Source organism: Halichoerus grypus, chromosome 11 (genome assembly GCF_964656455.1).
Source record: "Halichoerus grypus chromosome 11, mHalGry1.hap1.1, whole genome shotgun sequence".
NCBI lineage: Eukaryota > Metazoa > Chordata > Mammalia > Carnivora > Phocidae > Halichoerus > Halichoerus grypus.
In genome coordinates this window covers 73,392,359-73,464,447 of record NC_135722.1, presented here as the reverse complement: position 1 = coordinate 73,464,447, position 72,089 = coordinate 73,392,359, and the positions used below count along the sequence as shown (strand labels likewise).

The following is a 72,089-nucleotide window of genomic DNA, read 5'->3' as shown; positions in this document are numbered from 1 at the left end:
CTTCATTTCACTGCAAAAATTCTGCTCTGTCAGCTGACACCGTCTGCTTGAGCTCTACTATTTCATAGCTGTCATGGACCTGTATCTTTCTGCTTCTGAAACATCTTCTTAGAATGGGGGACTTGTCCCATATTCTTGGGAAGCCCCGAGCTTAGAGGCTTTCTCACCGAGCGGCCATGCGCAGTAATGTACTGACCCTAAGCCTTGAGCTGTGGGTCATAAGTAGTCTTGAAAATCAGCAGTGATAAATTTGTTTAAGTATTATTAAAATCGGTCCCCAAGTTCTCCCTTGATTTTGAACACGTGTGCTGCCTAATTTAATATGAAACATGTAGCCTGGGTTCTTGTGTACATTCTATTTTGAGGGACTATTCAGAGACACCCTCTTTGTTCTGGGAGCTCAAGGCTCTAGGGGATCAAAAAATAAAATAAAATAGTCACTCTCATGGATATGCTTTCCTTACCCTTCAAAACAGCCTTCCATGATTCCATAGCAAAGCCTCACATTCATATTTCTTTGAGGAAACACATCAGAGGCACTGACCACTCCGTGTCTTTTCTTGAAAGCTAATCTGTGGGGTGTTGTCTTTCAATGTGCCTTTCTGAAAGAGCCCAGGGAGGGGAGCAGGGTAAGTCACTCCTCACGCTGTAATGATAGACAGCTGCTAGAAGAATATGTTTACAATCACATTGATGTTTATTCTTTTTAAAAAAATTTTTTTTTAAATATTTATTTATTTATTTGGAGAGCATGAGCGCAAGGGGCAAGAGGAGAGGGAGAGAGAATCTCAAACAGACACCACACTGAGTGCAGACCCCAACATGGGGCTTGATGTGGGGCCAGATCTCACCACCCTGAGATCACAAACTGAGCCAAAACCAAGAGTTGGATGCTTCACCGACTGAGCCCCTGGTGTTTATTCTTATAAATTACACGGCATTGACAACAGATCTGAGTCAACCCAGAAACATCCCCATATTTGTCATTCTGTTATAATGATCAGAGCATAAAAGTATCAAAACAATTTGGGGCATAGCTGACACCCCCAGAAATGAGGTGTTCCCATTCACCATGATCACGTGGAAGCCATACCCAAATGTACATCAAATAACTCTCCACCTCTCTGCTGTGTCACTCTCTGGAAGGAAGACCCCCCGGACCTTGTGACATGCCCCTGCTGGGACCCAGGCAGCATCTTCCTTTTCTCTGGGAGTTGCGTTAGAGCAGCACCAAAAGTACATGTGAGCCTCCAAGTGATGAAAATCACCAGGTACTGATCGTTTGAGGACAAAGAACAGATTGAAAATTTCTCTGCACCCTTCCCCTCTTGCTCTTTACCACCATCATGATATCTTCACAATCTAAAACCAGTGAGGTCCTGTTAGTCTGCAACAAGGAGACTCACAGCATTCTGGCTTACATGAGGACGGTGGCTGTTGAACTTCTTTTAGCAGTTGGAGCTGGGTCTAAACCTCCAGGCTCAGTTCTGCTGACGAGTCTGTAAATTCCCCATGGGCTCTGTAAAAAATAGTGTGCTGTTTGGAGAAAGGAATTAGTGATTATACTTAACACTATGAAAATGTCACATAGGAATTCTCCGTTTCTTTAAGAATGAAAATCTTTTAAAGCTCCCCGTCATTACTCTCGGCTGCTTTGGACTCCTGACATGTTCTCAGGTCCCTGTACTTCAGATGCTTTCTCTGCACAGAGCAGGTCCCCAGAGCACCTTAGGAAAGCTGGCCAGCCCCTGGGCAGCTGGTGCTGCTACATACAGCCTGTATCTGTCTGAGGAACGATCTGTGTGATTCAGAGACACCCTCTTTGTTCTGGGAGCTCAAGGCTCTAGGGGATCAAAAAATAAAATAAAATAGTCAGCAGCTGTGCCCCAACCAAATCTTCGGGGCTCTTGGACACACATTTCCCAGACACTGCCATATTCTTTTTTTTTTTTAAGATGTTATTTATTTATTTGAGAGAGAGAGTGAGAGAGAGAGAGAGAGAGAGAGCACGAGAGGGGGGAGGGGCAGAGGGAGAAGCAGACTCCCTGCTGAGCAAGGAGCCTAATGCAGGCTTGATCCTGGGACCCCGGGATCATGACTTGAGCCAAAAGCAGATGCTTAACTGACTGAGCCACCCAGGCGCCCATGCCATATTCTTAAAAATCTGTGTTTCTAACTTCAGTTCTGTTGTTGTAAGCATCTAAGCACTTCCTTCACGATGGATGATAGCCATGCTATGCTAACAGTACAGTGTCTGGGTTTTTTTGGTTCTTTGTTTTTTGTTTTACTTTCAGCCATAGTACACCAACATTACAGTCTACATACATACATTATATGTGTACAGATGTTATATATACATATTTGTAATATTAAAATTTCCAATAATGCATGCCTGTGTCACAATTTCAAACTCTTAACAGGCTACAAAAATGTGGCACCTCGGGGAGGGTTAGAGGTGGTATTGGTAACTTTTTCCCCATCTTTATTACAGCTTCTCATATGTTATATTCATACATTAATCATCACCATTATATTGAAGACAGGAATATATGTCAAAAAACATGGTTTCTTAAAAAAAAGTATACATAATGGATTTTAAACATATTTTCCTACTGACCCTCAAAAATAAAATATTTTGATGTACCTTGTGTGGTAGGTATAATCAGATGGGTGAAAAAGTATAACAAACCAACCTCCCACCATTTCCCACCATACATTATTCAAACATATAAGAACTGTCCCATATTCCTTCCCAAATGTTTGCTTCATGGGCTCCTGCATGGCTCCGTTGGTTAAGCATCTGCCTTCGGCTCAGGTCATGATCCCAGGGTCCTGGGATTGAATCCCCCATCGGGCTCCCTGCTCAGTGGGGAGCCTGCTTCTCCCTCTGCCTGTCACTCCCCCTGCTTGTGCTCTCTCTCTTCTCTGATAAGTAAATAAACTAAAATCTTAAAAAATAATAAATAAAAATAAATAAATAAATAAATAAAATCTTAAAAAAAAAAGTTTGGTTCCGATTGCTGGCTGGTGAGATTCAGGAATTAATTGGGATGATGTGGTGGGATTATGAGGTAGCACACTGCCTCTAAAGTGGAGAAAAGGATTGGGCTCAAGTTGGCCCCATGAAGGCAAAAATGAAACGTAAGTTGAGAGACACAGGGACACCTGGGTAACTCAGCTGGTTGGGCATCCAATTCTTGATTTTGGCTCAGGTCATGATCTCAGGGTTATGAAATCAAACCCTGCATCAGGCTCTGTGTTCAGTGCAGAGTCTGCTTTAGATTGTCTCTCTCCCTCTCCCACTGCCCCTCTTACCCCTCACCCATAAATAAATAAATAAATAAATAAATAAATAAATAAATAAATAAATCTTTTAAAAAATTGAGAGGCATATCTTTTTTTCTAAAAACTGGGTTAGTTACTATATCTTTGTGAGTCTTGGCTAGGTTGTCATCCGGAGGAAAGGACTCTCGTACCATGGCCTGAGGAATAAGGAAGCATCTGAGCAGTTTCAAGCCAGCAACGTGCCCCTCATTCTAATATCCCCATATAAGATCACCACTCCCATTCCCAGGGATCTCTTTGGCTTCCATTTTCTTTCTGAAGACTTGAATCCTATTGGAGTTGCACTGTAAGGTCCAGAGATAGAGCCCACTCAGAAAGATGCTTTCTTAAATACTGCAGGGGAGACCAATATTACACTATCTGACTGTTAATACAACTTATGGTCCTGATAACAAGGTCATTCCCTTAGTAAGTGGTTAATAGGACGTACTTTTGGAACTACTCTATCCATGAGAGTGCTGGCAAACCTTAATCCATTATTTTTTGAGTCAAAGGACGCTATCTATCCTCACACGCTGACAAGTTACCCCTACATACTGTTGATAAAATATACTAATAAAAATTACTACTCCTTCCCCCCAAAAGTTGAGAAAAACAGTACTTAGGGTAGCAGAAATGAGACTCTTGGGAGTGATTAATCCTGTTGATGGAGTTAATGATGGATTAATCTTGTTGAGGGAGTTGGTGGATTTCTATGTCAGGATCTATAGATTCCAAAACCATGTCTAAAATGACTGATGTGTATGCTGATGGAATGTTTTGTTGGGTTGTCTCATTCTTCCTTTTTTGGAACATTTTAATCTTTTAGTGCTATGGGAACAGGGAGGTACATGCTTGCATGGACAGCTGTGGCCAGAATCATCAAAGGTCTGACGTGAGAACTTCGAGTTTCACTTTGTGAACATGTTATACTTCGAAAAAATCCAGTATGTTTTCTATATGGTAATTTATTTTAAAATACTTCAGTACTAACAGTATGGTATAAATCCATTTGCAGGTTAACCTTGCATCAGCCAGAAAAAATGTGTTTCCCTGACAGTGTCACTCATTCCAAAAGCCTAATGGCGGAACTCCCCCACTCCCCTGGCCCCACTGGGAGGAAGAACATCTTCAGAAGTTTGTCTGGCTCCTGGCCTGATTCCCTCTCCCTGCCAGGCCGCACAGCTAAGTGCTGGTTTCTGCATCTCCTGGTGTTTGAAGACAGCTGTTCTCATTAGGACTTACTAGCTGTGATGTGAGTCAGAGGCCACAGGTCCCCTGAGCGCTCAGACGCTGGTAATGAAAGAGAAGAGGCACTCTATATTTCCAAAGGAAATATGTACCTTCTAGTACAGTTAATAGGGCAGCAAAAAGCATTTTTCAGAATCGATAACACTCTCAGAATTAAAGGTCCAGGACACCACACTAGGACTCTGCCCATCAGCTCTGTATCTAGAGGGAAGAGAAACGTCCACCTGCTTTGTGGGCCTTCCCATTCACCAACAGCTTTAATGACCTTTAGAATAATGACAACTCCAGATCTAGCCTCCCCAGCCGGGAACTCTCACCTGAGCTCGAGACAGGTCCGTCTGTTGTCGACCAGCTCCAATGTCTCACACATGTTCATTACACTGTCCCCAAAACCTGTTGCTTGGTGCTGCCCCCCTCCCCTGCATCCGTCCCACCCAGTGTATCATTATATCGTCTGCCATCTGGAACTCACAGTGTGTGTCCACATACTAAAATGTGAACAGCTTAATTCAATAAAATTTTTCTTTTCATTCAAGGGCCCAAGCAGAGAGATGCCATTTTCACATGTGGTGCTTCCAAGGTCACTCTGTTCATAAATGTCCGGGCAGCCAGCAAGGGCACAGAGAGTAGATGTGGCCTGTAGCCGATAGTTTGCCGACCCTCGCTTGAGAATGTCAGCTCTATAAGATCAGGAGCCTTCCCTGTCTTGTTCACTCTATATCTCCTGTATTCAAACGTACTGACCTTCCCGGGGAAGAGAGAATCTTCATATTGTGTTTGAACTGAAATCTGCTAGAGGTGCTCTTTATTTCAAGCAGAATGCAAAAAGAAAAATCTTCACTGGAATCTGATGTTTTCTTGCTAATGGAAGAAACCAGTCAGTATATGTAAAATAGTGAGTTAATTAATAGTAGACTTGGTGAGTGCATTTAAGGCTTGTGAGCAAAATCAACTGTCTTTAACAAATATATTCAACAATCTAAATAAACAAATGATGTTCCCCTAAAATAAATGCTAAACACATTTTGTAGTTATAATTAATACATGGTTAAGGTTTTTAGTTCTATGAAAGTAAATGAAATTTTTGTAGTTAAATAACTAAATATCTTGGAGAGCCAACAATTTGCTTTTCAACACCCTGGGACTATTGGTAAGAGAGAGAGAAAGATTTTAATCAAGAGAGAGATAACTAATACTTGTTGGATATCAGAAGGCATTAAAAAGGGCACATAATATGGACAAAGGATTATGTAGGCCAACTTTCCTTCTAATTGTAAATATTTCATATAAGTCATGAGTCAAAGAAGAAATCATAACAGAAATTAGAAAATATTTTACACCGAAAATTAACAGAATACAACATATTGAACTTGAGATGCAGCTAAAAAAAGACTCAAAGGAAAATTTATCCTTTTCCTACGTATATAAGAAAAGAACAGAAGATGAAAAATTAAATATCTAAGCATTCAAACAGCAAAATAAACCCAAAGAAATTTTAAAAGGAGACAGTCAAAATTCTAATAAAATAGAAAGCACAGATATAACAGAAAGATTCTTTGTAAAACTAATAGAATTGACAAAGTCCTAATAAGATTCATAAAGTCAAAAAGAGAAGGTACAAAAGAAGGAAATCTTGCCATTTGCAACAACATGGATGGACTGTAAGGGTGTTAGGCTAAGTGAAGTGAGTCAGACAGAGAAAGACAAATAGCATATGATCTTCACTTATCTGTAAAATCTAAAAACAAACAAAAACCCCAAACTCATAGATAACAAAGAATAGATTGATGGTTGCCAGAGACAGGGGCTGGGGGTAGGCAAAATGGCTAAAGGGGGGCAAAAAGTACAAACTTCCAGTTATAAAATGAATCATGGGGTTGTAATGTACAACATGGTGACTGTAGTTAATAATACTGTATTGTAGATTTGAAAGTTACTAAGAAAGTAGATCTTATCACAAGTTCTCATCACAAGAAAAAAATTTGTGACTATGTGTGATAGTGGGTGTTAACTAAACTAATTGTGGTGATCATTTCACAATATACACAAATACGGAATCATTATGTTGTACACTTAAACTAATATAATGTTGTATGTCAATTATATCTCAATTTAAAAAAGAGAGAAGGTACAAATAAATAATAGTAATAGAAAGAGATATTACTACAGATGCTGCAGATACTAACATATAATAAGAAAATACTATGAATAATTTTAGGACAGTAAATTTTATATGAAATAGACAAATTTCTAGAGAAATGCAATTTATCAAAACTGACAAGAAGTAAGACATTTGGGTGAAGTGAAAATAATTTAACAAATTGAATCAGGTAGCAAAAATTTCCCACACAAAAAACTCAAGCCTAGATGATTCCAGGTGCAAATTCTACATAATATTTAAAGAAAAAAGAGAGAAGGGAGGGGGAGGAAAGAAAAAGGAAGAAGAGGAGAAGGAAGAAGAGAAGGAAGGAGAGAGTATAAAGATTGGAAAGAAATAAAATGGTTGTTATTTGAAGATAATATATTTATTAAAAATCTCAATGAAATCTACTGACATTGATGAAAGAATTTAGAAAGGTTGCCAAATTTAAAAAAAAATCAATATAGAAGAGTGAGCTACATTTCTACATGTTAGCAAGAAAACTTTAGAAAATGACATTTTAAAAAATACTCAATTTACCATATGATCAGGGTGTTAGTTGAAAACAACAGAACTGACTGCAGAGACTGGGGGGGTTGGGGGAGGCTCATGCTGACGCTAAGTTTCTAGAAACAAGCAGCAGACTGCCCTGAGAGAGAAAGGAATTCAACCACTACTGTCCCACTGATGACAGTTCTGCTCTGAAACTCAACCACACACCGCCCTCTGACACTCAGTGATTCTGCCCCAGCCCCCACCAGCCAGTCATTTCCCACATGGGGACCCTTGCCTCCAGTTGTTCACTTCCTTCCCCCCACCCACCCCGCAACTGTATTAGTCTCTTTTTATTCTTTTCGTAATCTCTTCCAGAGTTAACTACTTCCGGTTGTAGGTGATGAATTGTATGAGGAATCCACTTCACATGTTGGCCCAGCTATGAGCATGGTCTTTCTCTTTAGTTGAACTCAGAATGAAGACTTGTGGTTCTTGTTTTTTTTATATTCCAGTTCCAGAAATTTTCACTGTAAAAGTTATCTGTAGGCAGCCTTCTGCTTCCTAGCAGTAATCTCCAACCAGGCTCTAGCTTCTCCAGGACACTACGCAGGATGGATTTAAATATGTGTTAAACTAAGAGGCATTTTATTTTAGACAATCTACATGGCATGTTTTTTCTTTAAAACAATGGCTCTGCTCCAAATAAATCAAGGTCAAAACAATTCGTCAACATTTTTCCATTTCTAAACCATCCTTAAAGAAAATCACCTACAGGGCCACACCATCCTCACGGGAGTCCAGCAGGACAACCCTGCCATCTGGATTCATGTTTTCACCAATGAAGAACTGGTAGTTTTTGAAATTAGCAAAGATGTGCTTGATGTGTTCTGCAGCCCTTGTCATAAAAGGTTTTAGTCTTTCTGGCCTCTGTTCTTCAAGTTTGCCTTTGATTGCTTTCATGTAATCTTTGATGTATTTCCTGTAGGCTTCTTTTGTGAAGCTGGTTTCCTGCAAGTGATGGTTTTTGAAAATATCAACACCAGTGATGACTGTTTTCGGTATCTTCGCCCTCCTGGCCTTCAGCGGGAGCTGAAGTGAGTCCTCAGTGTTACCCTCTGTCCTACTGACCATCTTTCCTCTCCACTTCCAGGCACAGCCCGTCCGCCATCTCCCGGGTCTTGTAGATGTCAGAGAACATCTCATCCTGGCTGATGAGGTCCCGGTAGATGATCATGGCGATGGCTGGAGAGAGAGGTGATACTATTTTAGCAGGAGCCGGGAGCTCTGAGCAAGCGTGGTGCAGCCCAAATGGCAATGAGAGGAGAGGGGAACTGGAGGGGAAAAAAAGCTCAAGTTTTTCACTTCTAAATTAAAATCTCATGTAAGTGAATATGGTGGGTGGCCTGGGTCACCTATGCCAGTCCCAGGGGCAAAGGACACCATGGAGCAGAATTTTCTGGGTTTTCCTCCTTCAGAAATATGAAGTATCTTGGAAAAAAAAACAACAAATAAACTGTGTTCAAGAATTTACAGAGAAAAGAATGAATGTTACTGAAAGAAATGAAAACAAACCTAGATAAATTGAAAAATCATACATGCAAAGACTCAGTATTGTTACATAGTAAATTCTTCCACAAACTTATCTAGACATTTTTGTAATTCTAAAGTCCTAACAAGATTTTTGTAGGATTCAACAAAATGATTCTAAGATTTTTGTGGAAATTGCTACGAGCCCCAAATGGTTAAGAATAGTGTAGAGAATTTGGTCTGCCAGAAATCAAGGCTCACTTTAAAGCTACAATGGTTAAGAAAATGTGGTTTAGTGCAGGGAGAGATAACTAGATCAGTAAAACAGAGTAGAGAGCTCTGAAATAAATCTATTAATATATGAGCAGAGAAACATCTGCAGAAAAGGTACTGTGGATTCATGGAGCAAGGCCAGTCTTTAGAGTAAATGGTGCTCAGACAACAACAAGGTATTGTATATGGATAAAAATGGAGTTGCATTCCTACCTTATACCATACACAAAGTCAATTCTGTGGGGAAGGCAAGATTCTAAAGAATATAGGATGATTCTTTCAAGAGGTGATAAAGTAATAATAAAGGAAGAGTTTGATAAATTGGACCATATTAAATGAAGAACTTAAAAAAAAACCCAGAAAACAACAAAAAGAAACAGACAAAAAACCCACAAAATAACAACAAAACACCGTAAAGAGAATAAAAAGGCAAGGCACAGAGAGGAAAAAGATATTTGTGTCACATAAAACCAATAACACTAAAATGCAGAATATATGGTAAACTCCTACAAATCAATAAGACTAGATAAACAACAACCTAGTAGAAGACGAGATAAAAATCCTCAATAGGTACTTTGCAAAAGAGAAGATCCAAATGCAGAATAAATGCTTATCCTTCAACATATTAGTCATTAGGGAAATGCAAATTAAGGAGGTAACATTGCATATCCTCCTGATTGGCAAAATTAAAATATCTTACGCTACCAAACGGTGGCCAGATCAGGGAGTATAAATTGGCACCACCACTCTGAAAAACAACTGGATACTTTTCAGTGAATTTGAAGTTGCACATAAATCTAAGACGCCACAGCTCTACTCTTAGCTGTATTCTCTAGCAAAATATGCACACATGTAAACCAGGGTACATGGATGATCATGGCATAAAAAACGACACACAGTATGATGCCTTCATAGTAGATTCAAAATAGGCAAAACTAAATAATGGTATTTAGGTTATACACATTGGTCATAAAATGATAAAAGTAAACACATGATTATTACACAATTTAATGTAGTAGTTAACTCCTTGGGTGGAGACGTTTGTGACGGAGAATGGGCACGAGGAGAGCTTCTAGAGTGTTGACAAGATTTTTTTTCTTGACTAGAGCGGCAGTTACATGGGTATTTGCCGTATAATTATAGCTCAGTCACGCATGTATACTTTATGCACTGCTTGGGCTGTGTTACGTTTCACAACTGAAAGAGGAGCAGGGCTTGCAATGTTTTCAATTTAAGCAATAAATTATTTTCTCTATAAAATATCATGGTAACATAATTTCCTTTCATATTTTTAAAGACTGATTCAAAGTCTAGGCTTATCATTTAATTCCACATATAGTAAGTGCTCAGATTTGTGGAACGGATACATAGCCTGATGTGGGAAACAAAGGCAGAAGAAAAATTATTAAATTTCCTTACTACCTACAGCCCATTGACAGGTCCTTGAAACAGGCAGAGGGACATTCCTCTAGGGACTCAGCTGCTTGGATGTCGATGTCGACACCTTGCTAAGGGCAAAAGGCCCACCTAGCCTGAACACCCCCCACCCCCAGGATCCTGTAAGTCTACTTTAATGTATAAAAATTCCTTTAGAAACTTCCTTTATCTCTAAACCCCCCAAGATACATGTTGGCAATCACCCCCCAAGCATATGGTCCACTGATATACATCTGAAGGTTCTCATGACTAAGGTTTTATTAGACAGTAATAAATGACCTTTTCCCAACAATAGCTAGCCCTCTCAAGGTCCTGGAAACCTTGCTTCCCAACAATAGCTAGCCCTCTCGAGGTCCTGGAAACCCTGCTTCCAAAATTTCTTGGAGAGACTTAATTCTATCCCTAAACCCCTCCCAACTTGAAAGTATATAATGGGCCGATCCTCATGACCGTGGTGCAACTCTTTCTACCCACGGGTCCTGTCCCTGTGCTTTAATAAAATCACCTTTTTGCACCAAACATGTCTCAAGAATTCTTTCTTGGTCATCGGCTTCAAACCCTAACATCTTTCCTATATCATAGCCCATGCATATAATCCTTTTCAGTAAGAAGAGTTAGTGTTTTTTTTTTCTTCTAGAAATTTCCCCTGTGATTTTAAGTAGCACCTGAAGCCTCTTTGCGGACTTGTAAAAGTTGTTGAAAGTACTAGAAACCAGATGAATTAATTCCACTTTTTATGCAGAGGAAGAAAGTGGATTATGCAGGCCTCCGACAGGTATGAGGTGAATCCCAAGCAAGATTCTGGGAAAGAGTTGAAGGTGAGCATATTTGCTTTTAGTACTCTTAACAAAACAGGATGTGAATATTTTCTTATAAAACTAAATACTAAACAAGGCTTTTTTCCTCCTGAGTACCCAGCATGAACTTTTTTCCCCATTGTGATAAGAATTTTGTCATGTCTCAAACAGCTTTGGGCTCAACCTTATCAACTATGAAAACCTTTACAGTCTGCATAGTTGGATTTTATTTTCTGCCCCGGTCGGTCTTCCTATTCTGACTTAAAACTCCTCTGTCCTTCTGAATAGTGCTTATTTGTGCCTTACCATTATGTTGTAGGTTTTCCCTATAAGACACCTCAAATCCTGAGTAAAACAAGACAAGGAAGAGAGAGGGAGGCAGGGAATATAAACTTGGAAGAGAAAACCTGATGATAAGTTTCAGCATGGTTTTTCTTTAAGTAACAAGACATGGTGGACAAATCTAATGCCCTTCTTTAGCAAAGGAGTTAGGTTGAACCAAAAGATAAGGAGGGTAGGGGTTAGAGGTACCTCTGTTTGGGCAAGACCCTACATGAAATGCCATGACACCTTTCTACTCAACATGGAGAAATCTGTAGGAAGAGCAAAGTACCAGGGAGGTTCAGAACCGCTAGGCCAAGAACGCGACCCAGAGGAAGCTTCCGAATAGCAGGGCTTATGCTCAGTCTCAGGCCCTGGCCCCAGGCTCAGTATCTCCATTAGTGGCTTGAGTGGAGACCTCAACGGTATCCTCATCAAAGTGGCTAATGCAGTGTATTATAATGTGGACAAGGTATGGGCTGGGAGTGAAATATACTTGTGTCAAACTCTACCTCTAGTATGTCATCTTGGGTGAGCCATTGATGAGCCTTAGTTTCATAGCCTATAAAATGAAGATGTAAATAATACTTACCTTTGGGTTTGTTATGAAATTAAAGGCGATCCACAAAGTGCCTGGCATGGAGTAGACACTCAGTAAACGTTGATTATTTTATTGCATAATTAGGATCAGAAAAGATTTGGCAGGCTGGAGATGAATTGGAGCTACTAAAATAACACTAGACGGTTTTATTTTATAATTTTGAATTTGGTTTGAACAAATAAAGAATAAATGAACAAAAATAAATTGCAAGAGTCCAGGGAGGAGAAGCTGTGGGAATAGCTCTCTCCACAAACCTGTCTGCACCAGACTCTGACGGTTCATATTGTACACACCTTTTAGCCAAAGCAGATCCTATGAGGATACTGGGGGATTTTAGGCAAAAGCAACCCCCATGTGTCATTGTGTGACCTTGCACTGTCCCCAACAACATGAGCTGGTGGTTTTTCTGCTCTAGTAGTCACTGCATGGCAACACTGCATGGTTGAGCCCACGATCCTACCCAGTAATTTACAGCCCCCCCCAGCCAACAAATAGGAAGTATTCCATTTTTCTTAAATCCGTCTCTTGACTGCTTTGAGCATATCTGAGGAAAATTCTGGCCCTCTTTAAAGAAGTAGAACTTATTCTTCGTGAGGACCAGAGATATTTTAGATTCTTCTTGTACCTTGGAAGATTAACGACAGCCCCCAGTGCATAAAGAAAAGAATAAAAATAATCTCTTGAATGTCTTTCTTTATGCCTGCAGCAGCTAGGAGGGACAACAGCTTCCCACCAGTTCTCAGGAGAAACATCAAGTTGATTCTTTGGCTCACTAGACTAATCCATTCACTCAACAGAATTTGGTGAGCAGCCACCATGTATCAGGCATCACATCGGAAACGTAAAAATAAATAACACTCTCTCTTTTTGGTTCCTCAGCTGGTCATGGCTTAGTCTTGCCAGAGGCCACAGACATCCCTTAAAAAGTTACTGCTCATCCCTGAATTCTGGCTGCAAGTCTCCAAGTTCCTCTTCCCTCCATCCACTGTGCTACCGCATGCTGGTTCTCTGAAATTCCCCACCTGCTTGCTTTTTAACCCCTCACCCATTCTCATCTGATTTATGGCTTAGGCCCAGACTGCTACCTAGGCTCCGAGCCGGAAGCCCACAGAAGGCTGCATCTAGTGGTTGCTTCTCCATCCCGCATGCTGTTCCACAGGTTAGCTGAAGCCAGACCTAGGTCACTGCAGGCCCAGCCAGCAGCCTCCCCACCCCGTTACCACCCTGGAAGGGAGAGGGGGCAAACCTTGGGGGATCTGTCCACTTGCCAGGCCCTCCCAGCCCCCGCCCATCCCACAGCCAGCACCACGTGAGGGCCTCCTCGCACACCTCCCAGGACCCCCACGTGCAGAGCGGGTGGTCTCTCTGAACTCCCCTGGGGAAATAATCTATGCAAATGCACAGTCATGTAATGGTGGGGTGAACAGTATTCCGGGACCTGAGTGACACAGAGAACCTGTTGGATCCCCGCTTGTCTTCAACTGCTGTCTGATGGATGACAAGTCTGTGCCCTGCCGCCTTCAAAGTCAGCCTCGCCTCTGCTCTTGACGTCCCACAGCTTGGCAGCTCGGCTAACTAATGGTCCACACAGCTGGGCCCCCGGCTTCCAGGTGACTTCGGCTGTGAGCGAGCCGCAGCTGCATATGCTCCTGCTAGAACTGAGGAGCCCTTCATAGGAGCTCCAACTGTGCCTGCATTTCCCAGCCAGGAACCGTTCTGTCATCAACATAGCTCGTCAAAAATGAGAGTGTTATTCCCCGGGCTGGAAGGGGCTGGGATGTTTCTGTTAAGAGAAACAGCAGAGTGTGGCCACAAGATCTCTGAACTGAGGGGTGAAAACAAAAATTTGCTGAGCATTTAGTCTTTTCTGCTGATCTTCATCAAACCCAATTAGCTAAATAATTTTATCTTCATTTCACAGCTTAGGAAACTCAAAAAATTAAATAACTTACCCCATGCCCAGTGGTGAATAAATGGCAAAATCAGGATTCGCACCCAGGTCCGTCTGGAAAACCCATGCACCTCCTATACCAGCAGCCTCATGGGAGCAGGGGCCCATTGTGGTCACTTGCTGAGCCCAGAGCCTCCTCTCTCAAATGGGAGTACCTGACCTCACGGTAGACATGATGATCAAATGTGGAAGTGGATGTGAAGGCATTTTGACAACCCTAAAGGCACTGGGCCTGAACTACACACGTGAGGTCAAGGAGGTTAGCACCAAGGAATCTGCATGTGCCTTCAGGGGCTGGAAAGTGGGCCACAATTTAGAATTGAAAGGCAAGTTTCTGGGCACCTGGGTGGCTCAGTCAGTTAAGTGTCTGCCTTCAGCTTGGGTCATGATCTCAGGGTCCTGGGATCGAGCCCCACATCGGGCTCCCTGCTCAGCGGGGAGTCTGCTTCTTCCTCTCCCACTCCCCCTGCTTGTGCTCTGTCTCTCTCAAATAAGTAAATAAAATCTTTAAAAAGAATAAAAGGCAAGTTCCCCACAGAATGGGCACAGTGAGGGACAGTGTGAGAAGCTTCCATGCTTTCTTCCCACCTGCTGTGGGTGTATCTCAGCGTGAGGACTGGAGTCTGTGACTCAGAGTCCTTCTTGCCTCAGCTCCTGGGCTAAGCAGCTGAGAAATAGCTGATGTGACTGAGGTCTGAGGATGAGCCTTAGGGACAGTGATTTTTTTCCTTTCTGAGAAAGGGGGAGAGAGGGCCCTGTAATCTTCGGGAGAGGGCAGTGGCAGCAGTAAAGGCCAATGGCACTGACAAGGGCGGTGGGCAAAACCAGAAGGAGCCTCTTGCCCGCGGGAGCCAGGAATCATGGTGGTCCAGGAGAGCGGACAGCGGCATGAGGGCCTTCCAGGAGCAGCTGCGGAAGAAGTGAAAATAGGGGGAAACATAGGAACTCTGCTAGGGACTCCCAAAAGGGGCCCATTGAGAACCCGCAGTGTCTGGGGCAAGGGCACAGGAAGGACTGAAGGGTCACCTTTGGGTTGGACTGTCCAGCTTAACTATGCAGAAGAAATTCTACTCATTAAGGTTGGTTAGGACTCACCTGTAGGTTAATTTGTTGGGGAAACTGGACTTTTCTTTTTAACAGCACCAAGGTTCACTTTATGTCTACACTTCATGTCCTGGACATGAACGAGGTCAACCTGGACATGAACGAGCTTGTGAGGGTAGCCACCAGTTTGCATACAAGTATAGGACACCAAAATGAAACGGCACCTCCATCTTTTCAAAACAATAACCTTGTGCTAGCATGAAAACAGAATGCTGTGTATACATTCCAGATTACCCCAAAATACTTCTGGGTTTCTACCTGACATAATGTTCAAATTTGCGCTTTAAACAACCCCTCTCTTTCCTTTAAAGATTGGTTAAAATTCCTGGACTGGAGGAAAATTATGGTCAACTATCAATGGGCGTTGTTATCAGGATTTTTTTCTCTCTCTCTCTCTCTTTTTTTTTTTTTTTTTAGATTTTATTTATTTGAGAGAGCAAGCACTAGCAGGGGAAGGCTGAGGGAGAAGCAGACTCCCCACTGAGCAGGGACCCCCATGTGGGGCTCAATCCCAGGACCCTAGAATCAGGACCTGAGCCGAAGGCAGATGCTTAACCGACTAAGCCACCCAGGTGCCCCTTTTTTTTTCTCTTATTAACCTTATTTTGTTGTCTTTTCCTGTGTCTCCCTGACTGATACCAAGACTCCTTCGATGACATAACTTCCAGCTGACGGATGCTCCTTTTTACTCTAGAAGGTTCATATATGTTGTCTGTGTTGGATTCAGCTGCCTGTCCCTTTCATAACTCCCCTATATATTCCCCAACTGACCAATATTGACCCATAGGTAGGGACATCTCTACACCCCTATTCCACACGAAGACATTACAGAAGATTAAACCTTCCACCTTCAACAACCTTAAGGATTTAAGGGTCAAAATTTTTCAGGAGGGAAATGATGAGGGAGCTAAAGGCTAGCTGAAGACAAAGCATAAGCTGACACCCTGCAGCCTCCCCCACTCTCCCCAGTCCTGGGTGGGATATGTATGATATTCTTCCAGGAAGCTCCCAACTGTCTTAATGTTATTGCTTTGCTAGAGGGAAAAACAACCTTAACTTGACAATGGTAAGGCCTCCGGTATCTTGTAGGTCCTCTTTAGCATATGAAAGTTCTTTTGAAAAGAACTCCCATTTTCCTTACCTCTCCCAACCCCATAGTATATAATCAATTGTTCCTCACAACCCCAGTGTAGCTCTTTCTGCCCATGGGTCCTGTCCCCGTGTTTTAATAAACCACCTTTTTGCACCAAAAACAAAGCCAGTGCATATTCATTGAAGAAAATTAGGAAATGCAGACAAGTAAAAAGAAGGAAAAAATATCTACTATTCGATGACCCAGAAATAGCCCCATGGTGGAATTTCTTGTGGAATTATCCTTCCACATATTTTTCTACACATGTTTTCTAAAAATAAGATCAGTCTACTCCTGCTGATTTATTATGTGCTTTTTATTCACTTGGCCAGGTTTTTAAAAACTACTGATAATATCCATTTCCAACATAATTTTTGATGGTGAAATAGTATTCCATAGTATTGATGTAACTTAAAGATTCTTCTATTGGTTGAATATTTAGATAGTTGACAATTGAATTCTATAATTTGGGGGGCATGTTTAAAATAGATCTAAAAATATAAAGAATAGCACAAAAATATCCATGTAAAAATTGCATTTTGACTACTATATAAAAGATAATAAAAATTTTTGTAGTTCTTTAAAAAAAATGGGGCGCTTGGGTGGTGCAGTTGGTTAAGCCTCCAACCCTTGGTTTCAGCTCAGGCCATGATCTCAGGGTCTGAGACTGAGCCCCACATCTGGCTCCACACTCAGCACAGAGTCTGCTTAACACTCTCTCTCTCTCCCTCTGTCCCTCCCCTCTGTGCTCTCTTTCTCTCCAAAATAAATAAATCTTAAATTTTTTTTTTTTGTAGTTATATCTTTGTGCTTATCTCTGGTTACTAGAGGCCAGTTGAACCCAGACCTGGGTTCAGTCAGACCTAGGATAAATCCTTGGAAGGTAATTGCTGGCTCAAGTTGCATGCACATTTCCTCCCAAATTTTTATTTTAAAAATACTCAAATGTATAAAAAAAAATCAAAGGAATAAAACAAACACTTAACCTTCACGAACATTCATTTCATCACATTTGCTTTATCTCTTTCCATAAATTTATGTTGAAAAATATTAAATAGTACAAACATCATGACATTTCGCCTGACTACTCCAGCTTGCATCTCCTAAGAACAAAGTCATTAACCCCCTTAACCACAAAGCCATTATCACACCCAAAAACTTTAACATTGATTCAAAAATGTTATCCAAATTTCCCCAACCATCTTCCAAATACCTATCTTGTTAGTGGTGCCCCCACTTCCAGGATTCAATGGAAAGCAATACCTTACCCTTGGTCGTCATGTTCCTCTAGTTCTCCTTTCATCTAGAATCATCCTTTTGCCTTTTATTTTCTTTCATGATGTATTAGCCATCTATTGCTATCTAATCAAATAATAAATTGCTGTATAACCACAAAACTTAGTGGTTGAAAACAACTCTAAACATTTATTACCTCATAGTTGCTGTGGGTTGGGAATTTGAGAAAGGCTCAGTTGTGCAGTTCTGATTTGGGGTACATCATGAGGTAGTCAATAGTTCACCTGAGAATTCAGTTACCTGAAGGCTTGTTTGAGGCTGGGGAATCACTTCCAAGGTGGCTTACTCATATGGCTGACCAGATGGTTCTAGCTGCTGGCAGGAGAGTTCCTCACCAACAGACCTCTCCATAGGAATATTTATGCATGTGCCCTTCTCAGGTCATGATGATTAGCTTCTTCCAGAGCAACTGATCCAAGAAGGTACAAGGCAGAAGCCACAATATCCTTTATCACCTAGCCTCAGAAGCCATACACAGTTTATTCTGCAATACCCTAGTCAATGTGGGAAGGCACTATACGAGGGTGTGAGTACCAGGAGGTTAGGATCATTGTGGAGCCATCTTGGAAGGTAGATACCACACTTGCCATTGACATTTTTGAAAAGGCCAGGCCAGTTGTCTTGTAGGATGCCCAGGTTCCAGGTTCATCTGATTGTTTCCTACTAACTAGATGCAGATAATGTGTATTTTCCATTGAATTATGCCAAGAGGTACTTCTTGTCAGTTTGGTCCGTTATTGATCATGCTAAGTTTGACCACTTAGTTCAGGTAGTCTGGTTCGCATACCAAGTCTTGGATTCACTATTATTACTGGGATGATAATAGTGGCCTGGGATGATTTCTCCAGAGAGAAATGGAAGGTTTTATTGTAGTTTTACACTACCAGTCTTTTAGCGACAACAGCTATGTGTGTGTGTGTGTGTGTGTGTGTGTGTGTGTCTGCGTGTGTATGCACATTTGATGTCAATACTGATAGACATTCTGAACTGCAGAACGCAAATTCAATAGGGAGGAGGGAAACGGCATGCAAAAGGATGAACTCCTTGAGGACAGAAACTGTTTTATTCTTCTATGCGTTCTGATTGCCTTACACAATGTGGAACAAATAATAGGCATTTAACAAATAGGTGTTGGATAAAATGAAAGAACAAACCAAAAAGGGAAGAAAGCCAGAAGAGTAGAGGGGCACTTTCTAATTTATAAAAATGTAGAAACCAAAATACTACTTTCTGCCAGAACAAATGTGTAAGTCCCTGGGAATCTCCTGCCCTCCCAGTCACCTCTCGGGGTGGCCTTGGGGGCTTCTGGTCCTGTTGTCCTCAGGTCCTGTTGCCACAAGGCTCCTGACAGTCAAAATCTCCAGTCTCCTTGGTTCCTTAGAAAGCATGCTACATTCTAAACCAAATTTTCCTCTTTCTTACCATGATGATAAACTGCTTGCATGACTACTTGAGCCTTGCTCATCCACTTCGTCATTCTAGGAAGGAAGTGAAGTCCGGAGGAATGATATTTTGCTGATGGCGAGGGCCGTGCTAAATGGAATTGCCTGAGCTAATCTGAGTGCACTTCTGTGTAGCCTCTCACATTCAATTCCATCTTCACTTTGTTTTCTCTCTGCCATATTGATTCATGAGCCCTCCCTCTGAGATGCATAAAACTGTGGTAATGTGTCCCCTGGTGAACAAATAATTAAAACAATGGGTCTCATTTTTTAACTGCCTTTTCTAATATAGCAAAAGGGCTTGGAAAAGCGCTGGGCACCATGGAGGTAAATGCCCCCCTCTTCAAGCCTGCCTCAGTGAATACCCTATTATCCAGCTAAGCCTGGACAGAGTAGAAAGAGGAAAGGAAAAGGAGGGTGGGAGGGAGAGGGATTTATTGAGAGCCCACTGTGGCCAGAAATGGGCCAAGCACTGTCCCACAGGCAGCCAGGAAGTGTTGGGTGGGATTCTAAAGCTAGGTGAAATAAGCTAGGTACAGATACAAATACTGCATGATCTCACTTTTCTGAGGAACATAAAATCGTCAAACTCACAGAAATAGAGTAGAACGGTGGTTGCCAGGGTTTAAGGGGAGAGGGAAATGGGAACGTGTTGGCCGCAGGGTACAGAGTTTCAGTTATGCACAGTGAGTAAGTTCTGCAGATCTAACATATAGAAAATGAGACTCTAATTACCAGTCCTGTTTTACACACATGAAATTCACTGAGAGGGTAGATCTTAACGGTTCTCACAACAAAAAGGAAAAAAAAAAAAGGAAAAAAAGAAGGAACCCACCTCCCAGTTTCTCTGCGCTGAGGCAACCCATGTGTAACTTTCTTGTGCCTTTTCAGAGACTTTTTTTTGCATACATTACTGAAGGTTTATATTTATTCTTTATTCTATGTTGTCCACTTTATTTACAGTAGTCTTCCATACCTGCTGCTCTGTAGCTTGTGCTTTTCCTTAGTAATACATGTTGGAGATCATTCCAACTCAGATTATAAAGAGCCTTCTCGTTCTTTCCTGCTACCACAGTGTTGCAGTGTGAGACTCTGCTCAAGTTTATTTGCCTGGTCCCCTGTGACATACACTTCAACTCTTTCCAATAGTTGGCTAGCGCAAACTATGCTACAATGATTGACCTATGACAGTTTGCACGAGGATGAGTATATCTCTAAGACAACTTCCTAAAAGAGGAATTGCTAGGTTACGCACAGGTGCATTTGTGATCATGAGCGATCTGCCCAATTGTCCTCAACAAGGCTCGGACCAGCCTCCACTCCAACCAACACTCCAACACTGTTACCCACACAGTATCTTGTACATCTTTTAATCGTTGACAATCTGATAGGCAAAGAATCAGACTATGCATTCCAGGCCTCTACTCCTTTCCTTTGCATTTCCATCTGTCTCACTCGCCCTTCTCCCTCTGATCGGTGACCTTCTATCTCATCTGAGCACTGCCCGAAGGCGTTGTTTCTGGGGGGACATCTACAGTTCCCACAAGCTTGCGAAACGCTCCCACAGCACTTTGTTCTTGATCTGTTACTGTACCTTCCACATTCTCTGTTCAGGTGTCTATCTTCCTGACCATGAATCTCTCCAGGACCAGAATCTTGACTTGCTCACCTTGGTGTCCTCAGCACCTACTAGGGTTGGCAACTATGTACTTGTTTAATGAATTCGAAAAATATTTCTGTTGCATATCCATTGGTAACAAAATTAGCAAACTAGATTTTTGCAGTCTGAAGGAATTTCTCCTCTCTGACATACGTGGGTGATGCCCTGCACTCTGAAATCTCTCTAAGTCAGGACGCTTCTCTGCTGTGCCACCGAACACCCATTCCTTGCAGAGAACAGGGAGATGGTGACTAGGAAACAACTGTGGACTTGATCATCAGACCGGACTCTGTACTTCCTAGGGATGGTTTGGCTTTGACTTCAACATGCACGTGAGCCAAGATGGAAAAATACCAAATCACCTCCTGTCATATGTTCCAAGCTTCAAGGGAGCTCATTCCATCCAGGACTTAACTAGAAAGGTGTTAAAGCTTTAATATCTCAGCCATTGAAAACTTCCCCTGATCTTCCATGCAAATTTGTGTTGCTAAAATAAAGGGTTATATTATTGCCAGATAGAACAAGCCAGATTGCTTTTAAATGAAAGTGTGGAGCTTGTTTGTACACTAAATACGAATTTTAGGTTCATGAAAACAACTCCTGACAACTCTGAAAAGGAAATGAATGTAAATGTATCACCAACTCTGCCCATTTTTCTCATTTATGCGATGTGCCTTCCTCTGGCCCACCTCTCAGCTGGATTAAATGAAGAGGAATGATGATGTATCACATCTACTTTCCTTAATTTCATTGTTTCTCATCATAAGCAATTTATATGAGGACTGACATTAATTAATTCAGCTTCATCGATCATGTAGTTCAACATTTAATCTAGTCCCGTGCATCAGATAAGAATATGGTATTCTGAATTCTGGAGTTCTTACCTTGAGTGAAAAAAGAGGTCATAAATCTAAAACAGCACTGGTGTCTCTTTTGCTTGCTACTCCATCAATTACAGGTAGATACTGGCTTCCGGAAAGTTCAGGAGAGACAACCATCAGGATTGATGGGCTTAGACCTAACGTGGAGATGTGTGACCAGTCTCTCAATGCCTAATGACCCTCAAAATAAGAAGCCTCTTCTGAGGAGTATTTATCAGAAATTCTAGAAATCTTCCGTTTGAGTCAGCACTAGTTCTAATATTCCTTCTGATTGTGTTGTGGGGTCCTGTTTTTGACCCCCAATCTATACCAACACATTCTGATTGTACAGCTTTGGAGAGTCAGCTAAGGGGCCAGGGTCCGCAGCATTTTCTCAGTTACTTGGAATGGCACCAACACCGGCCTGTTTGCCTTCTCCACAGTCTTCTCACCCAGAGTTCAGAACGTGTGGCTCAGTGGTCATGTTTTATGTGAACGGATAACTTACCAATGTTCTAATACTGGAGTCTGCCTTTCTCTTTACTTTCTTTTTATGGGTCCATAGCTTTGGCTTTGTCACCCCGTCTGATTCAGGTTGATGTGTACTCGGAAGGTTCTCCTTCGCTCTTGCGATCTGCCATGGTTCCACCCTAGGGTCTGAGGCCCACCCCCTGTACTCCAGGCTTTTGGCTAGGCCTCTGATTTCTGCTGCCAGCCACATTCCAGTTTCCTTTCCTAATCTGCCACCTGGGGAGAGGATATCCTGTAAATCTCTGAGACCGTGGACACTGGCTGTTAGCCCTGACCTGTATCTCTCACCATTGTCCCTGAACACCTGGTTCTAGGTGTTGGGTGTACTTCTTCCCAATCTTAATGCAACAATGTCTGCCTCTCTCTGCCCCTCCTTAGCATCAATAGCCTCAGCGTTCATCCAGACCCTGTTCTGCTCATCTTCTTTTGCTGTGGTTAAGCCATCTTTGTTCAGTGATATTGTGATAGATGACAAGAGTCCTAGCTAGTGGTATACTTACTAAAATTTTTTATCTTTAACTGTTATTCCCCCAAATAAGACATGTTCAATTTGGAAACAAAAAACAATAAAGGGGTAGATAAAGTAAAACATGGAGGGTCTCTCCCTACAGTAACAGTCCATCCGTTTCCCCAAAGGTAAAAATTAGGTAAACGTATCTGCAGACCTTGTATTATGTATATACAGAATATAAATAGATGAACATACATACATAGAAGATATAATATGGGGGGATCTTCAATCTGTTGTTTCTCACTTAAACCTATGTAACAATCCATGAACACCAGCACAGTATCCCATAAAATCTATATACTGCTTTCTATGTAACCATGATTCTGTTGATATATTTAAACCGAATCTAATTTTTCAGCACTACAAATAAGGAGGTGTTATATATTATTATGTCAAATGGTACAGATATTTCCACAAGTTAAATTGTTAGGTATACACATTTAAAATTTTGATAAGCACTGAAAAAATTATTTTACAAATATTTTATGAAAACTTGCATTTCGGGGCTCCTGAGTGGCTCAATTGGTTAAGCGTCTGCCTTCAGCTGAGGTCATGATCTCAGGGTCTTGGGATGGAGCCCTGCATCGGGCTCCCTGCTCAGCGGGGAGCCTGCTTATCCCTCTACCTCTGCTGCTCCCCCTGCTTGTTTGTGTGTGTGTGTGTGTGTAAAATAAATAAATTAAATAAATAAATTAAATCTTTAAAAAAAAAACAACCTTGCATTTCTACAATAGTGAATGGCAATGTTCATACCCTCCCCAATACTGAATACCTTCAATCTTTTATCAGTTCACCAATCTAGTGAGTGAAAAATGATATCACATTGGCATTTTTTTAAATTTGGGGGTGAATATTTTTTCAAATGTTTAAGTCTTTTCTATTTCTTCCTCTGTGCATTATGTCTATTTGACCTTTATTTTTACATTTTTATATTGTAAGTTTTTTATAAACCATAATTTAGATATTATTACTTTTTAAAATATTACAAATATTTTCTCCTAATTGTTGTTTGCTTTTTAAAACTTTATTCAGAATATATTTTGCCAAGTAGTGGCTTTAAATTTTTACGTAGTTAAATCTGTTAATCTTCATTTGAGGCTTCTGGATTTCATACCATTCTTTAGAAAAACTGTTCCTGCCCCAAATTATAAAAATGTTCTTTATTTCCTCTAGACCTCACAGTTTTGTTATATGTTTTGTGCTATAATTCATATTTGTATATGGTGTGAGTAAGGGATCTTACTTTACTTCCTCCAAAATGAAGAGATCGCTATCCAAGTACAATTTACTAAATACACTGTTTCCTTCCTAATTTGTAATAACAGATTTTGTATTCTAAATTCTAAATATATATGACTCTGTCTTTGGACTTGTTTCTGGTCCATGGATCTACTTACATATTACTACAGTGTGCTTTAGTTGAACCCAAGATTAAATAGTTCATGCTGTATTAAGAGATATTAAGGTTGCCCTTCATTTATATTTGTATCATACTAATGAATACAAGTTTAGTACTCTGCAAAAATTTTTAAAAGAGGGTTTGAAAGCGGCTTTCCTTAACACTGGTCCTTTGGGATCTATATTAACTTCAGTAGAGCATAAAGAAAATAAGTTTTGTGAATCTAAAATTTGAGGACAATTTAAAAGATTTATTCTCCAGATGCCCTAGAGTTTATCAAAAGATCCTCAAGACATGTATCATATGACCTCACTGATATGAGGAATTCTTAATCTCAGGAAACAAACTGAGGGTTGCTGGAGTGGTGAGGAGTGGGAGGGAGGGGGTGGCTGGGTGATAGACACTGGGGAGGGAATGTGCTATGGTGAGTGCTGTGAATTGTGCAAGACTGTTGAATCACAGATCTGTACCTCGGAAACAAATAATACATTATATGTTAAAAAAAAAGAAGAAGAAGAAGAAGATAGCAGGAGAGGAAGAATGAAGAGGGGAAATCGGAGGCGGAGACGAACCATGAGAGACTATGGACTCTGAAAAACAAACTGAGGGTTCTAGAGGGGAGGGGGGTGGGAGGATGGGTTAGCCTGGTGATGGGTATTAAAGAGGGCACGTTCTGTATGGAGCACTGGATGTTATATGCAAACAATGAATCATGGAACACTACATCAAAACTAATGATGTAATGTATGGTGATTAACATAACATAAAAAAAAAAAGATCCTCAAGAGTTCCGTTCATTTATGCATTCAGTTTACATATATTGCACATTTACTATATACCATGTATACTGTATTAAGCACAGGAGAGACAAAACTAGACATAGACCCTGCCCCCAAACAATTTACAGCCTCATTAGGGGACTCAGAAATACAAATAAGTGTTGGTTTAAAAGGTATGATGAAGGTAAATACAAGATAGAGTGGTGACCCAAAGTGAGAGTGGATGAGCCCAGGGGAGGGGAGTGGATACATAGCTGGGTCCTAAAGCGGGAACATGAGCTCACCTGGTGGCCGAAGGCAAGCCAGGTGATCCAGCAGAGCCAGCATGGACACAGGGACAGGCCACTGGAGCCCTGAGGTAATGCCAAGGGCTCCCAGGGGCTGGAGGAGAGAGGAAGAGTGGGATGGAGCAGCGGATGATGCTGCTGGAGAGAAAAGCAAAGATCAAAATCATGAAGGGCTTTTGAACCTCAACAATGTAAAGAGACACAAGAATTATTTTCACAGGAAGATGAAAGTACCATTTTTACATTTTGAAAAAATCACTTTGGTTGAAGTACGGACAATAGATTAAACGAGAGTGAGTTTAGAACCATGGAGACATTCAAGAGGTCGTCGCAACATCCGGGCTATTGTGAAATAGATAGATAGATGATAGATAGGTAGATAGATAGATAGACAGATAGATAGATAGATAGATATAGTGATAGATCTATATGTAAAGTGATGTATCTATATATACAGTATATCTATACATGTATCTGTAGATAGAGAGTTGTTTACACATCATGTAATGGGTTAAATAGCCATGTTGTTTTCCCTTCAAGCCACCTTAATAATGATTCATTAATTAAAAAGGCAAAATAATCCATACATACTCTGATAACCTATTAAGACATTTTTATTGATAATGGGAGAAACCAGCCAACGGAGTATGTACATTAAACAGAAAGTTGGGCAATAAAATTGGCTTACAAATAAATTCCAAGAAAGATTTTTCTGAGTTATTAAAATAAGGGAGACTTAATCTTGGGCTACATTTTAAAGTCCATCCAACTTAATCTTCTCCCTGACTAAAATTTTGAGAGAGGCCATCTATCCTTTTGAGGCCTAAAACATGATTTAGGTCTAACCAGTTCCAAGCGATGGCTCTAACTGTGGTATGGGGTAACTGGTGAGGTAAACAGTACTCTTCAAGTGCTCTTGAAAGGAACTCCAATCAGATAGGGGGTAAGGAGTGTTTCCCACTTACACAGCAGAGGTCTGGAGGCCAAGATGCTTAGAAAGAGTTCGTCCCTATTTCTCCCGGGACACAACTCACTGTCCCTCTGCATTTCCTTATGGGCTGAAAAAGAACACGTGCATTTCCTGTTCTCTTAGAAATTTTCATCTTTGTCTTTATCCAAATTTTTATTGTATACTCATTTAATATCAAGTTGATCAATTAATATTTGGAGAGGATCAAAGAAACACCCCTGATCATCTGGTCGTAACATGTAGAAGAAAGCCCAGATCCTGCTGGAAAGTTTTCAGTGGTCCATGGGCAGGTGTCATCTATCTCAAGATACAGAAGCTCACAGAAATAGACTGAGACTGGAAATTCCAGGCTAAAATGAACTGGAGAGTCATTGGGTACGTCTGGTTCTTCTGTCTTTCCTGAAGATGGCTCTGTCCCTTGTCATAGGATGTGGCTGTTATGGTGACAGCGTGGAGGAGGAGGGGAACTGTGACAACAGAGTGAAATGCCAGGTAAGAGAGCTCTGGGCATGTTTGTTTGTGCTTATTTATCTTGCTCAAGTCTTAAGACGAGCATAGCCTGCTGCCACCACTAGGCCGAGATCTAGTGCTGGCTCCTGTCCTCCCTGTCCCCGGCTCTCAGGCATTCTTGCTGAGCCTGTACCATGCTGTCTGACTCATTGTACTCACTTTTGATGGTTTTTCTCTCAAGGTCTGTCATCCCGTGATGCTATCTCGCTTCCATCATGAAACAATCCATCAATCTTTGTCTGTTTATGCCTAAACCCTAATTAGAAACAGGGTGTCTGTGCAAAATAAGGAATCCGTCTGGATACTGGTGATGTCCTGTCCTCTGGTCTTCCCCAGCAGCACGTCCAAACCTGCGCTCCACCCACACAGGATCCCCACGATGTGCACAGAGCGCCCAGCACAGCACCTGGGGCACGTTTCTAGTAGGATCTAGGATAAGGCAGAGAAGTAGATAAATGTCTCAAAACACCAAACCGAAGATACAGAAGACAAAAGAGAGAAAGAAGACAGCTGTACCAACAGGGAAGGACAGTCCCAGTACACCTAAGCTCGTACGCTTTGATGTGTGTGTGTGTGTGCGTGTGTGTGTATACTCATATGCACGGATGTGTGTAAGCAGTACAAAAGAGACCAAAAAATAACCATCAAGCACTCCGAAAAAAACTAGAAGGAGCCTATTTTGCAAAGCCAAACACAACTCTAAATTATACCTGAGATCTTGCTTTTAGAATTTTGCCTTAAGGGAAAAAAGTTCAGATTTTGCATTTCTTTTGACTTGTTCTCCTTAAATCCTTTGGAAATCTGTAAAACACTTTTAGAATGAGCTTGGTGTGTCCCAGTCACGTGCAAGGCACAGTACTGGCATCTTTACCTGAAGTATAGAGGGTCCCACAAGCAGCAATAAAACAAATATGTAATACAGCTCTAGTCTGAGGCAAAGGAAAGTAACACCAAGAGCGTGGGGGCGGGGGGGGGGGTGGGTGGTCAGAGAAGGGAGCGGTTTCAGCTCGAGGGCAACAGATATGAGCATGCATGACCATGGTCTCCGAGAACAGCAGGGCTCAAGCAGGCCGTGCCGGCAAAACAGGAGGACTCGTATGTGACTGTGGACCTCAGTTGGTGGGTTTGGCTTGATGCTTGTCAGCTCTGCAGAAGGTCCCCAGAAAGCCTCTTGGCCCAAGTTGGTTCATCAGGCTGGCTGCAGGAAGGGAGAATTCCTACTGAGTCTTGGTAGTATCTCAGACGAGAGGTCAGGGAGGGTATCGGCAAGGTGTGGGGGTCTGGTTTTAAGTGATTTAAGGTAGTCTTTTATGATGGATAACTAATTTTGGGTAATACGTTTTGTGACATAGTGGTTTAGAATTAGCAATTCTTGAGAAGTAAACTTGGCTAGTAAGAAGCCGTTTGCCGAGATGAGCAAAATCTCTCCTTCTCATAGCAGAGCTGTTTGCCTGGATAAACACACTCTTTGTCTTAAACCAATCAGTTGATCAGTGTATAAGGATTTCCTGAAACACACAGCGAAATGAGATATTGGCATAAACCTAACCTTCCCAAGCAAGCATTTTCACAGAACAAATGATGAGTTGTGTGGATGCAGGTGGACTCAGCTCTGTGCTTCACAGGTGAGCCAAGAGGAGGCAGGGATGTCAGTTCCTTGGCTGGCGCTTTGGGATGGGGTGGAAGATAATGGGACCTGAAGCCTGAAGGTGGGTTGTTCCAAGGCATGATGACGTAACTTCCGGGTGGCAGAATGAACTAGTTATAACCTATTTGAAATCTGTAGATTTGATCCCTGCCATGTTGCTAGCTTTGACCACTTGCTCTCTATTTACACTGCTACCACCCCAAGTAGAGTTTTCTCTGTGCTTTTCCTGGAATTAAAGTCTTTCAAATGGCCCCCTGCCCTCCGGGCTTTCTCTTCCTCATGTCCTACTAGAACACCCAGATTAATTGTGTCAACATATAACTTGGGCCACATCAACCCCCGACCCCCCAGCTTAACACAGCTATTGAACTCCAGTAAGTAGCCTTTGCTAAGTCCTGACCCTCCCCAGCTCCTGCACTGCCCTATGTGTCCACAGGCACCTGTCATGCCTTCGGATCTCACCCTGAGGTCTGACCCCCGGCCTTCAGACTCGGTGAAGCCTCAGAGCTGGAGGATACTGTAGACAGGGCCTGGCCTCCAAGTTAAGAGGAAGGGTGTAATTTACAAAGGCACATTCTACCAAAGTCTGTGAAAGAGTCTAAAATAGAAATCAGGGCATGATGCTTAGGGTTTAGTGGACTTTAGATTTTGTTTTCTTTTTTTTTTTATTTTATTTATTTGAGAGAGAGCATGCACACACAAGCGGGGGGGGGGGGAGTGGGAGCAGGGGAGGGCCAGAGGGAGAGGGAGAAGCAGACTCCCTGCTGAGCAGGGAGCCCAACATGGGACTGGATCCCAGGACCCCAAGATCATGCCCTGAGCCGAAGGCAGATGCTTAACTGACTGAGCCACCCAGGCGCGCCAGATTTTGTTTTCTTTAAAAGTGGTTTTCTAAGCCATGTGGGCTCAATGTATTTAAAACAACAACCTGGTTTCGAGAAAGAGTGTGAAGCGCATGAATTTGCTTTCGATCTTGCCTACCTCAGTTTCTCCCTCAGTATATATGAAATTCTAGGGGTGCGACAACTACTTTGCTGAACAAGGACTTTATGCCAGCCACTTGACTACGTGCAGTCATTCAGTGGCCCCTGGGACCAGTATGGGTGTCTATTACCCTCTGCATGTCACAGATAGGGAGCCCGGGAGTATGAGAATTTAGACAATGAGGCTAAGTTCTCCCTGCCAGCAAGTGGCAGGTGAGTATTTAATTTCAGGTATTGGATCCCCATGCCCTGCTGCCTTTGGGAAGCTACACTGGCAAACCCAAACTATAGAGGGTCTCATGGCACCTCCACCTCACTCACTCCACCTCCACATGGCACCTCCACCTCAAGTTGCTCACCATAGCAGCTTGCCCCCATCCTCTTGTTCCTGCGCCTTCCTCGGCGGACCAGCTTGCTCGTGTCGACCGGCTATGGCGCCTTGGAGAGGCCCTGCATTCATAGCTCTTCTCCCCCAGCACAGCAGTATCGCTGTCAGACCGCTATCCACTCCGACACACTACTGAGACGGTCCCTCTCTCTTCTGTCACTGCCACCACCACCTTGGCCCCAGTGATGAACACCTTCTCCGGGTCAGGCTCAGCAAAGCGCTCAACAAACATGGCGACATTGCATGTTCTCAGCAAGCCTTGCACGCGTGGCACTGGTGAGGCATTTAGAGACGTATTTCCGTTTAAGCCATTAATGGGTTGAATTCTTCCATTTGTCCTGCAAGCATTTGACTTCATGTGCACAGAAGCTAAGGGTACTGCTTCTGGTTCTGACAGATCTTGCATCTCAAAGTTTTCTTGCTGCTTTCCCTTGTATCAGTGGATTTTCCCTAACCCTAGGGAAACCACAGGCCCACTTTACCTTGGAGAGCCTGATTTGGACATGATCTTTGCACAATCATGAACGGTTCCTTCTTTCATTTCCAAAAGCATTGGGTCATCCTACCTAAACTGGCCATTGCAGCTCAGGAGAAAGAGCACATGTTTTGCAAGGTGGTAAGACAACGCTGCTCTCAGAAAACTTTGCCCAGAGGGCACCTCTGCAGCCTGCAGGTACATCCCGCTTGCTTTCTTCTCCTGGCCCAGGTGGGGCTTTGTTCCTAGGAGTGATGTTGGCTGTGTATGTTGAGTGGCTATCTCCACTCCTAGTGGGTCACGCCAGCCCAGGATAAGAGTGGGCTACAATTTCTCTTTGCAGGATGAAGAAGAAAATGATGTGATTTGCAATCCATATTAAGCAAGACAAATAGCCAAAGAAGCATGGGAGTTTTCATGCCCCAGATCAAGATGGATTTCCCTGCTGAAGTAAAGCCTTCCTTAGAATGCATTCATCAACAGCAGTGTGCAGCTCCTTCTGTGGGGTGATGGAGATACAGGACTTGATTTGGAAATTGCAGTTTGGGCAAACATTAAGAAGGTTCTGTTTTTTAAACTTCCATATGCAGTTAGAAAAATGTGTTATTGTGCTATTGAAGAGAAATTACTCCCTGATTAGGGGTTCTGGGGAAGAAAGGGCTCCCTTAGAGATGCTCTGATTGGATAATAAAGCAAAGTCAAAAATATTTTGAGGAAAAAAATGCTTGCTTGGAGGCGATCTAAATGGATACTAGTATTGCTGTGTGCCTGTCAAACAAATAGGTATATTATGAGGCATTTACACAACGGGGCTTCCCACGACACAGACTTTGTAACTATCGCTGTGGTCCTCCCCCTCCTCTCCTTCACCATCACTGACCTTCTGTGGTAGAGAGCAAAATTATGCTGGGTCTAGCAGGAAAGCCTAGAAAAGAAGAGTTTTCTCCTGGCTTTGAAGTCCCTCCCCCAGGATGGTGAGCTGCTCAGAGGGAAGTGACCCCCATCTGCATGTCCTTCTCCAAGCCCAGGTAAGGCAGAAAGAATCGCTGAGTGCAGCTGACTTGTTATGTGGCAGATCAATGCCACCATCCCTTCCTCTGGCCTGGCCTGTTGTTTGGCTGTGCGCACTGGCCACCCAAAGTCGGTCAAGGGCAGACTCCTTCATTTAGCCAGGTTCTCTGTTGACCTCGTTTCGGGGTGGGGTCAGCCATCACTCACATTTCGGCCTCATCCAAGAGCATTTCAAATGGCTTGTTGATCTCCAACCTTATACCTTATTACTACAAAAGAAATTACACTGATGCTCTATGGGTACATTTCAGAACATTTTTCAGATTTCAGGTTACAACTTGTCACCATGAGATTTCCCAAAGAGAAGAAACAGAGAACTGTATTATTAGTTAGAGTCTTTTTCATTGCCCCAAACCGGAAAAACAAAGAATTGTTATTACTTAGCCTACCTTAGAAAAACAGAAATGCATTTTTGAAAATTTTATATTTAACCACTTGAACTTATCTGCTATGGAAATTAGGCCAGTCAGTAGATCCTTTACATTTACATTGGCCCTCTGCTGTGTCTATAAATAAATAGGCAAACATTTGTCAGGAAATGCTCTAAAATGCAGACATTCAAATGTACATTATTCTTCACGATAGTCCTCTTGAGACACGGACACTGGTTCCTTCAACCCTGTGGTCCCAGGGATGTGTGGGAATTCCTTTTTTGGGATCTACCTTTAGAAGTCAGTCTATAAATTGCACAAGAAAATCAACCTCAATTCTAGCCTTAGTTTTCAGCTCTGTCTGCAGTTCAGATCTACTGGGGAGCTTTAAAACCCAAACCAGGGGTGCCTGGTGGCTCAGTCAGTTAAGGATTTGCCTTCGGCTCAGGTAATGATCTTGGGGTCCTGGGATCAAGCCCTGCATCTGCCTCCCGACTCAGCGGGGAGTCTGCTTCTCCCTCTGCCTCTACCCTACCTCCACTCGTGTTCTCCCTTTCTCAAATAAATAAATAAAGTCTTAAAAAAAAGATTAACTATTTAAAAAACAAAACGAAACAAAGCCAATGACTATCTCACTGCAAAGCAATTAAGTAAGCATGGCTGGGCATTCACAACTTAGTTTCTAACTTCTCAGGTGACGTTAATGTGCAGCAAGGATTGAAAATTACACCAGCTTCTTTTAACAAACAAATACACCCAGTTTCTCTTTGAATTATTTTTCGCACTTCCAAAATTTAAATCTATCACCAAAAGACAGAAATGTATACCTTTGAAAATGCACACCAAAAAAAAAAAAAAAAAGTGCTATAGTTTCCGAAAGCAACTCCCAAATTGTTTGGAACCATGGGATCTTATTAGAATAAACATGTACCTTCTTAGGGGACCATTTAGAAAAATACAAAACCTGTCACTTGCTCATTCATTCTTCCATTAATGAGCATTTGAGTTGTTAAGTTTTTGGTAATTGTAAATAAAGCTGCTATAAACATTTGTGTGCAAGTCTTTGTACAGACATATGTTTTCATTTATTTGCATGAATACCTAGGAGGAGAATAGCTGAGTCATAAGACCAATTATAATAAAAAATAAAAGCTATGTGTATTAATGTATGATTACAAGAAACTGTCAAATGGTTCTCCAAAATTTAATTTTACTCTCCGTCCTGCAGTGTATGAGAGTTTCAGGAGCTCTACTTCCTTGTCGACATTAGATACTTCTAGGCTTTTTGATTTTAGCCACTCTTAAAAGTATAAAATTTGATGTGATTATGGTTTAAATTTACATTTCCATGATGATTAATGATACTGAACATTTTTTCTTGTTTTTATAAGCCATTCATGTATCTTCCTTTGCAAAGTGACCAAATCTTTTGCTCGTTTTTTAGGTAAACTTTTTATTTTGAGATAATTGTGGATTCACGTGCAGTTGTAAGAAAGAATACAGACACCGCATGTACCTTTTACCTAGTGCACCCCACAGTAACATCTTGTAAAAATATAGTACAATATCACAGGCAGCTACCAACATTGCTACAGTCCTCCCATCACATTCCTTTGTGTGTCTGTATTAGCTATACATGATTTTATAACACACATAGGTTCCTGTATCCGGTGTCACAGTCAAGACCCAGAACAGTTCCATCATCATGAGGATCCCTCATAACCATATCCACCCATCCCTAAACTCTGCAACCATGAATTAGTCTCCATTTATAAAATTTGTCATTTAAAAAATGTCACAGAAATGGAATCGTACAGAATATAACCTTTGGGGATGATTTTTTTTTTTTTTCACTCAGCAAAATTCCCTAAAGATTCATCCAGATTGTTGCTTGTAGGGATGCCTGGGTGGCTCAGTCAGTTAAGCCTCTGCCTTCAGCTCAGGTCATGTGCCCAGGGTCCTGGGATCGAGCCCCGCATCGGGCTCCTTGCTCATCCGGGAGGCTGCTTCTCCCTCTGCCTGCCACTTCCCCATTTGTGTTTGCGCACACACTCTCTCTCTGACAAATAAATAAATAAAATCTTTTTAAAAAAAATTTTTGCTTGTATTGATAGTTTGTTCCTTTTTTTTTTTTTTTTGGTAAGTGGCACCCATGACGTGGATGTACCACAGTTTGATTAACCATTTACCCACTGAAAGATATGTGGGTTGTTTATGGTTTTTCACTATTCTGAACAAAGCTGAATGGATGATCATTCATGTACAGGTTTTTTGCCGGGTCATATGGTCATCGCATGGCTAGCTTATAAAGAACAATAAACTGTTTCCCAGAGTGGTGGTATCATTTTACATTCCCACTAGCAATGCAGTTTCTCTGCACATTCACCGACATTTGGTGTTAACCATTTTTTATTTTAACTATTCGTTTTAATGGAAATGTTTAGGCTTTTGCTGTTGAGTTTGGAAAATTCTTTATATATGTTCTAGATACCAGTTCTTTGTCAGATGTGTGATTTACAGATATTTTCTCCCAGTCTATAGTTTGTCTTTTTGTCCTCTTAGCAGGGTCTGTTACAGAGCAAAACTTTTTCACTTCGATGAGATCCAATTAACCCATTTTTTTCTTTTATGGATTGTGCTTTTATTGTCAAGTCTAAGAACTCTTTACTTAGCCCTACATCTCAAATATTTCCTATCTTTTCCTAAAAATAGTTTAACATTATATATTTAAATCTGTGATCAATTGACTTAATTTTTATGTAAGTAATGAAGTTTAAGTCAAGATTCATTATTTTCTTTTGTCCGTTTTTTATTGAGTTGTTCATTTTTTTGTTGTTGAATTGTATGTGCTCTTTAGGTATTCTGGATACAACTCCTCTGTTAGATATATGTATTGTGGATATAATTTCCAATCTATTTTTTTTTAAAGATTTTATTTATTTCTTTGACAGAGAGAGACACAGCGAGAGAGGGAACACAAGCAGGGGGAGTGGGAGAGGGAGAAGCAGGCTTCCCACTGAGCAGGGAGCCCGATGTGGGGCTCGATCCCAGGACCCTGGGATCATGAACTGAGCAGAAGGCAGACGCTTAACGACTGAGCCACCCAGGCGCCCCCCCAATCTATTTTTTTAACAGTATCTTTTGATGAACAGAAAATTTTAATTTCGATAAGGTCTGATGTACCATGATGAAGACTATGGTTAGTTTATATCTCAGCTAAGAAATCTTAGCTTACTACAAGAGCATGAAGACATTCTCTTATGCAGTCTTCTAGAATATTTATCATTATAGCTTTTATATTTAAGGCTATAATCTATTTTGAATTATTTTTGAGTATGGAGTAAGGGAGGGATTGAAGAGGGTTTTCCCCTCCTTTTGATATCCAGTTTTTCCAGCACCATTTGTTAAAACTAGTCTACTTTCCTAAATTATTTTTTAAAGATTTATTTATTTATTTTAGAAAGAGAGAGAGAGCAGGGGAGAGGCAGAGGGAGAGGGAGAGAATCTCAAGCAGACCTCCTGCTGAATGTGGAGCCTGACGCAGGGCTCAGTCTCACAGCCCTGAGATCATGACACAAGCCAAACCAAAGAGTTGGACACTTAACCTAGTGAGCCACCCAGATGCCCCAAACTAGTCTACTTTCCTATTGAACTGACTTGGTGGTTTGGTTAAAAATCAATTGACCGTATATGTATAGGTTTATTTCTTGATTCTAGTCTGTTCTATTGGTTTATTTGCTTATCCTTATGCCAAAACAACACTGCCTCTATTAATGTAGCTTTATAATACATCTTGAAATAGATCTTGTTAGTTCTCCAACTTAGTTCGTTTTCAAGATTATTTTGGTTATTCCATATCATCTGCATTTATATATAAGTTTTATAAACAGATAGCCAGTATCTTCAAAAAAATCTTTCTAGAATTTTGATTGACATTTCATTGACTCCATAGATGAATTTAGGAAAATAGGTATTTCAATAATATTTTTCTAATCCGTGACATGGTATTTCTCTTTGTTGATTTTGGTCTTTAATTTCTCTCTGCCATCTTTTGTAATGTTCAGTAGAGAGGCTTTGTACATCTTTTGGTTGATTAATCCTATATTTGGTTATTTTTGTGGTATTGGTATTGTTTTTAAATTTTATTTTAAATTTATTATTACTAGTGTTACAGAAAAACTATAGATTTTTAAAAATTTACCCTGCATCCTGTGACCTTACTAAATTCACTTACTAATTCTGGTAGCTTTTTTGTTGTTGTTATTGTTTAAGATTTTATAAGGTTTTCTACATACAGAATCATATAATCTGAGAATAAAGAGAGTTTTACTTTTTTTTTTTACAGTATGTGTCCTTTGTTTCTTTTTCTTTTTTTTTCTTTTTTTTTTTTTTAAAGATTTTATTTATTTATTTGACAGAGAGAGACATAGCGAGAGAGGGAACACAAGCAGGGGGAGGAGGAGAGGGAGAAGCAGGCCTCCCGCCGAGCAGGGAGCCCGATGCGGGGCTCGATCCCAGGACCCTGGGATCATGACCTGAGCCGAAGGCAGACGCTTAACGACTGAGCCACCCAGGCGCCCCTTCTTTTTTTTTTCAACAATTATTTTATTGGAGACTTACTTTTATAAAAGAGACAGCAAGAACATTGATTACAATAGAGTGAAAGGCATATACATTTTTCAAGTAAGTAGCATTAATTACCTCTCTGAAACTATATTATCTTATTGTACTTTTAAGAGATGATTTGTTTATTCTATTAGCCTAAGAGATCATAGGTTATAACACATTCTCTCATCACTTATAATTTCAGTTGCTTCACTTTCTGGCAAATCTTAGGATCAAGAAATACAAGCATTGATACTGCAATAGTGTTGTATGATGACAGATGATAACTACACTTGTGGTGAACCCAGCATAAGGTATAAAGATGAGTTGAATCATTATGTTGCACATCTGAAACTAATGTAACATTATGTGTCAACTATACTCAAAAAAAATTTAAGACATGTAAGTATTCTTGGAGTGCTTGGCTGGCTTAGTCGGTGGAGCATGCAACTCTTGACCTCCAGGTTGTTAGTCCAAGCCCCATGTTGAGTGTAGAGATTACTTACAAATAAAAACCCAACACCCTTTTCAACCCTTTAAGAAGCTAGACTTGGGAAAATGGACTCTCTTTCATAATGGGTCTTCTCATAAAGAGTCCAGTGGAAGACCTTCAACCCCGGCCCAAGTCCAGGCAACTGAGCTGAGATCTCATGCACCTAACTGATGTCCTGCTCCAGGCCTCCCTTTGTTTCTTTTTCTTAACTATTATAATGCTAGGACTTCCAGTAAAATATTGAAAGAAATGGTGAGAGCAAACATCTTTTTTTCATCTCAGGGAAAAAAAACCAGTCATGATTTCACCATTAAATATGCTATCATTTGTAGGTTTTTCAAAGATACTCTTTACCAGATTGAGGAAATTTCCTCCTATTCCTAGTTTCCCCCCAAATTTTTGTATCATGAATGAATGTTGAATGGTGTAAAATGATTTTTTTTGCAAATATTGAAATAATTTTTCTCTCTTATTCTGTTAAAACTTTAAATTACAGGGGCACCTGGGTGGTTCAGTTGGTTAAGTGTCTGACTCCTGATTTCGGCTCCAGACATGATCTCAGGGTTGTGAGATTGAGCCCCAAGCTTAGCACAGAGCCTGCTTGGGATTCTCTCCTTCCTCTCTGTGCACCTCCCCACCCCAGCTCATGCTCTCTAAATAAATAAATAAATAAATAAATAAATAAATAAATAAAAACACTGATCGAATTTTCAAATGTCAAATTAACCTTATATTCCCAGGGAACCCCCTCCCCCACCTTGGTCATGATGCAGAATCCTTTTTGTATATTTTTGGAATCAATTTGCTAATATATCATTACAGATTTTTGCATCTTTGTTTGTGAGGAACATAATTTTTCTCTTTTTTATGTGTGATTTTTCTTTCGTTTAAATGACATTGCAATGCTGTAAGGAAAGGTTATGCTGATTTCACAAAATACATTAAGAAGTGTTTTTTCTTCCTCTATTTTCTGAGTGTGTGTAAAGTCAGTATTATTTCTTTCTTAAATGTTTGATAAAATTCACAAGTTAAATTATGTGGTTATCTTTGTGGGAAGATTTGTCATTACAAATTCAAGTTCTTTAATAGATATAGAGGGGGGGAGGTAGAGGATGGATAGAGTTCCCGCAATATTGCAGCAAAATTGTTTTTATTTAAAATCGAGGCATGTAGCTTGAGGCCACTCCATATGAGTATATACATGGCCTAATGTCTAGAGTTCTCCCTATGCCCTTTCATTCTGTTGCTTCCTGGATCATCACCCAAACCTATGGAAACAAGAAAATGTCCCAGTTAGCGAACTGTCAGAATGGGCAAATCAGGTAACGTCTGTGGTCCAGCACACTGAAGAGAGCTTTTGTTTCTTCAATCCATATTGACTGAGCCTTTACCATGCACTCAGTTCAGAGTTAACAGATAGAAATAAAGGGAGCAGTGGGGGACACCCCGTTGCTTCTGAGTCAAGAATGAAAGGCAAATCCCTATTGTTGGTGTCTGGGGAGAGGAGGCAGAGAGAACAGAAAGCAAACACATGCCTGACCTGATGAGCTCAGGCTCCACGCAGAGCCAAGAAAAGTGGCTGAAGCTCAGGGAGAAGCCTTACGTCTCTTGTGTTTCCCTCTCAGACTGAGGTCTGAACTGGGAGGCCTCCCTGGACGGGACTCTCCACACCCAGCAACGGGATCCCAATAGGCAGGCGACCAGGGCTGGAACCCCTGCATTCCTAACAGTTTGGTAAAGGACCTCCAGGGTCAGAATCAGACTCCCAGGCCCTTCCCTGGATCTCCACACTCAGAATGTTCTCGGTGGAACCCAAGAGCACTTGCATGTTTAACAAGTTCCCACGTGACCAGGTGACTAGGCACAGCGCCCAACCTAACTCCTCAAATGACAGGGGAGGGAGAGCATCCGGAATAACGCTAAGAGGTCAGTATTCCGGGCCGGCTGGCTAAGGTAACTTTTCTCTCTTCTTGGAACCCCCCAGGCACCCTATGTACTTGGGGTACTCACTCTACCCCATTTTGTTCCTGCCACACATTCTAGGGTGTGGGTTGTGAGGCAGAAATGGGGTGCTGCCGTCAGACAGACTTGGGCTCCGTGAACTCAGGAAATCGTTTCACTTCTTTGAGTTTTAATTTCTTACTACAAATAGAGATGAAGATCCCTTTTCAAAGAGTTTTGTAAGGATTACATGAGATAATGCCTATCAAGCATTTACCACAGTGCCTGGTACAAAGCAAACACCCAGTGAGCGTCAGCCGATACTATTCATTAACAGACTGTGACCTCCAAGAGGACAGGCAACCTGCCTTTTGTTTCTCCTGCTGGACCTGGTTACAGACTAGTCAGTCACGTTTGTGGAGCTGAAGAAGGAAGCTAAATCTCTCGGGGCTGAATGAAGACCTGAGGCATCCGCAAATACAAAGCGTGTAGGTATACGTGCCCTTCCCCCATCTCCATACACACCTTCCCCACTCGCTTCCCTCCACTTCCTGTCTGTGCATCACCCCTTCTCTCCTTCAAGATTATCTTTCATTCTGTGTAGTAGGAATAAGAACACAGTTAGTGATTACTGAGGGCTGGCCATGGGTCCGGCACTGTCCTCAGCAGCTCTGCAGCTTATCATCCCAGCGAATCCCCACAACAGCCCTGGGAGGCAGCACTGGCATGATGTCCATTGTAAGGTGAGTCAGCCGAGGGAGACACAGGTCAGGGGCCTGCCCCAAGTCACACAGCTTGAACATGGTGGAGAAGCCAGGCCGACTTCGTGCTCCAGATACCTGAGGCGCGCATGCACGTGTGTGTGTGTGTGTGTGTGTGTATGCTAGTGTAGGGAGAGTCAATATAACACGTGCCCTCTGCACCACACCAGCCTCCTGCGGCCCCCGCAGAGCTACCTGGTTCCCAGCACGACAGACCTCGTTCTTTCACACTTGCCAACAGGAAGCTATCCATTCCGGCTGCCCTTTGGGGAAGAGAGAAAAAGCAGCAAGGAGGCCCAAGCAGGAGGAGAGAGCAGCTCATAGGAAGTCATTGGCTTCTTCTGCCCCAAGCCTGTCCTCATTCTGTCCCTTCCTTGGCTGAGTATGCGCCAAGCCCCCCAGCGCACCGAGAGAGTGTCTGCCAGGGCCGGGGCTGTGCTTACCTGTAGGCCTCCCCTGACCAGCTTGAAGCCATGGTGCTGACGGGCTTCTTGTCCACACTATGAAGTTCCACAAACTGTGGGCTGTCACATCAACAGGACCGCGTAGCTCAGCGGGCTGCCCGATCTCACCCTTGGAGCAGATCTCCCCCTACCATTTCATGAATCTGGTTCCCCGCCGGTGACCCAGGCTAGAGAGTGTCTAACTGGACAGGGTGCTGGGCATTCCCCACAGGTGGAGCTTGGCTGCCCTTGGAAGCATTCTGAACACAGCACCGAGGGTTCCAGAGGGCTGAGACAATCTTCTTGTATTCCCTGCGGAAGTTCTGGTTCAGGAGCCCATAGACTATGGCATTAAGGCAGCTGTTGAAATAAGCCAGGAGGTAGCTAGCCACAAAGAGCCCCTCCGGGACCTGGGGAGTTATTTCTTCTGGGTCGATGGCCACAGTGAGGCCAATGCCGTTCAGTGGGGCCCAGCAGATAGCGAAGATCGAAAACACCACGAACATGGTCAGAAAGCTCTGGACGTCGCTGGGCTTCGGGCGCAGTTTGGTCTCGGACTTGGCCCTCCTGCGGGCCTGAAGCACCTGCACCCAGATGCACAGGTAACAGAAGGACACGACAGCGATGGGGAGGAAGAAGTGAATGACCACCACTGCCATCGCGTACCGGGTGCTGGCCGTCTAGATGAAGGTGCAGGAGTAGATGCGCGGGTCGTACTCCAGGGACCCCGTGAAAAAGTTGGGCACCAAGGCCCCCACAGTGAGGAGCCAGACGAGGCAGATGTAGAGGGGCCTGTGCCAGGGCCGGGAGATCTGCTGGTAGACCACGCTGTGGCAGACGTAGCAACAGCGGTTAATGGCAAAGGCAGTGATGTTGAAGACGGAGCAGTGACACTCAGGCCCATCACGAAGGCACTGGCCTCGCAGTGCGCCTCGCCCAGGGCCCAGCCGTCATGGGAGATGGCCGCGAAGATCAGTGGGGATGGGTACGAGGCCGCCGCCAGGTCAGCCGATGCCAGACTCACCAAGAGCAAAGTGCCTGGAGCAGGAAAGAGGGGGCAAGAGTCAACAAGAGACCCCACAATTCCTAGCTGGTAGAATATTCTACCCTTTATCCAGTTACCTTTATCCAGTCACGTAAAAGTAACCACGTTACTGTCAGCATTGGGGTTGGAGACCTAGTGGCTTTTCGAGACGCGGAGTTCAGGACTCAGACTGCATTTCTGCTACTCACTGTGTGGCTCAGGCAAGTTACCCAAGCGCTCCAACACTCCAAGCCTCATTTTTCTCATTTGTGGAATGGGAATAATGCCTCGTACTTTATACTACAGCTGTGAGGATCAAATAATGGGGCAAAGTCCTGGGGGCATCGTGGGTGCTCACGAATGATAACTGTTTTCACCATAAGCACAGATGCTCAGGACTTTTGCATCATTTACACTCCAGCAAGGATTCTAAGGGAGAAGCATTTGAAAATCAGGCAAGTGGCTTCACTAGCATCCCTCCCCGCCCATACTTCCACCTTCCTACAAATCTCTCTGACAGAAGATGCAAACCTTCTCCCACGCTGGTCAACATGCTACTTTCTTTTTTTTTTTAAGATCTTATTTATTTATTTGACAGAGAGAGCGAGAGAGCACAATCAGGGAGAACAGCAGAAGGAGGGAGAAGCAGGCTCCCCACTGAGCAGGGAGCCTGACATGGGACTCGATCCCAGGACCCTGGGCTCATGACCTGAGCTGAAGGCAGACGCTTAACCATCCAAGCTACCCAGGCACCCCAACAGGCTACTTTCTAAGTGTCTTTACTTCAGTTTTCTAAATGTGAATTGCATTTTGCAGGTGGGATGGAAGAAAGGTTTGGGAGTAGGAACCATGCGTTCTGACATTCCCCAGCCTCCCTCGTCTAGGGCCTACGCTCACAGCCAGGCTGCCATGTTGGCAGAGAGTCTGGTCCTGTGGGGCCTCACAGCCTCCTGGGTTGCCTGCACCTTCTCCAGCTTTCTGAACTGCCTCCCTCCTCTGAATGGAGTGTCCTCTAGCCCGAGAGCGCTTCAGGAGCCAGAGAGAGAGCCTCTGGAAACTGCAACATCCATTGATTAATATGCTTCCAGCATGTTCTGGGCCAGAATCCTAGGGAAGAGCCGGACTAAAGCCAAATTTAGAAATCCAGTATTTCTATTTCTAAAGCATTTGGATTCTAAAACAAACGCTGACTCATGAAGAAGGCACCAAGAATCTGAAAGTGTGGCCAAAATAGAGCTCAGAGCATGAGAAGCTCCATCCCTGATGCTACTCGTTCCATTCACCAAGTGTCTGCTTTGAGCGCCTACTACATGCCCAAGGGCTGCTATCCTTTCTGGCCAGCAGAGGCCCCCAGGCACGCAGGAGGCACCAGCCATCGTCTTTCAAGTCTTCTGGCCTCTTGCTGCATGGTGAGGTACGAGCTGCCAGCCCTACAGTGGCTGGACCCAGAGGGCAGATGGAATGATTTGCAGGAGGGACTTCTCGTGGAGCTAAGGACATTGGCTCCACCATCACCAGGCTCTGCGTGTGCTCTGCATACTGCATTGGCTGATGTGACCCACCTCAGGGGTACAAAAGCAGCAGGCAGATGGAAAGGGTCCAAAAGACGCAGCAATCGGAGAGGCCAGGCTGCGGTCTGGCTTCAAGGGGGTAGAGAAAAAGGGAGGCTCAGAGCCACCCTGCTGGGGGCCCCCCCGAGTCAGGCCTTCAGGTGAGGTAGACTCCACGATTACAGTTATAAACCCACAAGGCAGAGAAATGGCTGCTTCCAGCCCTCCCCTGTTCGCACACACATTCATTCACCACACCTCAAAGAACATTCCACAGGATGCACTCCATGTGGGGGTGGGAACGTGGAAGACCCCCCAGGCAGCCTTGGTTTGGACAATTAAAGTGTTTACAAGGTGGTGAGCTCTCCTGTCTCTCAAGACATTCATATAGAGATGGGGTGTGAAGGAGTCTGGCTTCAGGTTGAAATGCTGGATTCCTTCCCCTTCAACTATGTTAGGGATCTATTTATGAGTGGGGTAAAGCCCCCTCACATTCCTTCTGTCCGGTACAGCCAGGCAAGAAACGCACATCTGAGGACCCGCTCCAGGTACGGAGGGGGTCTCCCGCTTTTCCGTTGAATTCCCAGTCTTGTTTACTATCTCCACTGGTGGATGTCAGTCTCTGACTCTCCTACGCAGACCTCACCTGGTCTCAAGATGGGGGGTGTTTCCTCTCTCAAAGTTCTTGTTCTCAGCTGGATCAGGAGCCCTTGCCTCTTCCCAGAATTGTATGTGTCTTTTTGACATTGGGACGTGGTGCTTGAAGGTGGGATGACCCGGGTAATCTCAGTTCTGCCACTTCGAAGTTGGGCTAGTTCCTGAAACTTCTTTCTCCATGACTGTTCCTTAATGCTTCCCTCCTGTTCTTTGGGGGCCCTCCTTCCTTTTGTTTACATGCATTCCACTTGGTTGTTTCTGGGAAGAAAATCACTTCTTTCGGACACGGGAATATTGGTCCCTGCAGGGCCCTCTGGGCTCCTGGTTGAGCAGCAAAGAAGCTGCTGGCACTGGCAGGCACGTGCAGAGACAGTCAAGGGCTGCTGGGAGCGGGTGCTAGATCAGCCAGCCGTTTCCCCCGAAAGCCAGTCCAGCTCCGCGTGTTAATGTGGCTCATCTCTGATAATGCCCCAGAGGCTGGCAAGCAGCTTGTAAATAGTGGGAAGAACACATTCAACTCCACGTCGAGAGTGATTCAATTACCCTCCCCTATTACCCCGGCTGTTTCTAGAAGGCTGAAATCAAGCAGTTCCTGCTGTAGGTTCATCTGCCTAGACATCGTACCGTCTCCCAGATTTCTTGACACCAGTCCAAATTAGGCAAATAAAATTCTTGTTTGTCTCCCATCTGTAAGAAGCCAGGTCCTGTCTGGATGGTAGTCAAGGGAGATCTAGTTCTCTATCCATTTCTTCCCCAGACAGGTGAGAAACCCATCCGGATGCGCACAGCACTGCTCATCCCGCTATGCACAGGCGTCTAATGAATATTCATGTCACACGTCCTGGCGTGACTTATTTCCATCTGCCTCCACCAGACAGGGTGTATTAGTGGAGACAGCCTTCAACAAAAGGCCTTTGTTCACTAATATGGAATTCCCTTTTAACATTCTTACACAAAGCACATCGCTCCACAATCCACTCCCTCCTTGCTTCCTCTTTCCTTTTTTTCCAGGAAATCTATTTCTTGAGAAGGATCTGGTAACCCTGGGGGGGGGGGGGGGAAGCCAACAAGCCTTGAGTGATCTAGTCTTCATCAGATAGGAGAATTCCAGAAGTTCAAGCCACCCTTGCCCCTCCTCCCTGTGCCCACCCAGCAGGCCCAGAAAAAGAGTGTGTTGAATTTAAATTGTCCTTGGTCACTGAGCTAAAAGCCAATGTAGAAATAAATAGTCAAGGAGTCATTTCTTCAACAAATATTTCTGAGTATCTACTAGGGACTAGATCTGCCTCTGCCAAGGCCGAAGGAAACATGGTGAGCAAGAGGCATACCCCCTCCCCTTACAAAGCTCCTGGTCTCAGAGGAGTCAATTAAACAAATAAAAATAAGATATGGCAAAGGTTAAAAACGGGAATTCAACAGATAAGCTATCATTTCTAACAGGGGTAAACTTCCTGTGCCTTGGGGTCTTCTTCCATCCTTTACCTGCTCAAACATACTGAGTGCCTACCCTGTCTGGGCAAGGCACAGGAATGGGTCAAAGACATGGCCCCCACTGGCGAGATGCCAACAAGGCTGTTGGGTCAACAGACAAGAGAATCAGCAGCTAGCCAGCCCTTCAGTGTGCTGAGCCAGGAGAGAGGCCAGGACAAGGGAACAGTGGGGAAGAGCTTAGACGGCCTGGGGATGGGGCTGGCCAGGCAGGAAAGTTCACCAAGGGGCAGGACAAAATCACAAAGACCCTTGCCACTGGCCTGCTTCCTTCTTAGAATGCTGTTTTTCTCAAAAGGGATTCATATGGGAAAGGAAGGGCATAGGAAATACTAGTAATCTCCAAATGAAAGTGAAATATTTTTATCAGTTACTTTCTGGAGATAAGCATTGGAAATCAGTAGGCAGATTATTTGTTAAGAACTTGATTTCCTTACAAATACTAAAAACAAGGCACTTTTATATTAAAGTAAGCTCCTAATTTGATTCCCAAATTCCTTGAGGGCAGAGATTGTTTTCCACTAAAATTACATTATTTGTGAAAATCTTAGAGAGTGCGGATGAATCATGTAAGGGCCGAGTTGAAATGTAACTTTGCTTTAATTAAAACAAAAAAGCCTGCAAAGCAAGCTAATCATGTAAACAAAAACAGGATGGGGGTATTTCAACCACTTAAAAGAGGAGAAGGTATTTAAGAGCATAAGCATCTATTTTTTTTACGACTAACTGAGATGCCTATTACAAAATATCTTTCCATAATCATCACCAGAGATCATTTGGAGACTCTTACAGTAGCATTTTATTACTTCAATTACACTTAACACTAACAACAAAACCACAATTGGTATATCACCTTAAAGTTTATAATGTGCCTTTACATAAATTGACTGAATTGTTTCTCACGAGAATTCTTTAGGGTTTAGGGTTGATCGGGTGATTTCCATTTCAAGAAACTGACACTCAGATTATGTGAATTGCCTATGGCCATAACAGAGAAAGAAGAGAAACAGGAGGAAATCAGGAAAAAGAAGTGTCAAGGGCAAGGGTGTAGAGTTTCTTAGTCATCCCCCAAAGCGAGAAAGAAGAGGAAAGCGCGCCCATTAAACCTGGCAGTTAGAAGGTCAGGAGTGGTATTAGCAAGGGCACGGTTCTGCCCAATGTTGGAGGATAAACTTTTGTACTGTAGGTTGCTCTCCCAATCGGCTTTGGCTTCAAGAGAAGGAAAGAAATGGAGTGGTACTTGCAAAGGGATATCCCTTTGGTGGTGGGGGGGGGGGGGCGGTTGTACAGAGTCTTTTTTCTTTTCTCTTTCTTCTAAATGGGAGAGATTTTATCCGGCACGTAATAAGCACACAGTAATATTAGCTATTATTTATTACTGCTGCTTTTATATTACTAGTTGTGTCGAAAGAACAAGAAAGAGACTCCGAACATTGGACTACAATCCCTGGGAGATAAGATAGGAGAAGTCACAGTGCAGGGAGGACCATGAAGAAGGTAGGATGTTGCCTCTAGGGTGGAAACTCCCTGAGTACTGGGGACTCTACTTCTCAACTCCCTAAATTCTACTCTTTCAACAAGAAGTATTTTAAATCGTAAGACCTAATTGTGGCATTGGTATCTTCAGAGTTTTGTGATATATCATGCTAAATACAGAGCCCCAATTTCTGAAAAAAAAAAAAAAAAAAAGGCAGTCAAACACGAAAGTCTTCATACCCCCGGGCTACTGAGAGCTACAGGGGAAGAATTAAAGAGGATTATGAGCTTTCCTGATTGTTCAGCTAAAGACATAATTATGGGACTTAAAATGTGTTCATTTTGCTTGGTGAAGAGATAAGGAAGTATTCAGGGCAGAAACCTGAAGTGGAGAGCTCAAGCCACATCAGGGAGGGAATCCAAGTTAGCCCAGTTTGGTCTTCAGCTGATAACAAGCACTCCAAACCCCGCCGGCTGAGAGGGTCAAAAGACACCGGTCACCAAGTGGCGTCTCCATGAGTGGTCAGTGGTAGGATAAAACTCGGACGAAGTGAGTTCCACCTTACCCTACAACGCCTGGAGCACTGGTACTGTGGGTCTATTAAGTATTTCCTCCAAGCCTTCCAAGAGCCTTTATCCGGAAAGAGTCTATCTATTCATTCATCATTTACACCCTCAATCAGCAAGCAAGGGGAGAAGGTGGGCTCTGCTCCAATCTGACCGGGGATGCAAAACACCTGCTGGGCTGAAAATTCCCATCAGGAAGCCTGCAATGCAGTCGCTGCTTCCAGGCAAAAGATGGTGCAGACCGAGCATCACTGGGTTGCCCAGAGGACCGGGCAGACTCTGGACGAGGACCTGTGTGTTCAGCAACCAAATCCTCCGTGTTTTTCTGGGCAATCCCAATGTCAAGTATTTCATATCCTTTCTCTTTACATATCACCCAACTGTCCTAGGTATGGCTTTGCATCCACTCACTCAAAACACCTCCCTGACAGCCTGGGAAATCGGGCACTGTGCCCAAGGGCCAGGAATACCTGATACTCTTTGGACTTTCCCCTCTGCTAACAGAGATTACCTCGACCTTTCAGTAAGGACATGTTTCTCTCAGCTCTCTTCTGTGTAGCCAACTGTCTGGATGGCGAAGGTAATGGCGGGAGGCTCACATTCTACAGGCAGCCCAAACGGAAGGCAATCTCAGACCAGACCAGCAGGGGGCAAACACCCTAAGGAGGCGGGGAGGCACAATTTGGGGGAGGCCAGGCAGAGCTGGAGACAGCTAGCCCCACAGGAGCAACGGGAGCAGGCACACCTCTGTGCAAGGACAAGGGTGAGGTGTGCCATGGGCTTTTCGTGCTGGAAGCCATTCAGTTCCGTGAGGACTCTGCTGGTGGCATGAGCAGTGCTGAGTGCTGTAACTGACTCCGCCCCACCTCGTGACGCACGATTCATTCCTTCTGTCCCGCTGCTCTCCTGGTGCCTTGTCCGTTTTCAGTTTGTCTCAACAGACCGGTATTTATTTCTTACTATGTACTCGGCTCTGTGGACCGAAAGGGAATCAAAGCCTCGGGTCTCAGCAGACTCACGGTGCGGTGGGCAGAGAGGGAACTGGACAAGCCTGGTGAGGCGGGTGCTGTCTGGGGAGGGCACATGGAAGCTGGAGGCGGGAGACGGTCCCCACGCCCTGCTTGCCATTACTAAGCGATGTCAACAGCCACAGAGGGGAGTTGAGGAAGGGGTCTGGAGGAGGTTCACTGGCAGAAAAGAGGCAGGGAGCTCCCCAAGATGAGGCAGGGCATAGGAGGCTGGACGGTGTGGCAGCGGCAGCAGCTCACGAGCAGGATGACAGGAGGGAGACGAGGCTGTGGCGCTGGGCGGGTGCGCCGGGGCAGGGCTGTGTGAGCAGGGCTGTGTGGGCAGTGCTCAGAGTCCCATGCTGTACACACAGAGGGCAGCCACGGATGGGATGGCGTCCGCTGCTGGAGGAGGAAGCAGGGAAAGCCGTCTGGACACTACGGACAGAGTTTGTCCCAGAGATGGTGAGCATGGGGCGCCTGGGTGGCTCAGTCGGTGAAGCGTCTGCCTTGGGCTCAGGTCATGATCCCGGCGTCCTGGGATCAAGTCCCGCATCCGCTCCCTGCTCAGTGGGGAGCCTGCTTCTCCCTCTGCTCCTCCCCTGGCTTGTGCTCTCTCTCGTTCTCTCTGTCACATAATCTTTTTTTTTTTTTTTTTAAGAGAGATGGTGAGCGTGTAAAATGGGGCAGTGAGAGGAGAGAGGGCAGGAAAGGGGAATATTGAGAAATATCAGACTGCAAACATCATGGGAACTTGGGGAATGAAGGAACCAGGAATGACGCCCAGGGGTCAGGTGTCTAGGAGAGGAAAAGAAGGAGACCCAAAAACTAGCATCAGGTAAGCCAAAGGAATGGAAGTTTTCGAGGCGGGTTTGGGCCTGAGGCTCACACACTGCACAGAGGGGCATTTTGGAGGCCAGTCTCCAGAGCGCTGAAGAGGAAATGGGAAGCAAGGAGGTAGTCAGTGCATGGAAATTGATGTCTGGCTGTGAAGGGAAGGAGAGAGTAGCGATGAACTCAGAAACAGACCTAAAATCTGGGCGTCTGGGAGGCTCATTCGGTTGAGCGTCTGCCTTCCGCTCCCGTCGTGATCTTGGGGTCCATTGATTCAGCCTGAGTTGGGCTCCCTGCTCAGTGTGGAGTCTGCTTTTCCCTCCCATCTCCCCTTCTACCCTGCTGCCCTGAGCTCCCTAGCTAGAGCTCTCTCTCTCTCAAATAAATAAAATCTTAAAAAAAAAAGACATAAAATCAAGGAAAGATTTTTTTTTAACACCAGAGACCCTTGTGTGTGTGTGCCTGTGTGTGGGTGTACATGTGTGGGCTAAAGGGAAAGAGACAAACAGTGAAAACACAGAAGAGAGAGAAAGAACTTGATGGGGGAAGGTTCCAGAAAAGTGGGGAAAGGAAGAGAGAAAAACCAAAAACACAGAGATTATTATTGGCTAAGTCTAGACCAGGGCAAGCGTGGCCATGGCAGGCACAGGAAATGTCCTCAGACCCTGTCAGGAGAGCCCTAAATACGACAGGTCCCCAGGAAGCACACACTAAAGAGTGAAACGCACACCTGGTCTTACCTTCCAAGTTGGGTCAATGCCCTGAATCTGTCTCCCACCTTCCCTCCATCCCTCCCTCTCTTTCTGTAGTGTCATCTCTGAAAAAGTCAACCCAACACATGCAGCAACAGAAGCTACAGACAGGGGTAGTCCTGGGAAAAAGGACGATTCATCTAACCACTCACCCAGCTATTAGGATCACCCCTGTCATGGATGACAAGAGGAAGTGCATTTGTCATAGTCAAGTGAAGGATACTGATGTCTGCTAAGAAAGGTCTATGATCTTAATATGGGCTGTGTGCCTTGGTTATGTGTCCTTCGCCATAGTCTTATCTTCTTATTAGCAATGAATTAAGGAACCAGACTTAATTACAGAAAGGTCTCAGATGAGGGTTTCTTAAAGTCACTCTAAACTCTCCGTAGAGCGCCTTGATTCCTAGCGGAATGAGTGCAAATTCCGAGGGCTCTCAGTTTTTAAGCATCTTTTGAAATCTCACTCTGCCAAGGTTTAACGGAAGTCAACAGTAGATTTTTCATGAATGTTATCAATAAAGCCAGCAGTCAAATAAAAGCTGGTTAAATTGCATGACTGGAGCGGCCACCAATGTGTCAGGAATTAATGTCATTTAGCTCTAGTGTTAGCATTTGTTTCTGGTGCTGGGCTGTAGCCGACTCAACAGGAGGCAGGAAGGATAGAACAGGGGATGGGCCAGCAATTGAAAGCTCAGTACCCACCCGGGCCACGCTCCCAAATCAGTAGAGTTTCTGTGCGCCCCACTAGGAGCACAGAAGAGGCCAGCCCTCCTCGGATGGAGGAGGGGAGAAGCTGCTTATCTGCCTCAGGTAAAAGGAAGCTGTACTCACCCCCCTCAACCACCTCCAACCTCAGGCAGCTCAAATTTTACTGACCAGGGAACCATAGCCTACCCCACCTGGTTAGTCAGGGAGAGAAGCGGCTGGGTGTCAGAATCTGGGGGGCCCAGCCCTGCCTCCTTCCTGCCTCTGTGCAGGAGATTCCTGTTTGTGGCCGCTGCAAAGGGGCAATTCAATCGAAAATATCAACTACAACTTTCCCCTCTCCGTAACCTGCTCTTCCCTAATATATAAGCTTTTAGTCAAAGGACATGACAATATCTTGAAAAAGGTATTCCAGATGATACTAACCACCACTCCTGAAATGACTGAGTTAGAAAGCTTGTTTCTACTTGATAGTGTTGTTTCCCATATTATAAACAGAAGCTCATATTTTTATTTTTTGTTGTTCCGTAGATAAATACACTGGAGTCAGAGAGCCACACAAAGTATACACATGCCCATTTACTACAATTGGCCTTTCTGAATGGTCTGGGGCTCCTTAGAAAAGCATGGTTAAACACAAGACAAGCCTGGCTTTCTGCTGTTGTCTTTTTATTGTAATTCACTCTAATATTTGAGTTGCCCCTAACACCCAAATTAGAAAATTACAGATTGGAAAACAGGCCATTGAGCCTCCCACACTGAAATGGTCAGCATGCTCCAGTGACCTCTCAGGGTCAGAGTTCAGAGACTCCCTCCCTCTGGTTTTGTTCCCTTGCGGACCTAAGGAATGGAAACATTGAAAGGAGAGTGCACAGAAAGGGGAAAAATACTTTTCCCGATTGCAACACTATTTTGCCAAATCATTATTTTAATCTTCATTTAATCCCACGAATTCCCTATCTTCAGAAAAGACCACGTCATCCCAAAGCAATGTAGTTCCACCCGAGCAGAGCCTGCAGATTTCTGCATCTGCACTCTCTTGGTTGGAAATGGGTCTTCAGATCACCTGGAGGTAAGTTTCTGACAAACTCCCCCGGGGGCTTCATTGTCTCAGCACCCACTGCAGAGGGAGGGAGAGAGGTGTTAAAGATCCTGAGATTCCTGTGGCCCGATAGGGGGCACCGTCTGGACCCGCACAAACTGGAGCGCCTTGGATGACCGAAGCTTCCAGCCGCGTGGGTTCCCACAGAGCGGGCGCCCTGCCAAAAAGTGCGCAGAAAAACTTTGCTCAATTCACGCGGCACAGACGCACCCAGTGCGCCCCGGGCAGCGGCGAGACGCGGGCGCCAGAGCCGCACGTCGGGGAAAGGCAGCAGCTCTGCCAAACTTTTGAGCACAGGACCCAACTTGGGGACGAGGTTCGCGAAAAGGGAAAGGGGCGCCCGGGACCGATGGCGAGGTCAGGATCGGACCGGACGCCAGGGAAGGGTCCGCCCCAGCAGCGGGCGTAGCGCTCACCCGCGTCCCGGAGCTTGCGGTTCCTGAGCACCGACAGGATGACCGGGAGGTTGCCCACGACGTCCACCGCGGTGGTGACGATGAGCACGGCAGACAGCGCGGGCGCTACCCAGGGAGGACGGGCGGTCCCGGAGGGCCGCGCGCTGCCCGCCCCCGGCCAGCCCGGGCGCACAGCCCGCTCGCCCGCCTCGCAGCAGTTGGAGAAGGAGCCGTTCTCCAGCATCGTGGACCGTCCCGCGCCGCGCGCCAGCCACCGCGCCAAGTGCTGTCGCCACAGGGAGCGCGCTGTCGCGCCCAGAGTTCTTGCTGCCGACACCTGTGCCCGGGCCAGTAGGGAAGGACCTAGAGGAAGTAATTAAGCGTGGTCAGGGGGCGGAGAAAAACGTAAGAATGGGAGGAGGACTTGGGGTGCAGACGTTGCCAAAAGGAGTGCATCCCTCCCTGGGGGGCGGGCTCAGGAGCATCTGAGACCCAGAGCCCAAAACTGCCTGGCCCAGCTCAGGCCTCAATTCCTGAGCTCACTTCCACGCCCAGATCCCAGATTCCCTCCTCCCCCACCCCCGAAAGAAGCTGTGCCCAGGAAGGGACACCCAGATTTGCGGACTGGAGAAGGTGTTGTTCGTGGAGACCTGCAGACCTGTTGTCAGAAGGGCAAGGTTTGAGGCCCCCATGGGGGCTGCCCAGCTCCAGAGAGAAAGTAGTCCCCAGGGTATGGGGACAGATCCCAGGGCAAAGTCCGGTAGAGGGAGCTTTTCTCCTGGCAGCTGCAGGAGAAAAGCAAACCCCTGCTATTTATTGAGCACTTGTTGTTTACCCTGGGAGACACTGATGATGTCTCTGCCTTGTCCTCTTCATGAAACCAAGACATCTATTGATGTATGAACATCTATTTAAATATGACAATACTTAAATAGATGTGTGGTCAATACTGGGTGTTATTATAATGTGGTTTTGGAGGGCTTTTGAACAAAAAGAAGAGTGAAATATGACTACTGGAAAGAAGGAATTTAGATGCCCTTTATTTAAAAGGTTTGAGCACTTGCTCTGATAAGAGCAACAGCTAACCTCTTCTGAGGGTGAATTTTATGCCAAGCACTGTCCTAGCACCTTTCACATCACTAGAACCACTGAAATCAAAATGACAGACAATTTTAAATTTGAGGAGGAGGTGAAGCACCTGGATACATTGCTTTCATGAGAATGCAAAATGGTACAGCCACTTTAAAGAGCTGTTCGGTAGCTTCTTATGGAGTTAAACATACATCATCCTACAACCAGAAATGAGATAAAAATGAAACATATGTCCACAAAAAAGACTTGTGCTGGAATGTCCAGAACAGCCTTATTGATAGCCCAATCCTGGAAACAGCCCAAATATCCACGAGTGGGTAAACAAATTGTGGTATAATCCCACATGGAATACCACTCAACAATAAAAACTACTGATCTACACAACATGGATTAATCTAAAAAAATATTATATTGAACAAACGAAGCCAGACACAAAAGAGTACATACTATACAATTCATTTATATGAAGTCAAAAAATAGGAAAAATTAATCTACGGTGATAGAAAATTAGAACAATGGTTGCCTGTGGGGGTGAGGATGGACCAGGACAGAGCACAAAATAAATTTCTGGGGTGTTATTTCATGTTATTTTATGTAAATATGATATGTATATTTCATGTAAATTATACTCTCCCACTTCGGTCCTATCCCAGGCCCCAAGAAACAAAAACAAAAAGGAAGAATGCAGTGGAGAGGAGTGATGATTCTGGAGAAGGATGTGATAGTTGGAGAACAAACCCCTGAAGAAATGAGCTTATCCCGAGCCCAGGGAAGGAATATTATTGTTAGCAAGGAGAGGCCTCACCCCTATGGTAGAAGAGAAGCAGAAGCCCGGGACAAATTCAAAGTGTTTCTAGATTGGTGTGAGCAAATGAGGGAGCTGCCTTCTGGCTGCTCTAATCTCAAGGAGCTTGAGGCTACCTCATTAGCTGGGACTGGGGGAAAGAATGTGGGAGGTTTGAAGACAGGAGAAGGTATGAAACGTCATTTCAGAAAATAGGTACAGTAACTAGGATCCGTGGCAGATTTGTCAGGAGAGCGAGTACCCCTGAACAGTTTCAGATCGTGGCTCTAAGTGAAGCCAGTCAGCCTCATGGTGTGGTTGTCAATCAGCAACTTGGGTCTGCTCAGGACAGGCACTGACGAGGCAGGAGGATCTTCAGCCAGGATTGGGGTTTGCCAGGGAGGAGTAAGTAACAGGAGGAAATGCAAGGCATGATGGGAAGATGGACCCTAGGATCTACATTAAATGAGGCATGCTGAGGAAACAGGAGGGGGCTGATGGACCATGAGATAAAGATGGGATCAAGGGATCAGAGGGGCTGAATTCAAAGGATTGTGGTGTATTTGAACAAATAGGCTTTGATATTGAGAGAGTGACTTGTTTGAAACTTGTTTGAGATTTCTTAGGACTGCAGATTCTGTTGAAGTGGGGGCTCTGAGTGGGCTGATGGGAATGAGTGGCCGGAGGAAAGTGAGGGAAAGTTCATTAGAAACGAGAAGGTCAAGGACCTGAGAAGCCCAAGTGTGGGTCTTGTGGTGGTGAGAGAAAAGGGAAACTGAGTCAGGGGGCAAATTCCAGTGAATAGAGAAGAATGACCAGCCAGTTGGTAAGAGGGATGCAGGAAAGAGGGGAAGGAGAGACAGTGGGATGGTGTGAAAATGTCACGGGCTGTTTTCAAAGAAGAGATAACCTTTCCTGTTCTTACATACACACGTGTAGCAAACATATAGCGGCACTTCTGTGGCTTTCAATGGCCCTCATAACAGCAGGTGAGTTGGGTGCAAGATAAATTGCCCCCATTCAGCACACCAATAACACACATTTGGTTAACTGAGTACGAACCAGAGGAAGCAGCCCTGGAAGGTGATCATGCACACATCCACAACAGTGTATCTCAGACCTTTGGGCACGAGGAATTGGGCTGCTCTCTGCCTAAGCAGTCAGCATTATATCCTGGCACAGTGGACTAGGCTGTGACTTAAAAGGGCAGGGGAATGGTACTGCGACTTTGGAAGACACTTTGATGGTTTCTTACAAAACTAAGCATACTATTGCCATCTGATACGGCGATCACACTCCTTGGTATTTACTCAAAGGAGTTGAAGTTATCTCCATACTAAAACCTATGCATGGATGTTTATAGCAGCTTTATTCATAATTTCCAAAAACTGGAAGCAACCAAGATATCCTTCAGTAGGTTAATGGATAAATAAACTGTGGGTAATCCAGACAATGGAATATTATTCCTCACTAAAAAGAAATGCACCATCAAGCCACAAAAAGACATGGAAGAACCTTAACTACATATTCCTAAGTGAAAGAAGTCAATCTAAAAAGGCTACATATGATATGATTGATTCCGATTATATAATATTCTGGAAAAGGCAAAACTATGGAGACAGTAAAAAAGATCAGTGGTTGCTGGAGATTAGGGGAGATAGAGAGAGAGGGATGAATAGGCAGAGCACAAAGGATGTTTAGGGCAGTGAAACGACTCTATATGATACCATAGTGGTGAACTGGTGTCATTATACATTTGTTCAAACTCATACAACACCAAGAGTGAACGCTAATGTAAACCATGGGCTTTGGGTGATGACAATGTATCAGTGTAAGTTCATCAACTGCAACAAATGTACCACTCGGGGGAGGGGGCGGATATTGATAATGGGGGAGGTCATGCATATGGCAATGTGTGGGAACTCTTTGTACTTTCCCCTCAATTTCGCTGTGAACCTAAAACTGCTCTAAAAAATAGTCTACTTAAAAGGGGGAGGGAAGGGAAAGAAGGAGCATTGTTGCCAGGGGAGGTGAAAATGCCCCAGGGACTCATACAAGCTCAGCCAACACAGAATCTACGCCACTTACCAGCAACAAGACCAATAAGCGAACCTAGAAAGAAAAATCCCGATGGTGAAGGGGTTGGAGCTAGGATACCCACGGTGACGGAAGGGGGTGCCCTGATTTGAGAGAGAGGGCAGCACACTGGAGAAACTGAGAAGACATCCCAGAAGAAGTGAACTCAGGGCAGAGAGGCTAGACGGGGCTGGAGAAGTGGGCAGGAACTGGTCCAGGGAGGCCCCAAAGCCAGGAATCGAGGACTCTGGACTTGTCCCCTTGTGGTGAAGTCTGTTGAAGGGTCAGACATCTGTGCTCTGCGCTCCTTTGCAGGCTGCCCTTCCAATGCAGAGCGATGTCTGCCACAGAAAGCAGTTCCCATGCTGACTCCTCCAAGTACAGAAGAGTGGTGATTGCTTCAGTGTTCCGGGCTGATGGCCTCTTAACATGAGCAGATTCTTCTCACAATAGGCGAAATCCACAGTGGCTGCCAACAGTGAAATGAAATTATGTGGGAGGAAAAATCAAACCCTGGAGGAGGAAGGGAGAGAGACAAAGGAGAGAGGTTCAAGATTCCTAGCTGGTTTCTCAACAAAATAAATCAACATATTGAACACCTACGGAAAGTTCCAGTGTTACAAGAATGAGCAGACTGGTGTCTCTTACACCTGGCCCCAAGTCCAAATGCAAATCAAAATACGCTCACAGAAGCTCAGCTTCCCACAGACCAACAATAATACCTTTCAATCTGGATAGTATTGAAACCTTTTCCAAACCACTTTACACGGGCCATCTTGTGTCCCCTTTCAACAGCTCAGTGAGACCCGGGAGGCAGGTATGATCGGTCCAGCTGGAAAAGAGACGAACAGGCTCTCAGAGAAAGTCACTTGCCAAGGTTGGTGGCTGATAAGTGGCCAAGATGAGTCTGTAAACCAGCTGTCTAACAGAATCCATTTCTTTTATTGAATGTATAACGGCTCTTACTCCCTCAGTATGAAGTATACAAAGAATGTAATCAAAATTTTGTGCAGGTCATCAGTTTGCCACATGACTAAAGCAACCACTTGCCCTTTTAATAATACTATACACGCTAATGATAGCAGCCACAGCTAATAGGGAGTGTTTTCTGTGTGCTCGACACATGAGACATGGATTTCTCACTTAACCCTCACATCTCTATGAGATGGAGACTATCGCTGTGCACCGTGAAGGAACTGAGACTCAGAGAGGTTAAGAAATCTGCCTCAGGTTGCCCAGCTAGTGGATCTAGGAGCTAAAATTAGGATCGAGGCTGATTCCAACACCGGGTGCAGTCTTGCTACGGCATCAGTGAATATTAAAACCTCTGGACTCTTCTCAGTGTCAAGAGAAGGATGGGGAAGCTTGATGACGTTGGGCAGGTTGAACCTTGGGAGAGAATGGTTCTGTCAGTTTTGAAAAAGATGGGTTTTACATAGATCACTTAGAAGATATACCACCACGCAGCATCGGGAGGCTGCCCTAATCTTTTCCTGAAGTGAAGAATAGTCTGGAAAGATGGATATTGTGCAAGAAAAGAGTATAAAATAAACAATCTTCTGGGCAGTCTTCCTTCTGTTACCCAGCATGCAGAAACCAGTTGGGGACCCAGTGACCTCGCAGGGCGGGGCAGGGTCAGAGCCTCAAATTTTCTCTACTGCTGGTCGCATGATCTTTACCTTTTCTGACTTTTTCATTCCCTTCAGGGGAAACCTCAGAGTGAGAGTTGGTGCCCTGGTTATTTCAGATGTGAATCTAATCTAACAGTTCAATGTTCAAGCACAAGGGGCTGACCCTTCCCTCAGAATCTGCTGAACACTAGTTCAGTGCTTTTTTATTATCGTACACTGTCCAGAATAGATTATTTAGGGGAAAAATTATATATATCTATATTTATATAGAGAGACACTTAAAATTGTTTAATATTTTTGCTTTATTAGAAGTTCTTTGTTCATGGTTTACAGTTTACCAGAACAGTATACTTTCTTAGCAAAGATATGTAATTATAAGCTGCAGATCATAAGCAGAAAGATTCGAGGGTAAGAGCTACACCAACGTTGTGATGGTTTTAACTTTTACAGAAGGAAATTTGTTTTGGAATCTTAGTGCTTGTTTTTAAAACCTGGGGACGAGGGGACCCCGTCATAGGGAAATCAGTCCAAAGACAAGCTGTTTGGGAAGGGAGGCTCTGGCCAGAACAGTCTGGTCCAGGGGCCAATGAGAACTCTGTCCCCCAGAGTAGAGGGTACAACCATACGGTCCTGGAGCCTCAGCTGGATTGGATGTGTGACCAGCCTCCTGCGTTGAGGGAGCACGTTCATTACCAAAGAATACCCAGTGTCTTGCAGAGATGCTGGTAGCAGTGCAGGCCTCTTCCCCGGAGACTGGCTGTTATCAGCCCACAAGGGCCTCAGTCAATAATGTTGCACTTTTGTCTTTAAGGCCAATGAATAATAACCTTAGCCTAGGGCAGAATTTCATTTATTTAATTATTTAATTTTTTAAGAGAGGGAGTGGGGGAGGGGCGGAGGGAGAGGGAGAGAGAGAATCGTAAGCAGGCTCCATGCCCAGCACAGAGCCCATTGCAGGGCTCGATCTCACCGCCCTGAGATCATGACCTGAGCCAAAATGAAGAGTCGGATGCTTAACCGTCGGAGCCACCCAGGCGCCCCTAGGGCAGAATTTTAAACATGAGTGATTCATTCTAGGTTCTCCTTGTGGTTGCTTAACTAGAGCTAATTTTTTTTCTAGCCAAGTTAATTTGCTAGAACCTAGCTTGGCCCGGTCCCCACACTAATGTCCACATCCATGCTGAAGCTTCTTTATTGTAGATTTGAGTCTGTTGCTCTGCTTGGAGGAGCCGTTCTTAATAATGCTTGATGGGAATGTCTGTATCTTTGGCCCCAAAGCCACCTATCCCAGACGAGCTCTGTGAGTCACTGAAGAAGGTGTGGATTGAACACGGAAAGCCAGCTGGTCCGTAAGGGCCTGTCATCACCTACACCATCCGCCAGGAGGCAGAGCATCGCCACCCACCCATTGGTTGGTTGACTGCCTCAAATCCGTCCTTGAAGGTATGGATGGTTAGATGTGCAAAATGGTCCATCCTCAGAGGAGACTGGCCTCTTCATCCAGGCCCCGGGACATCACAGCAGTAGATGAGCACTTGCTGAAGTCACTGAGGATTCGCTGCATGCCGTTTCATCCAACATGCCTGTGGCCCATCCATGCCCGCCTCCGTTCCTACCCACAGGATCCTCTGGCATCCAGGACCTCCCTTCACCCTGCTTTGTGTGTTGAGTAATACAAGGGAGTTCATTACACCAGTCCTTCTACACCTATACAGGTTTGAAATTTTCCATAATGAAAAGTACGAAAGAAAAAAAATTCTTACAACATTTTCAGAGACCTGTCCTAGACGTAAATTCTCTTTCCTGTAGACAGACACACACTGTCTGCATTTCAGATCATGTCAACTCAAGCTCATCCTTGGACTGGGCTATGGACACCTCATTTTAGCCGCTGGCAAAGATGCAGGACCCCCCTCCAGAATGTACGCACATGAGAGCAGGGAACTTAAGTGTAGGGCTCATGGATGTGCTCCAGGCCCCCGGACCAATGCCTGGGGAAAAACATGTACTCAATAAATACTGAAAAACACATAAACAAATTACTCATTGTGGTTCACGTCATCCTTTCTTCCCAGTCACTCAGACTACAAGTTCAGGGTCATCACTGCCGCCTTCTTCTCTAACCCCCTCGCACGTGGGGGTCCCTTCTGTCCATCCCCACTGCCAATGCCCTTCATCACCCCTTACCTCTGCCCCTGCAACAACCCAGACGGGTCTCTTTATTCTAGCCTCCCCTCTCTAGAGCATGTTTTATACCCTACCAGAGAGCTCTTTCTAAAGCATGTTGAAAATTTTACTTGAAAACTTGGTTCCTCAATCTGGCCCCTTATTAGTAATAAGCTTATTTTGTATTTTCACAATGTTTTATAGATGGCAAAGCTCTCTTCTGTGTCTTTTGATTTGATCCTCATGGCCCTTTGAGGCAGAAATTTTTCTCTTCATTTTACAGATGAAGAAACTGAAACTCAAAGACCAGAAGTTAAAGAGCTAGTAAGTGACAGCTTGAACAAGCATTCAGTGCTCTGCAGAATAAAGAGATAAGGGGAAGGAAGCGATCTAATTTAATGCAATCCCTATCAAAATACCGTTTTTCACAGAACTAAAACAAAGAATCATAAAATCTGTATGACACCACAAAAGACCCTGAATAGCTAGAGCAACCACAATCCCAGATTTCAAGATATGCTACAAAGCTGTAGTAATCAAAACAGTATGGTACTGGCAAAAAAAAAAAAAAAAAAATAGACACATAGACCAATGGAACAGAATAGAAAGTCCAGAAATAAACCCACACTTATATGGTTAATTAATCTTCCACAAAGGTGGCAAGAATATGCAGTGGGAAAAGACAATCTCTTCAACAAATGGTGTTGGGAAAACTGGACAGCAACATGCAGAAGAATGAAACTGGACCACTATCTTATACCACACACAAAAATAAACTCAAAATGGACTAAGGACCTAACTGTGAGACCTGAGACCATAAAAATCCTAGAGGGGAACACAGGCAGTAATTTCTCTGACATTGACCATAACAACATTTTTCTAGATATGTCTCCTGAGACAAGGGAAACAAAAGTGAAAATAAATTATTGGGACTACATTAAAAAAAAAAAAAGCTTCTGCACAACAAAGGAAACAATCAACAAAACTAAAAGACAACCTCCCAAATGGAAGAATATATTTGCAAATGACATAGCTGATAAAAGGTAGTATCCAAAATATATAAAGAACTTATACAACTCAACACCCAAAAAACAAATAATGCAATTTAAAAATGGGCAGAAGACATCCAGATGGCCAATGGACATATGAACAGATTCTCAACAGATGATGCATATCATCAGGGAAATGCAAGTCAAAACCACAGTGAGATAGCACCTCACACTTGTCAGAATGGCTGAAATAAAAAACACAAGAAACAACAGGTGTTGGTGAGGATGTGGAGAAAAAGGAACTCTCATGTGCTGTTGGTGGGAATGCAAACTGGTGCAGCCACTGTGGAAGGCAGTGTGGAGATTCCTCAAAAAATTAAAAATAGAACTACCATATAATCCAGTAATTGCACTACTCACCCAAAGAATATGAAAGCATTAATTCAAAAAGATATATGCACCCCTGTGTTTATTGCAGCACTATTTACAATAGCCAAGGTATGGAAGCAGCCCAAGTGTCCACCAATTGATGAATGGATAAAGAAGAAGTGAGAGAGAGAGAGAGAGAGAAAGAGAAACAATGGAATATTATTCAGTCGTAAAAAGGGAGGAGATCTTGCCATTTGCAAAAATATGAATGGATCTAGAGAGTATAATGCTAAGCAAAATAAGTTGTCAGAGAAGGACAAATACCATATGATTTCACTCATATGTGGAATTTAAGAAACAAGACAAATGAGCAAAGATAAAAAAAGAGACAAACCAAAACACAGACTCTTAACTATAGAGAACAAACAGATGGTTACCAGAGGGGTGGTGGTTGGGGGGATGGGTGAAACAGGTGAAGGGGATTAAGAGCACACTTATCAAGATGAGCACTGAGGAATGTATAATTGCTGAATTCTCATGGAGCCATGTGGTTGCAGAACTCTTTGGGTTGTTGATAGTACGATAGTATATCATTAATGATTGTATATTCTCTGTTTGTAAAATGCATGTGTAAAAGAGAAAAAGAATCATCTAGTACTCTTTCTGCCAGTCCAGTAATGTCTGACTGCTCTTCTACCTTATGTCCCAGCACACCTCTCTGGACTCAGGCACACGGGCTGGGCCCATCCTCTCCCCATGTCCCTGTCTCTGAGTTAAGAACATCCTTCCTACCCACTGAAAGCCACAAGAGTAGGGACGAAGTCAGATTCATCTTTATATCCTTTGTGTCATTTCCAACTCATTTAGAAACACATCCATATATGGTTCTTTCTTTTTTTTTTTTTTTTTTAATTTTTTTATTGTTATGTTAATCCCCCTACATTACATCATTAGTTTTAGATATAGTGTTCCATGATTCATTGTTTGTGCATAACACCCAGTGCTCCATGCAGAATGTGCCCTCCTCAATACCCATCACCAGGCTAACCCATCCTCCCAACCCCCTCCCCTCTAGAACCCTCAGTTTGTTTTTCAGAGTCCATCGTCTCTCATGGTTCTTCTCCCCCTCCGATTTCCCCCCCTTCATTCTTCCCCTCCTGCTACATTCTTCTTCTTCTTTTTTTCTTTCTTAACATATATTGCATTATTTGTTTCAGAGGTACAGATCTGAGATTCAACAGTCTTGCACAGTTCACAGCGCTTACCAGAACACATACCCTCCCCAGTGTCCATCACCCAGTCACCCCATCCCTCCCACCCCACCCCCCACTCCAGCAACCCTCAGTTTGTTTCCTGAGATTAAGAATTCCTCATATCAGTGAGGTCATATGATACATGTCTTTCTCTGTTTGACTTATTTCGCTCAGCATAATACCCTCCAGTTCCATCCACGTCGTTGCAAATGGCAAGATCTTATTCCTTTTGATGGCTGCATAATATTCCATTGTATATATATACCACATCTTCTTTATCCATTCATCTGTTGATGGACATCTTGGCTCTTTCCACAGTTTGGCTATTGTGGACATTGCTGCTATAAACATCGGGGTGCACGTAGCCTTTCGGGTCCCTACTTTTGTATCTTTGGGGTAAATACCCAGTAGTGCAATTGCTGCATCATATGGTAGCTCTATTTTCAACTTTTTGAGGAACCTCCATACTGTTTTCCAGAGTGGCTGCACCAGCTTGCATTCCCACCAACAGTGGAGGAGGGTTCCCCTTTCTCCGCATCCCCGCCAACATCTGTCATTTCCTGACTTGTTAATTTTAGCCATTCTGACTGGTGTGAGGTGGTATCTCATTGAGGTTTTGATTTGGATTTCCCTGATGCCGAGCGATATTGAACACTTTTTCATGTGTCTGTTGGCCATTTGGATGTCTTCTTTGGAAAAATGTCTGTTCATGTCTTCTGCCCATTTCTTGATTGGATTCTTTGTTCTTTGGGTGTTGAGTTTGATGAGTTCTTTATAGATTTTGGATACTAGCCCTTTATCTGATATGTCATTTGCAAATATCTTCTCCCATTCTGTCAGTTGTCTTTTGGTTTTGTTGACTGTTTCCTTTGCTTTGCAAAAGCTTTTGATCTTGATGAAGTCCCAATAGTTCATTTTTGCCCTTGCTTCCCTTGCCTTTGGCGATGTTTCTAGGAAGAAGTTGCTGCGGCTGAGGTCGAAGAGGTTGCTGCCTGTGTTCTCCTTTAGGATTTTGATGGACTCCTGTCTCACATTGAGGTCTTTCAACCATTTGGAGTCTATTTTTGTGTGTGGTGTAAGGAAATGGTCCAGTTTCATTCTTCTGCATGTGGCTGTCCAATTTTCCCAACACCATTTGTTGAAGAGACTGTCTTTTTTCCATTGGACATTCTTTCCTGCTTTGTCAAAGATTAGTTGACCATAGAGTTGAGGGTCCATTTCTGGGCTCTCTATTCTGTTCCATTGATCTATGTGTCTGTTTTTGTGCCAGTACCATACTGTCTTGATGATGACAGCTTTGTAGTAGAGCTGGAAGTCTGGAATTGTGATGCCGCCAGCTTTGCTTTTCTTTTTCAACATTCCTCTGGCTATGCGGGGTCTTTTCTGGTTCCATACAAATTTTAGGATTATTTGTTCCATTTCTTTGAAGAAAGTGGATGGTATTTTGATGGGGATTGCATTGAATGTGTAGATTGCTCTAGGTAGGATTGACATCTTCACAATATTTGTTCTTCCAATCCATGAGCATGGAACGTTTTTCCATTTCTTTGTGTCTTCCTCAATTTCTTTCATGAGTATTTTATAGTTTTCTGAGTACAGATCCTTTGCCTCTTTGGTTAGATTTATTCCTAGGTATCTTATGGTTTTGGGTGCAATTGTAAATGGGATCGACTCCTTAATTTCTCTTTCTTCTGACTTGTTGTTGGTGTATAGGAATGCCACTGACTTCTGTGCATTGATTTTATATCCTGCCACTTGACTGAATTCCTGTATGAGTTCTAGCAGTTTTGGGGTGGAGTCTTTGGGATTTTCCACATAAAGTATCATATCATCTGCAAAGAGTGAGAGTTTGACTTCTTCTTTGCCAATTTGGATGCCTTTGATTTCTTTTTGTTGTCTGATTGCTGTGGCTAGGACTTCCAATACTATGTTGAATAGCAGTGGTGATAGTGGACATCCCTGCCGCGTTCCTGACCTTAGGGGGAAAGCTCTCAGTTTTTCCCCATTGAGAATGATATTCGCTGTAGGTTTTTCATAGATGGCTTTTATGATACTGAGGTATGTACCCTCTATCCCTACACTCTGAAGAGTTTTGATCAAGAAAGGATGCTGTACTTTGTCAAATGCTTTTTCTGCATCTATTGAGAGGATCATGTGATTCTTGTTTTTTCTTTTGTTAATGTATTGTATCACGTTGATTGATTTGCGGATGTTGAACCAACCTTGCAGCCCAGGGATAAATCCCACTTGGTCGTGGTGAATAATCCTTTTAATGTACTGTTGGATCCTATTGGCTAGTATTTTGGTGAGAATTTTTGCATCCATGTTCATCAGGGATATTGGTCTGTAATTCTCCTTTTTGATGGGGTCTTTGTCTGGTTTTGGGATCAAGGTAATGCTGGCCTCATAAAATGAGTTTGGAAGTTTTCCTTCCATTTCTATTTTTTGGAACAGTTTCAGAAGGATAGGTATTAATTCTTCTTGAAATGTTTGGTAGAATTCCCCTGGGAAGCCATCTGGCCCTGGGCTTTTGTGTTTTGGGAGATTTTTGATGACTGCTTCTATTTCCTTAGTGGTTATAGGTCTGTTCAGGTGTTCTATTTCTTCCTGGTTCAGTTTTGGTAGTTGATACGTCTCTAGGAATGCATCCATTACTTCCAGGTTATCTAATTTGTTGGCATAGAGTTGCTCATAATATGTTCTTATAATTGTTTGTATTTCTTTGGTGTTGGTTGTGATTTCTCCTCTTTCATTCATGATTTTGTTGATTTGGGTCATTTCTCTTTTCTTTTTGATAAGTCTGGCCAGGGGCTTATCAATCTTGTTAATTCTTTCAAAGAACCAGCTCCTAGTTTCGTTGATCTGTTCTACTGTTCTTTTGGTTTCTATTTCATTGATTTCTGCTCTGATCTTTATTATTTCTCTTCTCCTGCTGGGTTTAGGCTTTATTTGCTGTTCTTTCTCCAGCTCCTTTAGGTGTAGAGTTAGGTTGTGTACTTGAGACCTTTCTTGTTTCTTGAGAAAGGCTTGTATTGCTACATACTTTCCTCTTAGGACTGCCTTTGCTGTATCCCAAAGATTTTGAATAGTTGTGTTTTCATTTTCATTGGTTTCCATGAATTTTTTTAATTCTTCTTTAATTTCCTGGTTGACCCATTCATTCTTCAGTAGGATGCTCTTTAGCCTCCATGTATTTGAGTTCTTTCTGACTTTCCTCTTGTGATTGAGTTCTAGTTTCAAAGCATTGTGGTCTGAAAATAGGCAGGGGATGATCCCAATCTTCTGGTACCGGTTGAGACCTGATTTATGACCTAGGATGTGATCTATTCTGGAGAATGTTCCATGGGCACTAGAGAAGAATGTGTATTCCGTTGCTTTGGGATGGAATGTTCTGAATATGTCTGTGAAGTCCATTTGGTCCAGTGTGTCATTTAAAGTCTTTATTTCCTTGTTGATCTTTTGCTTAGACGATTTGTCCATTTCAGTGAGGGGGGTGTTAAAGTCCCCCACTATTATTGTATTGTTGTCGATGTGTTTCTTTGCTTTTGTTATTAATTGCCTTATATAATTGGCTGCTCCCATGTTAGGGGCATAGATATTTACAATTGTTAGATCTTCTTGTTGGATAGACCCTTTAAGTAGGATATAGTGTCCTTCCTCATCTCTTATTACAGTCTTTGGTTTAAAATCTAATTTGTCTGATATAAGGATTGCCACCCCAGCTTTCTTTTGGTGTCCATTAGCATGGTAAATAGTTTTCCACCCCCTCACTTTCAATCTGGGGGTGTCTTTGGGTCTAAAATGAGTCTCTTGCAGACAGCATATCGATGGGTCTTGTTTTTTAATCCAATCTGATAGCCTGTGTCTTTTGATTGGGGCATTTAGCCCATTTACATTCAGGGTAACTATTGAAAGATAGGAGTTCAGTGCCATTGTATTGCCTGTAAAGTGACTGTTACTGTATATTGTTTGTGTTCCTTTCTGGTCTATGTTGCTTTTAGGCTCTCTCTTTGCTTAGAGGACCCCTTTCAATATTTGTTGTAGGGCTGGTTTCGTGTTTGCAAATTCCTTTAGTTTTTGTTTGTCCTGGAAGCTTTTTATCTCTCCTTCTATTTTCAGTGACAGCCTAGCTGGATATAGTATTCTTGGCTGCATATTTTTCTCATTTAGTGCTCTGAATATGTCCTGCCAGTCCTTTCTGGCCTGCCAGGTCTCTGTGGATAAGTCTGTTGCCAATCTAATGTTTCTACCATTGTAGGTTACATATCTCTTCTCCCGAGCTGCTTTCAGGATTTTCTCTTTGTCTCTGAGACTCATAAGTTTTACTATTAGATGTCGGGGTGTTGACCTATTTTTATTGATTTTGAGAGGGGTTCTCTGTGCTTCCTGGATTTTGATGCCTGTTTCCTTCCCCAAATTAGGGAAGTTCTCTGCTATAATTTGCTCCATTATACCTTCTGCACCTCTCTCTCTTTCTTCTTCTTCTGGGATCCCAATTATTCTAATGTTGTTTCGTCTTATGGTATCGTTTATCTCTCGAATTCTGCCCTCGTGATCCAGTAGTTGTTTATCTCTCTTTTTCTCAGCTTCTTTATTTTCCATCATTTGGTCTTCTATCTCACTGATTCTTTCTTCTGCCTCATTTATCCTAGCAGTTAGTGCCCCCATATTTGATTGCACCTCATTAATAGCCTTTTTGATTTCTACTTGGTTCGATTTTAGTTCTTTTACTTCTCCAGAAAGGGTTTCTCTAATAACTTCCATGTTTTTTTCAAGCCCAGCTAGTATCTTTAAAGTGATGATTCTGAACTCTAGATCTGACATCGTACTAATGTCCGTATTGAGTAGGTCCCTGGCAGTCGGTACTACCTCTTGTTCTTTTTGTTGAGGTGATTTTTTCCGTCTTGTCATTTTGTGCAGAGGAGAATAGATTAATGAGAGAACAAAATGCTAGCAGGGTAACAACGTCCCCAGAAAATATACTCTAAACAAATCAGAAAAGACCTGAAGCAGTGGGAAAAGAAAGGGAAAGAGAGAAAAAAGAAAAGGAAAGAAAAAAAGAAAAAAGAAAAAGATAAAGATAAAAACAAACAAAAGCAGAACAAAACAAAACAAAACAAAAACAGAATGTGATCAAATATGATCAGGCTGGATTATAGATCAGTGCCACACACTAGATTTTGGGTGTATTTTGGTCTGTTAAAAGAAAGTCCCTCCCAAAATTTTAAAGAAAGAAAAAGTTATATATGTACAAAAATAAGGGTTGATATGATGAAGGGATGGAATATGACTGTAAAGAATGAAATTATAAAAAATTTTTAAAAAGGATTTGATAAGTTGTTTGAAAAAAGAAAGAAGAGGATTAAAAAAAAAAAAAAGAAAGAAAAAAGGGAGAGAATGTGATCAGGCAGGGGAGTAGAAAAAAACCATACACTAGAGATTTAGAGTATATTTTGATCTGTTAGAAGAAACTATCTCAAGATTTTAAAGAGAGAACAACTTATATATATATGCCAAAAATACGGGTAACTACTATGAAGGGATAGAATATGAGTTTAAAAATGAAAAATAAAAATGTTTTTTTTTTAAAAAAGGGATTGATAAGATGTTGGTTGAAAAAGGGAAAAAGAAAAATTCAAAAAAAAAGAAAAAAGGAAAAAAGAAAAAAAGACAGTTAAAAAAAATAATTAACTTTGAAAGACTAAAGAATCATGGTAAAAAAGCCATGAATTCTATGTGCAGTGTTCCCCTAGCGCTGGAGTTCCGCCGTTCTCATTGATCGGTAAACTTGGTCTTGGCTGGCGGTTCTCGCTGACCTTCTGGGGGAGGGGCCTGTTGCCGTGGTTCCCAAATGTCTTTGCCGGAGGCAAAATTGCCCCGCCCTTGCCGGTCCGGGCTAAGTAATCTGCTCGGGTTTGCTCTCCGGAGCTTTTGTTCCCTGCAAGCTCTCCGTACAGGTTTGGAGGCGGAGAGTGAAAATGGTGGCCTCCCAGTCTCCGCCCCTGCGGAGCCGAGAACTCGGGGTCCCGCTCCTCAGCGAGCCCCCAGAGAAAAGCCGTCAGTCACTCCCGTCTCCCCGGTCTCCCGCCGCACTCCGCGCTCATCCGGCCTGTGACCGCGCCTTTCTATCTGGCACCCGACCCCGGGTGGAGTCTCCAAGCCCAGCAGATCCCCGCGGTGCGCTCCCGCACCTCTCCTCCCGGGGGAAGAAGGTGAGTCTCCCCGGATCTGCCGCTTGTTGGGTCCCTGCTGGAGGAGCAGTGGCCCGACTGTGCCGCGGATCACGGTTTATGGCAACCCCGAGCTGAGAGCCCGCGCCTGGGCTCCGTCTCTGCAGCCGGCTTCCCTGCTCCGATACCTGGGAGCTCTGCCGCACTCAGGCACCCCCGGTCTTTCTGTGACCCCGAGGGTCCTGAGACCACACTGTCCCGCGAGGGTTCCACCCCCCACTTCGCCACCAGAGTGCCGTCCCTCAGCGGAGCAGACTTCTAAAAGTTCCGACTTTGTGCTCCGTGGCTCTATCACTTGCCAGAAGCCGCCGATGGAGGCCCCTCCCCCGCCGTCTATCCTCCCGAATATCGCCTCGGATTCACTTCTCCGCACGTCCTACCTTCCAGAAAGTGGTCGCTTTTCTGTTCAGAGAGTTGTTGCTCTTCTTTTCTTTGATCTCCTGTTGAGTTTGTAGGTGTTCAGAATGGTTTGATCCCTATCCAGCTGAATTCCTGAGAGGAGACGAAATCCAGGTCTCCTACTCCTCCGCCATCTTGCTCCGCCCCCTCATTCCCATATATGGTTCTTTCTAACCTAAATGGGGTCACATTTTATTTTATTTTATCTTATTTTATTTTTGAGAGAGAGAGAGAGCATGCAAGAGTGTGAGGGGGGAGGGGCAGAGGGAGAGAGAGAATCTTAAGCGGGCTCCACACCCAGCATGGAGCCCAACACGGGGCTCGATCCTGTGACACTGAGATCATGACCTGAGCCGAAACCAAGAGTCAGATGCTCATGACTGAGCTACCCAGGCGCCCCTGGGGTCACATTTTAAACATTAATCTTCAACTATAATGTGAACCCCATGAGGGCAGGAATTTTGCCTGAATTGCTCACTGCCATATTTCTTGCATTGATATCAGAGTTTGAAATACAAGTGCTCAGTAAATATTTGTTCTATGAGTAAAATGAATCAGTAAATTGGTTTTCTTGCTTATAATGTCTTAGAGATCTTTCCATGCCAGTACACTTATAGATCTATGAGATCCTTTTGAATGGTCACTTAGCAGTCGATGGTATCAGTGGACCATAATCAACACCCTATGGCATTTATAGTCTTTCTGATTTTTCATATTTTAAACAGCATCATAATGATCATCTCCGTTTATATAAAATACATATTTATGCTTGTAATTCTTGTAGAAATAATTCCTGGAAGTGGACTTTATTGGGTCAAATGACACATATTTTTAAAATTTTGAAATATAACCACCCAGTCCTCTTAAAAGACTGTAACAATTTGTAGTTCCAACACCAGAGTATGAAAGCATCTTTTTCTCTTTTGCCTTGCTAACCCTAAAAACTATTTATATGTCTTACTTGGCCAAATGGATCTTAGCCCTGCTCTTTTTCAGGGGAAGAAAGGGAGGACAGACAGAAAGAAGGTGGGAAAAGAGGAAAGGAAAGCAGCACGTGAAGGAAGTGAAGACGTGCCTGGTTGGGTCCTCCAAGGGAAAATGGGCAAGAGGCATTTCATTTGCTTTTATAAATTTTATAAGGTTAATGCTAAATCTAAAACATTTTGGGGGCTAATGGTGCTTTTCTCTGAAATACTTGTGGGAAGCTTGTTGGAACACAGGAAATTGTTGCCAGGAAAAAAAGAAGGGAAATTATAATTTGATCTCCATTATATTGCAAGATTATCAACACATACGTGAGGAACAAAACATTTGTCAGCATTTCCACCTATATTGTTGTCATATTCACAAGAACTCTGTTGGCATGTTTCTCCATTATTACTGATTCTCTGAGGTACAAAAAAATCCAAGTGATTAGCCCAACATCACTCAGTCAAAGGTAAAGACAAGATTCAGCCCCCTACTTCTGGCTCTCAGCCTGATTCTTGCGGGGTTTGCACAGATAGTAAAGTGACCTTAAGTCAAATGGGGTTTGCGGGGTTTGCACGGATAGTAAAGTGACCTTGAGTCAAATGGGGTCCACAGGAGCCCATCAGACACTTTTCAGTGAATCTGTCCCAACAAGACGCCTTCGACACATCGCTGGGAGCTGATCATGCTGACCTTATGTTAGGGCTCTTAAAAGGAGAAAATGGTTACTAAGAAAATAGCTTCTGTGTGTGCACTTGACTCAAATCTATCACATCTCAAAGGGCACAGAGCCTCTGGAATGATCATTGCTATCAGTGCAAGGAATCCATGTAGCCCTCAGATGCAAGGACTTCTCAACCTGGGGCCCTGTTTTAAAACAAAAATGAAAACAGAAACAAGTGACTAGACTATGTTCTCAAGAGCAAAATGACTTTATTCACCTACATCTTGCCAGTGCCCGGCATGGTGCATGGCCTGTAGAAGGAGCTTAAGTATCTGTAGGATAATTACAATGATAGCATGCACGTGTTTAAAAACATAAGCAGCAATTAACTTCTCCAGAGTTGTGGAAGACGAACACAAATATTTGCATAAAGATTCTCCCATATGTGCAGAGCCTCTGCATTTCCTGGGAGGCATGGAAAGTACAGTAATTAAGAGCAGTGACCTCGAAGCCCAGATTTCCACGAAAAGCCTGCTCGAGGCAATCTACAATTTCTCTCAAATCCTTCCAGGCTTCATGCACTGTCTACATTCCTACTTCCCCAGGAATTTGTTACAGTCACACCCCATTTTTTGGGCACCCACACCTCTGTTAGCTACCTGTTGCTGCCTAACGATTTTATCATCAAATCAACATCTTACAATAACAAACATGGATTATGTCACCGTTTCTGTGGGGCAGGAGTCCAGCGTGGTAAGCTGGGTGTCTCCGACTTGGGGTTTCTCAGAAGGCTGCGGCAGAGATGCTGGCCGAGGCTGTAGTCCTGGCAAGGCGCCCGTGGGAAGACCTGCTCCCAAGCTCACGTGCAGGCTTGTTGACAGACTCAGTTCTTCAGCTGTGGCCAGAGGCAGCGGCTCCTTGCCGCCAGGTCCTCCCTGTGGAGCAGCCCACAACCTGGCACCTTGCTTCCCTCAAAGCAAAAGAGTCAGAGAGCAAGAAAGGGTACTCAAGACAGACACGACAGCCTTTTGGTACCTAATCTTGGAAGTGACTCCCCATCACTTTTTCCATATTCATTTTTTAAAAGGTTTATTTATTTATTTTAGGGGGGAGGGGGCAGAGGGAGAGAGAGAATCTCAAGCAGACTCCATGTTGAGCTTGGAGCCTGACATGGGGCTCGATCTCATGACCCCTGAGATCATGACCTAGCTGAAATCAAGAGTTGGAGGCTTAAGCGACTGAGCCACCTAGGCACCCCGTTTTCCATATTCTGTTTATTAGAAGTGAGTCACTAGGACTAGCCCACACTCAAGGGGGTGGGGGTTACACAAAGTCATGGACAGTAGAAGATGCAACTCACTGGGGGCCATCTTCCACAAACACCGTCTTACCACACATACTTTCCTTCTTTTCTGTCTCCTGTCCTTCCTCCATTCCCTCCCTACTTCTTTCTAGCGCTCTCTGTGAGTCTACAAGGGTCCAGGAGCTACACAGGCACTGGGCATACAGAGCCCCAGAACACTGAGGTCCCAGCCTAGTGGAGGAGAAAGGTCCAATAAAATAAAGGTTTCCCACGGTTCAGTCACTTACACTTTGGCCATAGACACGGATTTCCTAAACCTTTTCTTACTCCATGTTTTTAAGTCTATTTGCCTCTAAAATATGACTTCACCCTAAAGCAGTTCTTAACCCTGGCTGCCCATTAGCAGCGCATAGGGAGAGCTATTTAGCCTGCAGGGGAAGGAGATGGGGTTAACGTCCTCCGTGCAGTTCTTTCCACTGGCCTACAGGTGCTTTTTCAATATTCCCAAGTGATCATCAGGTGGTAGGTGGCAGTTTCCCAGGGAGGAAACAAAGTCTCTTATGGTTTGCCCCTCCCTCTCTCTTTGTTTTTTCCTTCTCATATGTTCATCTGTTTTGTTCCCCAAGCTCCAGCCCTGTGGCTTCAAGCTCCGCCTCCTTGTTATTTCCCCTCCCCACCCCCACCCCCACCCCCATCCCCACCCACCCGACCTGGCAGGGCCCTTACCCCTTCCACTAACAAAGAGGCAGAAGGACCTTGCTTCAGCCAAAAGGTAACTTCTCTGCTTTCTTGAAAAGAGAGGGAGCATTATTGTGGGGACTTGTGCCCCC

The 72,089-nt window shown here is 43.6% G+C and overlaps 1 protein-coding gene and 1 pseudogene across 1 annotated transcript; both read right to left on the bottom strand.

The window, feature by feature from the left end:
• Positions 1 to 7,936: 7,936 nt before the first annotated feature.
• On the bottom strand, positions 7,937 to 8,444 carry LOC118548076 (translationally-controlled tumor protein-like; annotated as a pseudogene).
• A 31,521-nt stretch (positions 8,445 to 39,965) lies between these two features.
• On the bottom strand, positions 39,966 to 51,663 carry MTNR1B (melatonin receptor 1B). Its single transcript, XM_036111824.2, is given in 3 exon segments — positions 39,966 to 40,663; positions 40,666 to 40,815; positions 51,356 to 51,663. Coding segments are annotated over 3 exon segments (1,071 nt in total). The 5' UTR covers positions 51,579 to 51,663.
• Between the last annotated feature and the right edge of the window lie 20,426 nt (positions 51,664 to 72,089).